The sequence below is a fragment of the Rhinolophus sinicus genome, linkage group LG12, assembly GCF_036562045.2.
Source record: "Rhinolophus sinicus isolate RSC01 linkage group LG12, ASM3656204v1, whole genome shotgun sequence".
NCBI classification, from domain to species: Eukaryota; Metazoa; Chordata; class Mammalia; order Chiroptera; family Rhinolophidae; genus Rhinolophus; species Rhinolophus sinicus.
Genome location: NC_133761.1, coordinates 45,546,572 through 45,618,660, shown reverse-complemented (window position 1 = coordinate 45,618,660; position 72,089 = coordinate 45,546,572). Strand labels below are relative to the sequence as shown.

Below are 72,089 nucleotides of genomic sequence, written 5' to 3'. Positions count from 1 at the left end.
TCATAAAAATTAAGAGTGACCCAACTCACCAGGCATACACAAACCAAAAAGAAAATAAATATCACAAAATTAGCATCAGTCAAATTAATATTCAAGACTGGAAGAAATAATCGGTCACAGAGGTAATATTTTGTTGATAAAGAATATCATCTTCAGGAATGAAATAGATAATGGGCATACATTTTAAGTCCAAAGTAACATAGTTATGACATATAAAACAAATCTTGTTCAAAGTATAAGTATTAATTGACAGGAAAAAATGATAGGAAACTTTATAAAATCTAATTCATTAACAGATCAAGTAGAAAACATAAATGAGGATAAAGAGATAGAATTGTCTTCAGTTGAAGAGCAGGTAGGCTGAGCTGGCCCATCTCAGCCTATGTCCCTGGTTCCAGCAAGCATTCATCTAACACAGCTCAGACATACCAGCGTGGGCTCCTCTGCCAGTTTCTCTAACTTGTTGACTCATTGGGTACATGAGAACTACAATCCCAGCATGCACTGCTATCAGGTGTCTTCCTCCCTGAGCCCCATCCAGAGCTTTTCATTACCAGCAGTTTCCCCTCTCTGCCAAATACTTTATTCAGGAACTGAAATCTCTCAATGTTAGGGAGAGAGCTAGGAGGATTAGGAGTTGGAAGGGTAGCATTCAGGGTTCCTCAAAAAACAAAACCCACTCATAGAGGGCCAAGGGATGAACAGGGAGTAGGGGACAAAGCCAACCATCTTCCTACCTTTTCTGGAAGTCACTTGGCTCAGTTTCAGGAAATGAGAGGGGGTATTCTCTTCTCCTTCTCCTCCTCTTCTTCTGTTTTAATTCAATTCTATCTCTCATTTTTAATGGAGTTGCCTCCTAACTTCCCGTTGATTGTGCTGTGTGCCGAAATGCAGACAGCTACTGGAACCTACAAGAAAATGTCCCCCTCTGGCAAAACACACGAAGGCTTGGAGAAAGCAATAGAAGGCTTTGTTAAGGAACCTTCCTTTTGCATCCATCTAACAGACTGACCCATGCCCCTCACCCAGCAGCCGCCAAGGCTGCTAAGGAGTCTGCTAAGGAGGAGAATTCTGAGAAAAAAAATCTCTATTTCTTCTCAAGATGAGGAGTTCAAAGTAGAGTAAGAAGGAGGAGAACAGAGAAGGAGAGAACATGTGAATACAATAATAAATGTGGAATGGTGTCTCTTCATAGGCAACTATTTCAAGGCTGTTGTACCAACTGTAGAAAAGGAAGGGGAGCACCTTCAATCCAGTAGAAAAGCTTTCTCTGTGCTCCTGTTTATAGCAAGTAGGTGTGTTCTATAACCCGGCTAAATACCAGCCTCCTTTAGGAATCAGCTTTCTGGGATCCTTTAATTAAAGTACCAAGACACAACATTAAGATGAAAAACTTAGCAGATATGTGGACTGGGCCCAGCACCGCTGGTGGTCTGCCTGGAACTGGTGAAGGCAGAGGAGGGTCTTGTCCCAGCTTGCATGGGGGTCTGGTTCTTCCATCTGCTTGGGAATTTGGGGGATAGTACCAGGTGAGCTGAAGAGCCTAGGTGGGAGCTCCGGGCTGAGCTCCTGGAGGCTGAGCCCCAGGTCCTTGAAATGCGTATTTGGATGCTGGTGGAAATACCCAGGATGCCCAGGCACCAGAGGGGAGCTCCCCTAGGGTCAATCCCACAGCCCACCTGCCACATGGATGCACCATATACTCCACACACATGTTCAATCTCTGGACAGAGGGGCTTTCGCAGGACCCTTGCTGCTCCCAGGATTAACTCTGTGCACTTTCACTTCTCTAAGTGTGCTGAAAACAGGTTGCCATCCTCAGCTCCTGTAACTTGGGTCATATCCACGATCGTGGAGCTAAAGGCCCTAAAATATCTTTTTAAAGATACATATACATATCTATCTATTTATCTATCTATCATCTATCTATATTCTTATAGCATGTGGCTATATCCCCAAGCTCGAATGTAAACCTACCTCATTTTCAAAGGCTGCATGTGGTAGAAAACCCACCACACCTGTATTCATGGACCACCCACATGTATGGGTGATGTTCTTAAGACCCCCGGCTCCAGTGGTCTGTGGATTCTAATGAGCCACCTTAACAGTAACAACCCACTGCACAGGCTGTAATCCCCCTGGCACATGGAATACAGGATTTCAGTCCCATGCACCACCTTCCAGGAATTTCTGTGTCCCGAAGGGGCGTCTCACAGGTGCTCACTAATAGTCCCTCTGGGTCCCCCACTGCCACCCCACTCCATTGATGGCCACAGTTTGTGCCATCCCCTTCCTCCCGGGGGATATCCAGGTCCTCCCCAAGCACCCAGACCCCTATAGAAGTGGAGTAACAGGCCTGTCCTTCACCATGTGTGACTCTGTGAATCCCGCAAAGCAGAACGCTTCTGGCCCTTCTCCCAGAGCCCACTATGGGTCAGTTCCTACAGCCCTGCCTGCAAACCTGGCCTGGGGACTGAGCATGAATTCCCAATGCTAGGCTAGAGGCCATTTCTGAGACAGGTACCACTCTGTCTGCCCCATTTCAGTTTCTCCCCCAGCTACCTGTGCCTTCACCATCCTTCAGACTAAACCCCACACAAATTGAGGCTGCCTGAAGCCACGCATGAGTTTGCCAGTCAAGTCTGAGTCCTAGGTCCTGTCCGGGTTAGGACCCAGATGCCATGCTTAGCTTCTGGCCAGTCAAAGCACTCCTTGAAGGGGAAAGACAAAAAAGAGCAGATCCTAAGCTGAGGAGCAGAAACATTCTTGTGTAACACCTTCTCTCCCTGCATTGTGGGCCAGCTCCTTCCTCAGGGGCAAGCATTCAGGGACTAGGACAAAGCTATCTTGTTAGTTCTCGATTATGTGCATGTCAATGAATCAGAATATTGGATTGATGTTCTATATAACAACGATCAGCCAAGAAAAGTCCAGTCTGTTCTTCCAGTGACCTATAGAGTCAGATCAGATCTTATTCAATTTACCAGATGCTATAGATACAAGGGACTTTGGATGATCTATGTAATGAGAACTCCCCCTCCCCCAAATATTATGAAATAGTTATTCAAGTATCTGATTGGCCCATGTAAGGGGACGAGACCCTCTCCAAACAAGGCCCAGGGTTTCCTGAAAAGAGCATGGCCTCTGGACTCTAATCCTGGCCCTCCCCCTTACTCTCTGAGTGGTCCTGGGCAATTCACTTCACTTCTCTGAGTTTCTGTTTTCTCACCTATATACTGAAAAATCTTGCTTCATTAATGTAAGAATTAGAGAATTTTTAATAGCCACTCAGTAAATGGTAGGTCTTGGAGTCATTATTTAGTCTGGGAATATCTTTTGGAGAGAAACTATATGAGCCATATGCTTGTCACCATGTCTGTCTTTAAAACATGACTCTCTCTCTGTCTTTCACACACCTATGTGTGCACGCACACAAACACACATGTGTGTGGACCCTGGACCTGGGCCCAGACTATCAGGGTTTGAGTCCTGGTACCATACCCTTCTCTCTTGTGACCTTGGTCACTTAACTTCTAAGTGTCCTTTTTCTTCAACTGTTAAATTAAGACTGTTGTGGTTGATATGAGGATTAAATGAGGTAATGTATTTAAACCCTTAGAACAATGCCTAGCACATAAAAGAATGTACATGGATTAAAACTTATTATTACTATCTATTATTCATTATTCCCTTGACGGGGGTTCGGGGGATTCTAATGGTGAGAAACCTGAATCTCAAATCTCACCTTCACCACCAACCTCTGTTCTGTAACCTTGTATTCACCTCTTTCCTGTATTACATGTCTGCTTTCCTTTCCAGAGCAGCTGGTACAGGTGGGTCTGCTGGGTAACTATAACCTAATTACTACTCAGGCTCACACAGGCTCACTTCTTCTAGCCACTAAATAAGTCATTTCCTAAAGAGATTATATGCAAGCAGCACAGAAACAGTCTCTTTGCTTCAGGTGGCCCCACAGAAGGAGAGAGGAGCACCTCTATACTGGAGACCTGTCTACCAGTAAAGTTAGCAGAGGAAGGGGGTCACTTCCTGGAGGATGAGCTCTCACCTCAGTTGGCCCTGACCACCTTAGCAGAATGTCCCCATGTGAGGAGAGCTGGGTCTACCTGACCAAGGAAGACCAGCTGTCACCCTCACAAGGGTGGCTTTGACTGACCTCCTGTCCACTCACTCTGTCAGCAATCCATTAGCAAGTCCATAAGTGACCCTGGTCCTGCCACATCTCCACTTAACAGGACTCTTGGGAGGACACATAGACCAAGAATGACAGCCACCAAAGCCAGCTGGAAGGGAGGGCCACTGCAATGGCAGACAGGCAGCATGGAAGCTGAGGAACAAGTGGCCTGCAGGATGAGCCTTCGGGCAGACAGGAGGGAGTGCTCTAGGTACAGGAAGGGCCCTGTGAGGATGGAGAGGAAGAAGGAAAGACTGGAGGTTAGACCTCCTCTCACCTTCGGCTTTTCTCGGGAGACCAACCAAAGAAAGCAGGAAGGGGAATAAGTGTCCTTTGACTTCTCTAAAGCAAGTGTTCTTCAGAAGAGAGAATCAATGAGCCTGGTTCAAGTGGATAGACTATCTGATGTCCAACCAGGGAGGTGTCTACTCACGGATGTAACGTGGAAAGATGGATCAAGGGAACGCATTCATATTTATGAAGAGTCCAACTAGGCAGAGTGAAAAAGGCTTGCAGATTGGACAAAATAGATAAAAATGGGTTTTCCTGGGTAAGGTTTCTGTTTTGATCATTGGGTAATCTCATAAGTAGGGATGTATGACGGAGAAGTAAAATCTATATCTAGAAGTTATTAACTTTACGTGCAAAAGTGTTGTTGGTGCCTATTTTTGTGACCCATTACATCTTGAAAATAATTTTGATTTCATAACAACCAATTGTGTTGGAAAAGGAGCGCCAAAAGGGTAGGCAATTTTCCTACTAAAAGAATCCAAGCTATTACAACTACAGTTAAGAAATGTAAAGAGTTACTGACTTTACCCTTTAGATGAAAGGAAATTTATAAGCAGGAGAGAAATGATGGACAGGGTCAAGGTCTGGCTGGACAGGTTCAGAGTCAGGCACTCTAATCACACCAGGATGAGAGGAGACTGCTTCTAGAAATTTCTGAAAGGTTAAATAGGAAAGCTGAGGGTCAAAATCATACTGTGATGAGAATAAATGGAGAAGTTGTGTTTGCAAGGAGCTAAACTGTGTAATCATGGAAGGAAGGATGAGGACAGAGAAAGAAACCTGAAGACACAAATAACAGAAACCCAAACCATAAAAGGTGATTAATAAAGTGCGCAAATATTCAGAAGGTATAGAAAGATAAGTTAGAAGCCAAACTCAGTCACCATTATCATGCAAAAGAACACCAGAACTCTTAACTAAGATAAATGACCTAGCACATGACCAGCACCACTTCTCTTAGGTAGCTTTGTCTGCAGAGACAAGGATGATAGTCATCCCCTATCGAGGGTTTTCATCCCATTTCAGTGAGCCCTACTAGTAGGAGACATAGCAATGATTATTGACCATTGTTATCTTTCAAGGAGTAGAAGCAAATTGATGTCCTACATGAGAGTTCGGTGGCACTCCCCAATGCAGATTACAAAATGGGGGAAGGAGTTCTCCTGAAGACATGATGCAATGCCTGCAAATGTGTGCAGGTAAATGTGGACTATATGCTCCTCTAGACCAGGAAATGGTTCTCAGCAAATCATGGCATGATTTCTTTTCCAAAGTGGAAAACATGAGTATTATTGTAACTGGCTAAGTGCAAGGAGACATAGCAGGCGAGACTAGCAGACACTGCAACTCTTATGAGAAGGGATAGAAATCAATGTAGCAACAAATACTCATTAAGCATTGAGTGTGCCAGGCACCAAGGGAAATAATGCCTCCACAGCTGATAAAGCCTTTCAAAAGTTATGTCTCCAGTTAATTCGCACATTACTGTGAGGTAGGCATTGTTAGCCCTCTTTGTTAATGAGAAAAAATGAGATTCAGAGAGGTTAATTGAATTGGAGATCTCCTGATTTCCAGTTTTATATCCTTCCTGTGTACTTCCTGGGTTAAAATTCTGGCTCCATCACTTCTTAGCTGAGTTACTTGAAGAAGTTATTCACCCTCTGTATCCTCAGTTATTAAAATGGAAATACCAGTACCTATCGTATAGGTACTTGTAAGGATTCATGAGAGAACATATATAAAAATGCCAGACCCAGTGCCTGGCACATAGTAGGTCCTAACCAATTGCTGGTTTTCTTCCTTCCCTTTCCTGGAGTATAGTGTGGATGGAGTAACCAATCCCACAGTAGGAACAGCACAGAGCAGTGGCCCAAAGCCGTGCACACTGACCCTCCGACCGTGCTCTGGGGTCACTCAGGGAGTCCTCTGGGGCTGGAGGGGTGCTGTGTGAGGCCCAGGAGGCACTTGGGCAGATCCCAGTAGGAGCGGGATTTGTGTGGGTGGAGAGATGGGCAAGAGCTGAGCAGGCAAAGCAGGAAAAGACAGGGGTGTGTGTGCAGGACCCAGCTGCTAATCAGTGGGCTGGTGTGCAGCAGTGGAAGAGGGGCCGGGAGGTAGCTGAGGCTCTCGTGTGGGGAACGAACTCCCACGCTCAAGGTTTACAACTGGATCCTACAAGGGAAGCGGAGCTAGTGAAGTTTTGCCAACGTGGAGCCTCATCTATTAAGATTAATCTTGTGCCAGTGCATAGAATGGACTGTCAGGGAAGAGGTGGGAAAACAAGGAAATTTTATATTTTACACACACACATACACACACACACACACAGCCTTTTTTATTACAAGCAATGTATAATCTACTTAATCCCATTTAGAATTGCTCGGGCACTAATTTTATTCTTATAATCAATTATAGAGGTTTAAAACTGGCGTGTTTTTGCTTTTGTGACATATTCTGGTCACATCTAAAATTCATTTGATGTTAAATCAGAATAAAACTCTCAATTATATTATTGTTCCTATGGTAAAATATAATCTACTTTAAGGCAATTCACTTTGTCATAAACTTTCCAGGAATGAAACTTGATAAAAAGCAGAGACTCACTGGATCTGACAACAATGAAATCTATACTCAACAAGTATCAAAGAACGACTGTAGGGGTAGGTAATTTGGAAGAAAAAAAAGCAAAACAGACTTAAATATGTTAGGAAATTATACTGAAGGGTGACACTCATGATCTATTTTGAGATATGGGATTATTTTATGTATTTGAGGAAAAACAAAATCTGGTAAGTACCCAAATTATGAAATAAACTGTATTTTCAAAGTACACAGGCTGGAAGTCCAAGATCAAGGTGTCAGCAGGTCTGAGCTCTCCCAGGGCCTCACTCCTTGGCTTGCAGATGGCTGCCTTCTCGCTTTGTCCTCATGTGGACTCGCCTCCTTGCTGTCTCAGCCTCTTATGAGGACATCAACCTATAGGAGTAGGGCCCGCTCTTTCGACCTCATTTAACTTTTACAACCTCCTTAAAGACCTTATGTCCAAACACAGTCCTAATACTGCGGGTTAGGACTTCAGCATATGAATTTGGGGGGTGGGGATACAATTCAGCCCCTAACAGATAGCCTTGAAAAGAGGTAGGGCTGTGGCTAGGTTATCCACCGAGACAGAGGTTCAACAGTGGAGCAAGAGGGATCTGCTGATGGTGCTGACATGCTGGGCCTGGGCCCCAGCCCAAGTGCGGGGCTGAGGGCACTCGAATCCTGACTCCCAACACTGGACACTGACCAGTGTGAATGAGCGTGCATCCGAACCCTGGTTGCTGACTTGGAGATATTTTTAAGTGTCCCCAGGTTTTGGAAAGGGAACTGAGCGTTCCCTCTGCCCTAGCTCCCTGTTGCCAAAAACGCATGTGATGGAAAAACCCGCCTGGGCTGAGGACAGAGTGAGGGTGACAAGCTGGGGGGGTGGGGCTGGGCTGATTTATGTTGTGGCTGTGGCCATAGCGATTAGGCCTCTACTTGGCGACTGGCGTGATTTGTAGGTCGGCCTCATGAAGGAGAGTTTTTGTGATGACTTCAGAAAATAGAAAGTTACTGTAAATAAGATGGCATTTGGCTGTTTTTAATTTTATACAGGTCATTATATCACGGTCAAATGAAAACCTTGACATTTGGGGCAGGAAGCAAGTAGCAAATGGGCGTGTGTGAGCTTCAGGCAGGGCTGCGGCCGAGGAGAGCCATTCAAGAGCCACACAGAGGGAGGCTCACAGAAGGTTCTTCAGACATCCATGGCAGTGACGTCCTCTTCTCCATGAAGTCCTCTACTCCATAAACCCTGATGCTGCTGGTCGATAAACAGACAGGAACAGAGGCCTTGGGGATGGGAGCACGAACTCTTGATGACACACTAGGGACAGATAGAGCAGTTGCGGCAGCTTCTAATTAGATTAGGCCAGCGGAACACACAGACCTCATGGAGGCCCTTGGCTGTGGATGTCAGATGAGCATGGCGCAATGACATCTCTAAGGCCAGGTTGTCCTGCTACCACAAAGCTCTAAGCACTTCTCTGGAGGGTTCAGGAAAAGACAAGGAGTTTTCCTGAGCTGCTCCATGCCTGGCCCGAAAAAGCAATCACCCAAAACTTGAATTGCAAAAAATGCAGAGTTCTCGGTACAACAGCCACATTCAAGTTGAAAGAGCTTTGCACATCACGGGCACCTCCGCACCAAAATCCCGCTAAATTCTATCCTCAGTTTGACACCTGTGATGTTAAAGGTACATAACAAGGAAACAGGAGCATGGAGTAGTGGCTGGAGAATGGGCTTCAGCGCCAGGTGATCTGGGTTGAAATCCAGGCACTGACACACACTGGTTGTGTGTCCGTGGACACTGCGGTGACTTCTCTGTTCAGAATAATAGCACCTACCTCCTGGCGGTGTCGTGAAAAACACACGCAAGGACTGGGGACAGTGACAGGCGCTTGGGACAGAGAGAGCTTGTTATCATGACTCCTGAACAAAGGCTCCTTTGGAAATATCATTGGGTAAAGGGAGACGGAGTGGGGGAGAGGAGAGAGCGAGAAAAGAAGGGAAATATTTCCAAGTCTGCTGCTAAGGAAGAAAAAAAACAGTGCAGTGAGCCTTTTCACGTAAATGTGTATTTAGAAAATCTGGACATTGGTAATAACCAGGATACATTTAACATGCATAAAAATGTACACACTAGCATGTGAAGTGCAGCGGGTGCAAAATTATAAACGTGATGTGATTACGACAATGTTAAAGCCAAACAAAAACCAACGCAGGAAAAATGACTTGACGGAGCTATTTCCAGTGTTAACAGTGGTGGTCTTGGGCTGTTTGGGGGGGAATTTGCTTCTTCTTTTCATATAACAACAAGAATTACAACAGATGTCTTTAAAAGAGATAACCAGCGGCACTAAAATTCCCCCTTTGTGTCACCCTCAGCTCCAGCTCCTCCCCTCCCTCCCACCCCCCCGTCATCCTTGTTTCTTCTCGGTTCCAGCTTCTACCACCTCACACCAAGCCAAGTTCAATAGCTTCCTGGGGATGTGTTTACCTACCTTCCTGTCCTGTCCTTCCTTCAGAGCCAGACCAGACTCCTCTGCCTGAGCTAATGACCCTTCCCCACTCTCCCTCCCTCACCTTTTCATCGGCCTCCTTAACACACCCTCCCGCCTCGCCCTTGGTCCTGAGTCCAGTCTCCTCTGCCTCCCTGTTGCTCTCGGTAGAGTCTTGTTGCCCACAATTTCATCACTTGCCTTTCCGTACCTCCCCCTCTACGCTCCACATGACAAGGATTTGCGCTTTGTCCTTAAGCTTCGACAGCAACCTGTGAATATTTCCACCACAGGGCTATCACATTTTACCGAAAGTACCTGTTTCTTGCCTGCCAGTTCCCCCAAACTAGAAACTCTCTAAGACCGTATCTTCATCATGGTTGAACCTCCAGGACCTACCATAATAAGTTCTAAATGAACACTGTCTACTTTAATCTGACCCTCTTTCCCAAAACCTCATGGCTCCCTCTCAGTACAGTCCAAACCCATCACCTGACTTTCTGGAATAGCCAAAAACTGACTAGAACCAGCCTTTGCCACTTTATTTCCCACTGCCCCCCTCACCCCACTAAAGTCCTCCAGTGTTGCCTGCTGACTGTCCACTTCTCCCAAGCTTACTTAACAACTGGTTTATCTGCTCCTTTGCTCACCATGCCCAAAGCACCCTCCTGGTTTCCTGATTAACTGTTTCTCTTTCAAGCCCCAGCTCCTCTCCCAGCCCGCCTAACACAGCACTCAGTATCTGCAACAATCCTTCGCTGCTTCTGGAACCGCTCATGTGTGCCTCTCACTTCCCTAATTCAACTCCTGTCAGCCCCGGCCATGGTTCACATGTGCCTGGGTCCCCCATGTGACTTGTACCTAGTGAGAGCGGTTGACTGCTTGTGGTCACTGGCTGGTATGGAGGTGACTGGGCTGGGCATCCATTTCTCACACAGCCCGTGCCTGGAGGGAGGGTCCCAAACCCTAAGGGAGAGGTTAGGTCACCTTAGCCCTGCCCTGGCTGTCCTGCCTCTGCTTACTTACTTCCTGTACCTGGGTGGATAGCCAGTGAGGCCCTGCCACCCCTCACAAAGGACCAGGACAGGCCCCAGTAGATAAAGGCCCCCGACACCCTGCGTGTTCAGAACTACCCACCACTCCAGGGTTTGCCGAATATGTAGGCAAACTCTTATCTGTGGGAAAGCACAGGAAAGAGAAAATCGTGTTTGTTTTCCTTTTAATTATAAACTTCCAATGGCCTCCTGTCTAAAGCAGTCACCTGGCATTCGAGACCTTACACATTTTTTATCCAAGTCTGTCTTTCATTAATCAGATACCATCCAAAGCCACCCTACCTGCACCTTTGATTCATTTGAAAATAAATGGAAAATTCCTCACTAAATGGGTAAATTAACTAACTAATCCCATTGTGAGGGTTGTCCACGTTATCTTATGTGTTCTTTGGATTTATAATACTAATACAGGACAGAGGTGTCCCAGGGTGACTTTCCCCTGAGCTGGTTTGGTCACAGGGACTCTGGCTTGCGCCAACACCGAAGAACGCAGAGCACCTGGCATGAGGACACACGGCCTCCGTCCTCAAGAGCACAGGGTGACAACCTGACTCACCTCCTGGTATTTCCGCTCCCTCCTTGGATGATGTCAACACTGGCGCTTCCCCACTTCGAAAGGTGTATGGAAGGTGTGGCTGAGGACAGGGCAATGGGCTTTACTCGAGTGAGCGTTAAGTAAGCTGGGCTTGCCCGGCTCAGAAGACGAGAGGGCAGTGGGTGAAGAAGAGGATAAGACCCCTGTGGTCTCTGGGCAGCGTGGCGGGCAGGGGTTCTGGAACCTGGACCTGCAGTCATCCCCATTACCTGCAGGTCAGGGCGGGCTCCTGGACTCCACCAGATGGGTCTTCAGGTGTCACACAACTGAGGCCTGGCCACTCATAACTAGAAAAAGGCCTGGGCCAGTGACTCATCCAACTCACCTGAGAAGCTGCAGCTCTTCAGCTTTGGCCCAGACGCCTGTCCCACACGCCCAACCTTCCTGTGTCTGTGAGGACAGCCTCAGAGCTGTAAACCTGAGTTTTGAAAACTGGACAATGGTGAGAATGAGCCTCCTCTGGATGGGGTCTCCCCCCGTACCACCACTACCACAACAAACACACACACACGCTGGCCTCTCTCACCCCCAACCACCAACATTTCTTCTGGAAATGTCCAAGCTGTTTGTCACCCCCTGGGAGGAGCTTGTCCTTGAGCTTCTGCATTTGGGGCTAAGTGACAGGAAATCAGAAAAGGACCAGCTACCGAATCTTACTCCCTGAGAGGAGGAGACAGGGCCTCTGCGTGTGTGTATGAACAGTTATATGTCATTAAAATTGATAAGAGCAGAATCAGTCCAGGTGACGTGGTCTCCATAGGGTTTCATTCACAGACCCCTAATCTGGGGACAGGGCTCTCAGCACCGACTCAGGTCACTCTCTTCTCCACATCTCCCCAGACGTGGTGTTGGGTTCCTGGAGAACGGAAGTGTTTGCAGCTTAGACTTAATCTACCTGGTCTCCTTCCTGATTGCTACAGCCTATCCATTTCTGATGAGAAGAAGCCCTGATGAATGTCAGGATGCCCTCCTCTGCCACCCAGACACTCCTGTAAGACGGCCACCACGATGGAGCTGTCACCCATTCCTCAAGTGCCCCCAGCATGTGGGGCAGAACAGGGATTAGACGTATTGCCTCCCCAGTGTGCTGACAACCAAAATGCCCTGGGCGCCCTGCGGACATTTCCAATTCAGTTTACAGTTAAAAGAAAATACATAAAGCCAGACAGCCATCTCCTGTGCTTCTTCTCTCCTCCCTTCCCCTGTCTCTGATATTGGAATAAACCCTTCCAGAAGTCAGTGAGGGGCTGCCTGAGGGCTGAGCTGGCCATCGAGGCTGTCACAGCTGCAGACCCAGTTGTAGTCAGACCTCTCATCACTTCCAGGCAAGGCCTGTAACTGGGTGCAGCTGCCCCTGGAACCCACGCAGGTCTAGCTAGATTAGACCCAGGCTGAAGGCAACTTGAGTCTTTTTCTCAACAGCCTTGGGAAACATGCGCTTTCCACTGGGAAGTGGGAGCTGCAGAAACCTGCCTCCCTGGCTCCTGCCCAGTGCCTGGTATCCTGCAGGTTTGCCTGGGCCCTGCCCGCCCTAGTCTAACCCCGAGTGAGCTGGCACTGGCTGGCTGGGCTGGCCTTGCCCAGGATCCCTGTTTGGCCTGGCCTCCGTCAAGGAGCCCCAAATGCAAGAGGGTTAAGCAACAGTTCCCAAGGGCGAATTCCTGCCCAGCTCTGGCTCTGGTTTCTGAGCCAAGCACGAGAGGCTCTGTTTCTGCTGATTCCTGGTCGTGGTCACGTGCTGCATACTGGTTCTCTATTCTTGTCTGGATATTCCTTCCCAGGAAAAGAAATTCTGAGAGCCGCGGGCCCAGATGTAGACCTTGTGTGCAAACCCTCCCACCAACTGCATTCTCAGAAGGTACTAAGGGCCCAGAGCCACCGTGCGGTTCTGTTAGCCCTTCTTCCAGGCCCAGCTTCCTTGACGTGGCCAGGTGTTACTTACACCCTCAGATAGGCAAGTGCTTGATATCAGGGTGGTTTACATGTCAGAGGTGCAGGGCACGGCTGGGTGTTTGAGGTTGGAACTTATGAGCAGGTAAGATCCTTCTTTGTCACTGAGACAGCTTTGCGCAGCCTCACCCACCATTTCTCACATCGCCCTGAATGTTGGAGGGTGGTGCCTGATGATTTTTGCACATAGGTTAGAAATGTACGAAAGACACTGAATTTCTCGCTCCCTCTCTAGAGCCACGCTAGAGATACTAGCACCAGTGGCAGCAAGCTGCTGTTATTCTAGCTCTATGACTGAGGTAAGAAACTAAGGAAAGCCTGCTCCTCTCCCAACTTTTCCATGGGATCTAGAACCTGCCAGGGACAAACCTGTTTAAGCCTGTTCGGGCATCCTCAGAACACCCCCTTCTTTTGCTCTTACAAGTGACAGTTGGACAATGCACTAAATAGTCACCCTCTGGACAGGGACATTGCGTCCATTCTAGCCGCATTCTTCAAGCTGGAGAAGTTGGGACTGAGAATGGGAGGTGACTTGTCCACACTCACACGGTGAGTCAGCAGCCGACAATTTCAGAGAATCTAGGAGCTTTGACGAATGTGTTACTCAGCCCTGCCCCTGCCCTGCTAGAGGGAGAAGAGACAGGAACCGGTCCATCAACAGCACACGGGTGCCAAGGTGTGAGTAACCTGTGATGGGGAAGACCGGCACCAGAAAGTGACTGGAGGACCAGAGGAACCTCACAGTGCCTCGGCAGAGGAGGGGACGCCCACGTGCCCGTGCACGTGAAACAGGCGCGAGTGCAAAACACTGTACGATGCAATGGACCCGTCCTGGGAGCTCAGTTGCTGTGGGCTGATGGGTGAATTGCTGAGCTAGGAGTGATGCAGGGAGACTGAGGCACAAAGGAGCAATTGCAGGCCAATCTGGGGCGATTGCAGGGAAGAAGGGCTGTGCTCCCCGCGGCTGGCAGATGGCACAGGGCTGTCCCTGCACTGTGTGCGTGGCAGGACCCACGTCTCCCGCTGTTATTAGCCAGGGGAGTGCTGAGCTGGCTTCTGGATGAGGAAATCTAACCGGGAGAAAGGGGTGGGACAAGGCCAGCTGGAGCCTGCAGTGAGTGAGGGGGGTGTGGGGACAGTGGGCAGCCTGGCCTGACTGGAGCAGAGCGGCTGGTGTTGGGAGAACCGACAGGGATGGAAGAAAAGAAACAAAGAATGTCTGCCCAACATCCTCATTTTTTGGTTTTATGGGAGAAGGGTGAAACTCTTGCAAGCGGCGATTATAGAGGGTGGCAGTCGGAGAGAAACCACAGTGGGTTTTTTCAGGACTGAAAATATGTTTTCCCCAAGCTAAACAAAGTTAGATTGAGAAACTCAACATGGTACCTTAGGGACCTGGTGGCTCCTTGCTACCCTGGGGCCCTCTTCCCGCAGGCGCCAGCCTCAGAATCTAATGGCCACCTGGGGAGGAGAAGAGGACACTTAAACTTTTCAAACCCAAACAGTTATGGTTCTCTTTTTGCAAAATAGTTTTTGTTGTTCCTGTAATGACAGTTGAATCGTTTGTGGTAGCATGTTTTGTGGGCCTTAGCAGCACAGGTGATGGGGAAGGAAGGGGAGATAAGGGGAGGGGAGGGGGGCAGGGGTGGGGTGGGGGCTTCTATGCCCAGTGACCAGACTCCTCCTCCAAGAGAGCTGAGAACAGACCTCAGTGCACTCACTGCTTTAGCTCCCTTAGGGCTGGTGGCTACTGTGTTACCTAAAAGGTGATCCCTCCCCCCACCTCCCACCCCCACAGAGCTTCAGCACTATTGAAGAAACAAGGGGTCCCCTAATTACAAGACTGAACTTTGCCTTCCAAGTGGGACAGGAGCTGGTGCTGGGGGCCTGGGTGGTCTCGCTGTAGTAGCTCTTTAGTGACTTGATTCAATGTAGCCATTCATTCAGAGCTGCCTTTTTTTAACAAAAAGGTAGGAGTCATTCAACCTGCTTCAGCAAATGGCAGTGATTTTTAAGTGAATAAAAAAGTCAGGAACAAGGGATCGGATGACGAGAAATATCTTCAGCCTGAGGAAAAAAAATCACTGCAACTGCATGGTGGAGCTATATTTTTATTTACAAGAAATTCTTGTTTTCAACCATCTGATTTTTGTTAACTCCTAGATCTAAATGCAGACCCCTCTCATTAGCACAATATCTTAAATTGTTTTGAAATTGAGATGCGTGGTCTCTGTTTCAGTGAAGCTAGTGGCCCTGAGGCCACTGCACAGCTTCGTGGGGGTGGGGAGTAACATTTTATCTGTAGGCTATCCCCTCTCCCAGGACTCTGCTGGGGGCTGAGGCACAAAGTCTCAGGTGCAAATCTGGGCCCTTGACCAGCCTGGAGTGCTGGGGTGGGGGTTGGGGCTCTGTGGGCCCAGCCTCATTGTGGGAGAGGAGTGGGTGTTGAACCATGGAATGGGAGGCTGTGGGATGGGGGGCTTCCTGTTCCTCCTGGGGGACTTCTGAGTCGCCACGGGGTGTGTGGGGAAGGCTGCCCCATCCCACGTGGGAGGCCCCTCTGTCTCAGACAAGAACCAGGGGCCGGCCTACGGTCCTTACATCTGTCAAATGTGGGAAAGGAGGCGCCTGTGCCTCTCCTGAGGCTCCCAGGCAGCTGGCTTGGATCCTGGACCTTTGGGTCACAGGTGCAAATGTCCACACTGGTGACTCCAGTAGCTGCCTCTCTCTGGGTGAGGGCTGACTCCCAGCGTTGATGTAACTTTTTCCAAGCAGCCTAGATGAGGCTATTGGAAAATATCTTCAGCTCCATCCTAGCTTCTACCATATCATTAGAGGCAGGAGTGACAATCTCACAGAGGACCCCCACCTCAGCCCAGCAAGTCACATGGATTAAGGACAATGCCAAACATTGCACCTTTCTCACAATCTGGGCCATGTCAATAAAGTCCTACCTTGTTCACTTTCACAGAGACAAATGATTTCATTCAAATTCCATTTTGCTTATTGGTAGCTTTTCCTAGACAGTGTCCAAAAGCACTTTGCAAAAGTGACTTGCAGGGTGGCTGTGCCCAGCGCACTGATCCAGGAAAGGATCATGTGGCTAACAACTGCCCGACTACACTACAAAGCTACGGTAATCAACACAGCATGGTGCTGGTCTGAAAACAGATACACAGATCAATAGAACAGAATAGAGAGCCTAGAAATAAATTCTCACTTATATGGTCAATTAATCTACCACAAAGGAGGCAAGTATACAATGGGGTAAAGACAATCTTTTTAAACAGGGGTGCTGGGAAAACTGGACACATACATGAAAAAAAAAAAAGAAATTGGACCACTTTCTTACACTATATAAAAAAATAAACTCAAAGGGCGGCAGATGGCTCAGTTGGTTAGAGCGTGAGCTGTGAACAACAGGGTAGCTGGTTCGATTCCCACATGGGCCAGTGAGCTGAGCCCCCCACAACTGGATTGAAGACAACGAGCTGCCGCTGAGCCTCCAGAGGAGCGGCTGGATGGTTCAGTTGGTTGGAGTGTGAGCTCTTAACAACAAGGTTGCCAGTTCATTCAATTCCCGCATGGGATGGTGGGCTGTGCCCCCTGCAACTAAAGATGGAAAACAGCGACTGGACTTAGAGCTGAGTTGCTCCCTCCACAATTAGATTGAAGGACAATGACTTGGAACTGATGGGCTCTGGAAAAAACACATTGTTCCCCAATATTCCCCAATAAAAAATAAATAAACAAACTCAAAATGGATTAAAGACTTAAATGTAAGACCCGAAAGCATAAAGCTCCCAGAAGGAAACATAGGCAGTAATCTCTCTGACATTGCTCTTAGCAATATCTTTTTGGATATGTTTCCTTGGGCAAGGGAAACAAAAGAAAGAAATAAACAAATGGGACTACATCAAACTAAAAAGTTTTACACAGCAGGAAACCATCAGCAAATTGAAAAGACAACCTAATGAATAAGAAACGATATTTGCAGCAAATGATATATATCCGATAAGGGGTTAATCTCCAAAAAATATAAAGAACTCATACAACTTAACACCAAAAATACCCAATCCAATTAAAAAATGGGCAGAGGACCTGAATAGACATTTCTCCCAAACGGACATACAGATGGCCAACAGAGATATAAAAAGATGCTCAACATTAGTAACCATTAGGGAAATGCAAATTAAAACCACAATGATATATCACCTCATACCTGTCAGAATGGCTATCATCAATAAATCAACAAACAGTAAGTGTTGGCGAGGATGTGGAGAAAAGGGAATCCTTATGCACAGGTGGGAATGTAAATCGGTGCAGCCACTCTGGAAAACAGTATGGAGAGTCCTGAAAAAATGGAGGAAAAACTGAGGGTTGCTAGATGGGCAGGGGGGTGGGGATAAGGGGAAGGTGAGAGGTTTTGGGAACGTACAGAGGGATAGTGGATGGGGGGAGGGGGGTTCACACAGTGTGAGGGATATAAATGATAAATGTCTAAGTTTTGCTTTGTCTTGTGCACCTGAAACTAATTAATAAAAAAAAAAAAAAAAAAAAAAAATTGAAAATAGGCCTGCCATATGGTCTAGCAATTCCACTTCTGGGTATTCATCCACATAAAACTTTAAAAAGTAATTCAAAAAGATATATGTAACCCTATGTTCATTGCAGCATTACTAGTAATAGCTAAGATATGGAAGCAATCTTAGTGTTCATCAATGGATGAATGGATAAGGAAGGTGTGGTACATCTATACAGTGGAATATTATTCTGCAACAAAAAAGAATGAAATCTTGCCATTTGTAACAACATGGATGGACCTAGAGGGTTATTATGCTAAGTGAAATGAGTCCGAGAAAGACAAATACTGTATGATCTCACTTCTTACATGTAGATTCTAAAAAAACAAAATAAATGAATAAAACAAAACAGAAAGAGAACCACAGGTACAGAGAACAAGTTGATGTTTGATAGACAGAGGGGGGTGGGGAGATAGGAATAAAAAATAAAAATTATTACATGTAACGTACATGGTCCTTGGTTATTACTTTTCCCTTTGTGAGTTAATTACCTCATTTGTAAAAAGGTTCCCATTGCCTGATTCAGAAAGTTTTTGAAGGATCCATTCTGGCTACAAACGGGAAAAATATAATCAAGAACTGGGGAAAAAACTAACACTTGTTGAATATCAAGTGTGTATCAAGGCCTACTACATGCCTTATCCCATTTAATTATCACAGTAACCCTGGGAGATGGGTATTGTTTTTTTCGCTTTACAAATAAGAAAACTGAAGTTCAAAGAGAAGAAAATAAGTAGCTTTGTGGCCAGTAAATGGTAGAGCAAAGCTTCAACCTCAAATCTAAGTCTTATTCTGTACAGTATTTGGAATAGTCTCTTTCACTTTTGATATGTCCCCCCCAAAAGAACTGCCAAATAGACATAATGGAAATGTTCTCAGAGAGGCCTGGGATCAGGGGGAGGGGGTGAGTTAGGGACCAGAAATATGGGGGTGAGGGGGCAGCTCAGCTTGGCCCCCAAGGCGGGGCAGGTATCTGCTTGTGGGGGGCAGTGGTATAATGGGTCTTCTCAATCTTCTCTCCTTTCCTGAAGTTAAACAGTAGCTTCTATTCTGATTGTCGGTCACTGCCATCGTCTGCCCAGAGTGGTCGGCATTAGCTACTCAATGGGTGTAGGTCAGGGTAAGGCAGTAAGAGTTGCTTGAAAGTGGTGAAAAGAGGAATTATTCAACAAATGGTGTTGGAACCATTGGCTAGACATTTGGAAAAATAAATTAAACTTAAGCTGATTCTTACCTTACTCTTTATTCCCAATAAATTCCATGTGGATAAAAACCTTAAAGATAAAATTTGAAACCATGAGATTTAAAAATCATGGATGTGTTTATTGATTATCTCTGTATGGAGAAGTCCTGCCTAGTGTAGAAACCATAGATTAAAATTTTCATACCATAAAAGCATACATACTTTTGAAGTACAAAATTACCTTTAAAAAGTGAAAAAACAGGGAAAATATTTGCAACATATATGAGAAATATAGGGATAATTTCCTTAAATTACAAAGAGCTAGTACAAATCAATAAAGAAAAAGCAGAACAACCCAATAAAAAATTGGGCCAAGAATATGAATAGGCAGTTTATAAGAAATGTCTGATTAGCACTTTCACTCGAAATTAAAGATGCATAGCCAAGTGGTAACAGGATACAATTTTTCACCTAATTGGCAAAGATTGTAAGGTTTTATAATAATTAACGCCTGTGAAGATATGTGGAGAAACAGGCATTTGCAAATATTATTATGGGGACTGTAAATTTGTGGTCATTTTACTAATATTAAGATTCTTCTAAGAGCAATTTAGCAATATCAATCACAATGTTAAATGCACATAACCTCTGATCCAGAAATCCACTGCTTGAATTTAGCCTACAACTATATTGGCAAAATTTTGCCATGACATATAGGACAAAAATGTGCATTACAGCATTGTTTGGAAAAGCAAAAATGCTAGAATTCACCTAAATGTCCATCAACTGAGACTGGTTAGAAAATAGAATTCTATGAAGCATTGTTTTAGAAAAGATTAAAATTTGATTGGTAGATCTTCATGCTATTTTTGTATCATGATAGAGATAGATAGATAGATAGATAGATAGATAGATAGATAGATAGATAGATAGATAGATGATAGATAATAGATAGATATATAGATGATAGACAGACAGATGAAAAGATCCCCCACTCTCATACTTTGGTGTAAGAAGAAGGGAGAAAGGTAAAACAGTGATTTCCGCACTATTATAATAGTACCCACTTCACACTGGAGAACCTTGTCAAACCAACGTCTAGAAAAAAACCGAGAGCTGTCTCAACTTTGTCATTCAAATAAATGTCCATTTTGAATATTATCTCTTTTTAAAGAACACGGAGCTCATTTTGTCATTTTGTATAATGGCTAGCATACTATAACCATTTAGTAGATTTGTCTCCCCAAATTTATATATTGAAGTCCTAGCCTCCAATACCTCAGAATGTGACTATATTTGGAGATAAGGTCTTAAAAGAGGTAATTAAAGTGAGGACATTAAAGTGGGGCCTAATCCCATCTGACTGGGGTCCTTATAAGAAAAGATTAGGACACAGACCCATACAGAAGGAAGACCGGTGGGAAGATGCAGGGAGAAGATGGCCATCTAGAGCCTCAGAAGGAACCAACCCTGCCAACACCTTGATCTTGGACTTCCAGCCTCTAGAACTGTGAGGAAGTAAATTTCTGTTGTTTAAGCCGCCCACTCTCTGGAATTTTGTTATGGGGCCCTAGCACGTTAATACACTAGATATTTTTTAAAATCAACTTTGGCTCAGGTTGTCTGGAAAATAAAAGACCGTACTACCAATGTTCACATTCACACAAGGAGGCAGCATGTGGGGCGTCTACACTTGCCCTGGTCTGGGATTGCGAAGTCGCTCCATCACTAACTAGCAATGTGGCCTTGGACAAATTTCTCTCTTTGTATCTCAGATTTCATCAGTTTAAACTGGGTTAACGTTACTTATCTCACAAAGTTGTTATTAGCATTAGATGAATCAGCGTTTTAAAGCACTGAGAACAGTGCTTAACATAGGGTAACGATACATAAATAAAGAAGGTGGAAAGTATAATGAAATCCAGTTTATGAAATCCTTTTAAAGTCTAATACATTTAAAAATTCTAATTATAGAGGATTCTTGTTATAGGGAGGACATATCTTTTAACAGCATCGGTTTTTAACTATGTGTTGAGTCTGGGTTTCTGTTGGGACGAGTGTCTATAATCAGTGAACGTGCTGGTGGTGACAGTGGTAACCTCCCACGCACCTTGACAGCCGGCGCTGTGAACCGTTTCTGGTGAGTATTTTAACATTTCCTGAAGATTTGACAATTGCTGGCTTCTCCCCTACTATTCACGGTAATGAGAAATATGAAGGAGGGGGTCCAGCATGTGCGCTGGAAATGTCACAGGTGCTATTTGCACATGACTTACCACAGAACTGAGGTAAACACTATTTCATTTCTATCGGTAAAACGTTAACACAAGACAAACTTGCTGACTGCAAAGTGTACCGCGTGATTGTTCCGTACATGACAGCCGGTATAATCAGTGCCAGGGTGGCAGAGGCTTCCCAGGGTCCAGGGACCAATGTGTGGATCTTTCTGGAAGGCCGGCCCAGCCACAATCTGTTCTGGTCCTGTGGCTTGTCAGAGAGAACTGGAGGCACAGGTACAAAGTCCTAAATCAGGCTCATCGCACCGTTGGATGTGACACTGTTTGGTGACTAACTGTTCCCAACCCACTGACTTTTAATACTCATTCCTGTTTCTGCCAGGAAATCCTGAAAGACTGGCAATTGCCTAGATTACATTTTTAACCAATAGAATCTTAAGCAGAAATGGCCAGTCATGGAAAATGCACCTTATAAACCAATTGGGAAAAGGGGAAAGCGTCTCCAAGAGGAAGAGAGCAGCTGAGATAGACTACTGAGGATATTATTTCTCCGTGATCAAACCCTGCCTTTGATACAATGAGGACATTTTATGAGCGTAAAAATCACTGAAGGAGACTTGAAATATTTTCCTCTCATGTCAGTTTAATCCACAGAGCTATTAACATTTCCAAAACTTCAGGGCACTGAAGAAATATATTATCTGAATGTAGCATTTGAATAACTGATAATATTAGGTTGGTGCAAAAGTAATTGCAGTTTAAAAGGTTAAAAATAATTGCAAAAGCCACAATTACTTTTGCACCAACCTAATACAACCTTATACAACTGACACGGTCAATATACTTTATATGTTTTTTATTTACAGAGAACTGACCATTGCATAATTTCCAGGAAATAGCTTAGAAACAAGGAATATAAAAAAATTAAAACTATACTTGAGAAATGCTTTTCTTACACATACCAGTATACTTTTCTCATAAGAGAAATAGCCCTTATGTTTATTGTGCACATGGCCCTAACCAGTGTGATTTTTTTTTCACTTTCATGCCCTTAGCACTTCAGAAACAGAAAACTGGAAGCTTACTATAGACGTACATGTCAATAAGAAGTAACTGCTGACAGGCTAGGGAAGGGGGAAATAGAAAACTGTAAAAAGCGGACACAGGAATTCTAAAGGCACCCTGATTTGGGTCCTCTTAGTATGCAGGCATATATCTATCTCAGTTGGGTAAGCAGATAGTTTTATGATACAATAGCATTAGAATATGTTCTCGTTATGACGACTTCAAGACCAAGACAAGGAAAAAAGATGTGAAATAAAGTTTCCTGGACTCTTTCAGAAAGTAGGAGAGGTCGAATTATATTTTAGAAAGTTTTCCACCCCAAATGTCTATCCTTCCTTTCTTCTTTCCTTCTTGCCTCCCTCAACTCCTTTTTTTTTTTTTTTTTCTGATGCTTTGAAGGACAAGCTCTCAGTTGCCGAGAACTCAGTTCCCAGAATGGCTACTTTGCCAAAAAGAGTGGGGATGTTACGGTGGTTGTGCTACCATGTGCCGCATGTGTGGTTATTACATAGATGTGATCAGTACTAGCTCACATTCTTTAAGAGACACTTCAGAGTTTTCCCGTTTCTGGACAGTTGAACTACTGTTAAAGATACTGTTACTCAAAAGAGAAGAAATGGGGGGAAAAATGGAAGGGATTGTGAAGAGAGGATATGTTGGCACAAACCTTACATTGTCAGTGCAGTGGAGGGGAGACGGTTTTCTTAAGGAACAAACAAAATCTCACTGTCCTACTTACTTCTACTCTCAGCTCAGCTCCCAAACAGACCTCTAAAACTGCTCATTGTCCCCAAATTTTTTTTCTTTTAAGTGATGAAAAGCTGACAGAAAAGCCTAAGTCACCTTCCCATGATATATAAGAAATGTTGACACATTCAGATTTTCCTAAAGAAAGAAAGAAAGTCCAGCTACAGGAACTGTGAAAGCAAACCTTACCAGTCACTTCCTTCCTTTCTTCCCACACACGATACACACTCACGCACATGCACACACACACATTTTATCTGTAGAATAATTATAACCCTACCCGGTACTGAGGGCTTCCTATCAGCCAGGCGCTGGGTTACGGGATACTTTGTCACTGGACCACACCCCCTTGAGGAAACTGAGGCTTGAGACATTTAAGTAAATTTCCTGAAAGACACGCAGCTTACAAACAACAGAGATGGGATTTGAAATGAGGTCGCTTATTAACCACTGTGCTATAATATCGTCCAGTGAGGCTTCCCCGTTTATCCCTGTAAATGACTCTCATTTTCCCAAGGGGCAGGGAAGGGTAGAGAAGAGTAGCCACTTCGAATGTAAAGACCTGGAACGTGTGGAAGACCCTGCCCTACGCAGAACAAAACTGCCGGGCATGTGGGTGCTGTTTAGTAACTGACACGTGGCCTCTCTGACTGGCGCGCATGAAGCCCACGTGTCCGGGGCTGGGAAGGCGCTGGCTGACACGAGAAGAAGGCACATCCCAGGCAGCTTCTGCAGCAGAAGCCCGCTGCGTAGACGGTTCTCCGTTCACCGAAAGGCGCTCTGCCACACTGAGTAAAATGTTGACAGACTTTACAGTGGGAGGCGCCCGCAAACAAGCCACATGTGGCCTCGAAATGTGCTCTGAGCACAGCCAGCCACCGCAGTCACACAGTGGCCTTAATTCTCGGGGGTGGAAGGCTGCCTCGGCTCCAAGGTCTCAACAGGCCCTGAGGACCCAACTGCGCAGAGCTCAGAGCCCCTGCTTTCTCCTATTTAGAGGTATGTACAAAATGCAGATAAAGCAATTGGAAAATAGAAATGTGTGCGTTGGAGAGAAAGAGGGAGATAAAGGGAGAGAAGAGGGGAATTGACTTGGGAAGTTATCAGCCTGTTAACCTAACATATGGAGAAATACAGCAACCACTGATCAAGATACAGAAGGCTAAACAGTACTAAGCTGAACAACTATGGAACAAACCAAGCCTCTAGGACTACCAGAACTTCCTTCTGAGACGGAATGGCAGGTTACAAGGCAGCCACGAGATCACGAGGGCTCGGAACCTGCAACAGCTTTGCCGCCACAATTTAGCCAGACCTGTCTGAGCAGCTGGGCTGGGTCTTAGACCCTTGAGCGAAGGACAGACTCCTTGGAAGTAAGCTCCGTCAAGTTTGCCCAACCTTTAGGAATGTCTCATTCCATAGTGACATGTGACAGTCACAAGTCCATCCAGACTTAACATCCTTGTTCACTGAGGCCCCTTGGCTCCTTGAATAGGAATTCAGTGGCCAGATCATAACAAGTGCTCAGTAAGCATTGGTGATTGAACTAGGGTGTGCTCTGTAAATATCCATTCATTTACTGAGTAATTAATACGTGAAAATATAATGTTTTATCATAATTCTCCACTTACTACCATTAAAGCCAAAGTACAGAGTCCATGTTTCTGATTTGGGTGGGGGGGAATGTCATTTTAAAGAAATGCACATGAATATAATAACCTTAAAATTAATACTTCTGCTATTAAAAGCAATACAGGTTCATTGTAGAAAAATATTTTAAAAATGGAAAATATAAAGTACCTGAAGAAAAATCACCTATAATCTCATAATGCCACTTAGAGATAATGAGTTAACATTTGGGTATATTTCTTTCCAATTTGTTTTCTATATATATGCAGACATACGTATTTAACCTTATAGGGAATATATGGTTCTGTAGCTGCATTTTTCACTGAATGCTATAGATTGGGCCATTTCCTTTATCAACAACTATTTTTGACAACATGATTTTTAAATATCTATACAGCATCCCCTATGGATGGACTAGGATTTATTTCACTATTTCCCCATTTTTATACATTGAGTTTATTTCCAACTATTCCTATGTTATAAATAATGCTTAATTAAACAAGCTTATTCATAAGTCATTCTACACACTTCTGATTTTTTTAAAGATAAATATCTAGAATTTAAGATAAATACCTAGCAATTCTAAACAGCAGAATTACTAGGGCACGAGATATATAAACACTTTTACAGCTCTTGCTCCATATTTCTTAAAATAGTTTTTAAAATTCTTTTTAAAACATGTAAGGATTAAGATCTAATCCTTAGTTATGGAGAGAAATGACAGCTTTTTGGTTCTTGGTTTTTGTTTTTTTAGCCCTATTGCCTCATTTCCATTAGCCCAAGCCAGTCTAAGTATTTGTTACCCTTAGCGTTTGGAACTGGTCCTGCTTATTGTGTTTTCCCCTGCGTCCAGCTTTCACCCAGAGGTTCCTCCATTACCCATGGTCCCTGTGGTCTTGCCCACACTTGGGGGCCTGTGACCCATGGTTTAAAGGCTCTGAGGGACCCTGCCTGGAACTAGGAATCTCTCTGTCGGGAGTTGATTCCAAGGCTAGAATACACACTAAAATCAAAGGCCTATTGTCTTAAAAAAGCAAATAAAAACATACAAGAAATGTTGATTCCACTGAATTAAAAATCCTAGATCATTTCCTGACTATGTTTCTACACACTCTATCCAGCAATCTAGCATACTTCGGGAATGTCAAGGGGCATTTTAGAAGCAGAAAAGTTATTGATTCAAAAAAATTCAATAGTCATTTTTTAATATGGTGTTTGGTTATATGCAATTATAACTTGAAGTTAGGGTTATTTCAACTTTTTCCTTTACATAGTAAAAAATTAAGTTTGCTGTTTATATTTCAAAGGCAGCTAGGATTTCTAATTGGGTCACAGCACCTTTTGCTTCTCTTTTTGTCTAAAAATTTACTTAGCAATGAGCATGGAATAGATTCACGTTAATCATAAATATACTCTCTCCTTTTTAGGTGAGTTGAATTTAAATTATTATAATGGATATATTTTCTTACGTGCTTCCCATTATGCTTTCTTGTGTCCTACTTGCTCTCTTTACTTTTTCAAACTTTGTCTTCTACTCGTATATTATACAAAGTCTATTCTAAAAAACATACGTGAAATAATTTATTACATACAAATAGTCACCAAACGTATTCTCATATTTTGGGAGCTTAGATATATGCATAACCCTTCTGATGGAATCATGAGTCAAAGAAAAAAACGGATTTAGTTGGGACCTTGGGATATTAACCCGAACTCTGTCATTTGGGAAAGAAAGTCATAGCCCTGAGAAGTGGAAAGGCTGACTCCTGAGTCTTTGGATTTGTCATTTAATCAAGGGTGTGGAATAGGAAAAACAATAAACATAATAACTGACTTCTTTACAGTTTATAAAACACTTTCATGTTCAACATTAAAAGATGCCTCAGTTCTGGGCTTTTAGCAAATGAAACCCGCACATGCTCCATTTTCCTCCAGGAGACCCGTGTAGCTGGTTTTATATCCAGTATGATTTCATTTATTGGTTGTTGCTGGTGACAGTACCCTTCACCTAGAACCTCAGTAGGCATTTAACATGAATCATGCACAAAACAGCAGGTTCTTATTTGTGGTGGGCTGATGTTAAATGGAGAGTTACACACCTCGCCCTAAAAGTTAAGAAACTATGGCCACATCCCAGTATCGGTGGGGTTTTCAGATTTAACAAAAACAAACAAAAAAAGCTGTTTCTAGTCACATCTGCTATTCAGGGCTTCAGGGACCAAGTTAAATCTCAAGGAAACCCAAGGTTGTGTCTGTCTTTCAATGCCCAAGAGTGGGTTTCTCCAACGAAGGCATCGGGTCCGATTTCTTTGCCAGTTACGTCTTCATAGGAGATGATGGTAAATACTCATGTGACATCATAAGATAAAGCTAATCACTCGTCTGAAATACATTCTCCCATGAACTCCTTCATAGTTTCAACATCTGCCAAGCACAGAAGGCATCATGCGGAGGAGAACAAGGCATGGCTCATGCCATTGAAGCGCCCAGATGGTGGGCTCATCTGTCTGGCCACATCCAGAGGTGCTCAAATCCTTGGCGAGTTGCACCACTTCTGCCGAAGACGGCATAGCTCCTTGTGACTACTTGGGACAGCTCTACAGTGATCTCTCCAGCCATGCAGTGGGTTTTACAGTACCTTGCATTTACTCTTTAGCTGGGTGTATTAGTTTCCTGTGGCTGCCGTAACAAATTACCACAACTTGGGTGGCTTCAAGCAACAGAAATTTATTCTCACAGTTCTGGACGCCAGAAGTTCAAAATCGAGGTGTCAGCAAGGCTGTGCTCTCTCTCTGAAGGCTCTAGGGGAGGGTCTCCCCCATGCCTTTCTCTTAGGTTCTGGTGTTTCTGGCAATCCTTTGTGTTTTTTTAGCTTGTAGACACATCACTCCAATCTCCACCTCCATTGCCATCGCCATCGCATGATGTTCTCCCCTTCTTCCTCTTTCTCTGAAGGATGACAGTCATTGGATTAGGCCCACCCTAACCCTGTATTGCCTCATTTTCACTGGATTACACCTACCGAAGCCCTATTTCCAAATAAGGTCACATTCCCAGGCCCCAGGCTCAGGACTTCCACAGATCTGCTGAGATACACATGACTTGTGTGATGTGTGACATAGCACAGGGCCTTGATACACCCCTCCCCCTTCCCAACACCAGTTACTCCCCTTCTGACGGCAGGCTGCCGCTTCCTATGGCTGTGCTCACCAAACTCAGAAAGCCTGGGTATGTTGCATGGCAGAGTTGGCCACAGACGGTTACAATAATGTGGAAGGTGTTTCCTGGGGTAAGCGGCCAGAACAGCCTCGAGTAGACCTTCAGAGAGGTGACGTCTCACGAGCCGCGCTCTCTTCCATCTTTTTGTGTCTACAGAACATTATCTTCTATCCTAATGTCTTTCTCTCCTTGTTCCAGTGAAGTGGCAGAGATAGTAAAGTGCTGAGCTCCTGCTGTAAATGAGCACCCAGTCAGTGCCCCTCCCTCTCCATTCAGACCCCTTACTGTTCATTCTCTGCAACAAGGGCTGCAGCCACTTCTGATAGATCCTGTTTCGTGAATCTTAAGCGAGTTTTATCGGAGCTTTTATGGAGGCAGCAGAGGGCACATCCAGTTTCCACTTCAATCATTTGCGTTGGAAGTGTCTTCCCCTAGGGAATACATAGTCGTGAAGAACTTGGTTTGGCCTGTAGCACTGTTCCCACTGGCATCAAATAATATCCCGACTAGCTGAGCCCAGAATAGTCAGCCCTCCCGGTTCACCAGTACCGTGGCCCCTGCACAGAGGCACCGACACAGACAGGCACTGCCTTCCTTGGGACTGTCTCTTCCAAGAGGTGCTTTTCATGCTATAAGATGCTCTGCTTGACCCAACCTCATGAATGGAAAACTGTGGTGGGCCCAACCCCTTCACAGAGGATGTGAGAAGAAAAACACTGCATTCCCCAGGCAAAAGGTGCCAGTGCCAACAGGAGCTAGTCCTCCCAGGAAAGGGGAGTTCTGAAGAATACGCTTTCCTGCGGCTGGTTACCCCGGGTGAGAGGGAGGAAGGCTTCTGCACAAGGCTGTAGGAAGAATTATGGTCTTTTCTTGCCATGGGAAATTGTTAGTAAACTTCTAATGGTAAGTAGCACTTTGTTGGGTGTTATAACAACATGTTCATCATAGTTTCTACTGCCTAATATGAACTGCAAGGACAAGACAAGTGTATTAGAACATTTAGGCAACTAAACAAGTATATTTTAAAATCTTTAGATTGTGTACGAATAAAAGGAAGATGCATACAAAAGAACTGTATGCATTTTCTGTAAATGAATGCAAGTCGTAAGAGATTTTTTAGGGAGGAATGGCCATTCTCTTTCCAATTCAAGAAAGCTTCATGATGCAATTAAAAAAATATATTTATATCCTAATCAATTTAGTAACAAATTAAATATATGGTCAAGACTCTCAGTTGCAAGTGACAGAAATACAACTCACATAAAGGGCAATGCATTTGTTCACATACACAGAAAAATTCAGGAGTAGACTTTCAGATAGAACTGGTTCCAGACCCTCAAACAATGTCTTCAGGAATATGTCTCCAGCCTTTAGCTCTGCCTTCCTCTCTCATGATTTCATCCTCTAGCAACTACTCCCTAATTTTTGACAAGATGTTTACCAGAAGCTCTAGGTTAACTTTCTATTGGTTTAATCATCCAAGAAGAGAGTTTCTCTTTTCCATTCTAGCATAAATCCTGGGGCTTACAATTTTGGCTCTGATAGGCTCAGCTTGTACATATACTCATTTCTGAACCAATCAGCATGGTTAAAATTCTCATTGACCAGACCTGGACCACATGCCCCCTCCTGGGGCTAAAGGTAAGAGAAAGCTCCACTAGCATTACAGGGACTGGGAGTCAGGAAGGGGTAGTTTCCTAAAAGAAAATTAGGGTCCTGGTATCTCAGGAAGAAATGGATATAAAAAAGGCAAAGTAACAGAAGCCTCTGACACTATACAAAAGTAATGTAAACTGTTGTGAGATTCTGACCAAGAACTACAAAATCAACCTCAGCTTTTTACGTAACTTTAAGAGAGGTCAACTTGCAGTTTCTTTCATAGAATTTCTGATTACTTTGCCTCTAGTAATCAAGTCAGCAATAAATTCTTTGTTTTGCTTTCAAATAAAAGTTGTCCAGGAACATTTTGTGTTAGTCCATATTTTAAAGTATTATCATGCCGAAATCCTTCTTTCCAGAATAAAGGTGACAAACAGATGTAGATAAAAGCAGAATAAAACAAAAAGGTTATAGTGAAATTTTTTTCTATTTTCACATCATAGCTTTAGCAAGAATATCTATTTGACTGAGTTATTTTTGAACAGAGAACAAATAATGATTTAGGTTTAAAAAGAGAAGAAAGCAATCACTATGATAAATGTAAAGAAAACAATATGAAAGGAACTCTTTCATGGAATAGATATTACCATTTTCCAAGAAGGCACTAATAATCTAACTTCAGTTCTTATTTTCTTTATCATATAAAAATTTTACTATTCACAGTGACTTATGTTTGATTTGCTGGATTCTTGATAATGTCTAAATTTAATTCTTCCACTTCCCCTCACTATAATCAGATTATTTTTTAAAAAATCAACAACCACTGTAAATTCAAAAACCAACTTTTGTAAAGGTCAAAGAAAAAGTCTCAAAAAAATTTAAATACATAGAACTGAATGAAAACGAAAATACTACATATTAAAATATGTAGGAGGCAGCTAAATCAGTGTGGAAAGGGAAATGAATAGCATTAAACATTTGCATCAAAAAGAGATGTCTCAAATGAAATATCTACATTCCTGCCTCAAGAAACTAGAAAAATAAGAGCAAAATAAACTCAAGGCAAGTTTAAGAGCAGTTAAAATTAAGAGCAGAAACCAATGAAATTGGTATCAAGAAAATAGTAGAAAGATAATCGATGCTACAAAAAGCTAGTTCTTTGGAAAATTTAATAAAATTGATAAACCTTTATTGAGACTGACAAAAATAAAATCAAAGATATGATATCAGGAACAAAAGAGAGGATGCAAAAGGATTTTAAATTTGACAACTTAGAAGCAATGGACCAATTCTTTGAAAAACCCAAACTACCAAAACTCAACTGAGATGAAACAAACAGCCTGAAGAGTCTTATACCATTAACAAAATTGAATTTGTAATTAGAAAGCTCCAGAAAACGAAATCTCCAGGCCCACATGTTTTCACTGGAGAATTAAACCAAACATTTAAAGAAATAAAATCAGATTTACACAATCTCTTCCAGAAAATAGAAGAGGAGGGCACACTTCCCAAATCATTTTATGAAGCTAGTATTACCCTGATACCAAAACAAGACAAAGACAGTATTAAAAAAGAAAAACTACAGACCTATTATCTCTCATGAACTTATACATAAAAATCCTCAACAAAATATCAGCAAATTGAAACCAACAATGTATAAACAGAATTATACAACATAACCAAATAGGATTTATTCCAGATATACAAAGCTGGTTCAACATTAGAAATCAACCAATGTAATTCATCATATCAACATGCTAAAGAAGAAAAATCATATAATGAAATCATATCAATTGCAGAAAAGCATTTGACAAATCTAACCACATTCATAATTAAAACAAAAACAAAAACACAAACCTTTCAGTAAGTTAAGAATAGAGAGAACTACTTCAACTTGATAAAGAGCATCCACAAAGAAAAAACAGAAACAAAAAACAAAAGAACCCTAGAGCTAACATTATACTTAATTCTAGAAGAGTGAATGCTTTCCCTCAAAGATTTGGAACTAGGTAAGGATATCTACTATCATCACTCTTATTCAACATAGTATTGGAAGTTCTAGCCACTGCAATAAGACAAGAAAAAGAAATAAAAGACATACAGATTGGAAAAGAAGATATAAAACTGTGCCTATTTGGACATCATCTGAATGTCTATATAGAAAATCCCAAGGATTATCCAAATAAAACTCTTAGAACTAATAAGTGAATCCATAAGCTTACGGAATGCAAAATCAGTACACAAAAATCAATCACACTTATATATACTAACAATAAACATTTGGAAACCAAAATTCAAAATATAATACCATTTACAATCATTCCAAAGAAAACAAAATACTTAGATATAAATTTAACAAAACATGTACAGGACCTGGATGCTGAAAATTACAAATAGCTGATGAAATCAAAGAAGACCTAAATAAATTAAAAGATATACTGTGCTCATGGCTTGGAAGACTCAACATAGTAAGGATGTCAATTCTCCCTAAATTGATCTATAGGGTTAATGTAATTTCTATCAAAAGCCCGGTAAGGTTTTCTGTAGACATAAACAAGCTTATTCTTAAACTTGTATGGAAAGACACAGGACCCAGAATAGCTAAAACAATGTTGGAAAATAAAAATAAAAGACAATGTATAACTTTACCTGATATTAATGCCTACTATATAGCTATAGTAATCAAGACAATGAGGGATTAGTGGAGAGAGAGACACACATAGATCAGTGAAACAGAATAGAGGATCCACACAAATATACCCAATTGATTTTTGACAAAGGTGTAAAAGCAATTCAATAAAGGAAGGATCGACTTTTCAACAAATGGTGTTGGAGCAATTGGATATCCATAGGCACAAAAATAAACTTCAACCATAACCTCATACCTTATGCAGAAATTAACTCAAAATGGACTGTGAACTTAAATGTAAGACATAAATCTTCAAAGATTTTAGAAAAAAAATTGGAAAATATATTTGGGAGCTAAAACTAGGCAAAGAGTTCTTAGATTTGACACCAAAAGCATGATCCATAAAAAGAAAACTTCAGACATTGGACCTTAATCAAAAGAGTGGTTTTAACAAGAAGAGTTTTCTCTAAGATGAAAGTGTTGTGGGAGGGGTAAGGGGTCCAAGATTGATCCAGCAGCTCCCTGTTCAGCAGGGACCAAGTCTCTTCTATCTCTCTGCTCCATCTTAGTAAATGGCTTCCATCCACAAGGTCGTTGAGATGGCCAGTGGAATTCCTGATATTATGTCTGAGTTTTAGACAATAGTAGAAGGGAAACAAAGGAAGACAAAATGTTCCCTGTCCCACCCAAATCAACTTGCTTTAAGTAGCCTCCTGCAAAATCACACAAAAACACTTCTGCTTACATCTCACTAGTCAGAATTTAGTTACCTGGCTACACTTAGCAAGTGAAGCTAGGAAATATGGTCTGTTACCGTATGTCTGTGTTAATAAGGTACTTGCAGATTATTATTGGAACTGAAAAGTGATTCAAACATGATATAAATTTATTTCTCACTCACATAAAGTCCAAAATAATGTTCTTGATTGGCAGGTGGTTGTCCTCCAAGAAGTGATTATGGGACCCAGGTTTCTTCTATCTTGTGCCTCTACCATCTTCAACACTTGTCTTCCAAAACTTGTTTGCATCAAACTGTAACAGGGGAAAGAGTGTGGAGTATCAGCAAGGGAGGTTGTTATGGGCCAGAACAGGAAGTGACATGTACCACTTCCACTCACTAATGGCTATATATTACCGCAAGGGAGGCTGAGAAATAGTGCCCCCCCAAAAGGTATGGGTTGATGACCAGCCACTAGGGCAATGAACCCAGCTAAAAACTAGGGTTCTGTTATCAAGAAAGAAAAGAGGATGGATATTGGGAGACAAGTAGCAGTTACTGTCACAGGAGGCAAGTTGCATTGAAGGGCTAGTAAGCAAATACCATCTTCCAGCAACAAGATGGCATGCTCCAGAACCCAAAGATGACAGTTCTGCCATAGATTTCATTTTGAAATGATGCCTCATCACAAATATCTCAAGGAGTTTTCAGCACTCGCCCCCCCAAAAAAAAATGTTCTTAAAGTAAAATTAGTACATTGTAGTTAAGCAATTTAATTTTATTATTTTATTTTCTTAATGCTACAAAATGCTTTTTAATCGTCTCCGAAACTCAACCAGGTTAGGGTATATAGAGAACAACAGAGAAACATAATATTAATGATTTAACATTATTGCAACCTCAACTGAAGAATTCCTACTCATGAACTTTTATATATAATGTGTTCATTTTGAGAACTACTTTTATGTTCTCAATTTGTTTCCATTGTACATTTATGAATTTGTAATTTTAATCTTGAGGTTTTTTTAATTTACAAAATCTACTACTTTGCGAAAGAGAAAGATACTGGCTGAGTGGGTTCACATATAAGCCTACTGCTTTACATATATATTATATATTTATATATGTGTAATATAATATATATATATATATATATATATATATATATATATATATATATATCTTTTTATATTGAAAACCACAAACTGCTTTTGCAGCAACCTAATGCTTAATGACTATGGAAACTTCGCCAAGTCTATCTCTCTGACCTTCAGTTTCCCGATCCATAAGAAAGGGTGATAATATCAACCTCACAGGGATAAGTGTATATAAAGTACCCAGCATGGTTAGTGCCTGGATCATAGCATAGTAAGCACTGAAAAATAGCAGTTTTCATTCATAATCAGCCTTGGGCTGGATGTCAGGTGCAGTTGGGTGATAGAAAAGGTAGATCACCTATCTGTAAAGATCAATTCTTTCACAAAACTCACACAAATAGCATACATGGTATGTCCAAGAAATCCCATACCACATATATAACCAAATGCTAAATTCTGGGACACTCTCTACAAGTACCCTGGGGGTTCAGAAGACACTGGGGATCAAGGGAGGACCTGGGGCCACATGACCTGAGCTTTGAAAGCAGTGTAGGGTTGTAATGGGTAGTGAGAGAACATTTAAGGTGCCTCGGACAGAGTAGTCCCTCAAACCACTGAATAAATGAGCGAATGAAGGGAAGGACATGAACAAACGACAAAAAGTGCAGGTCCAGTGCGTGGGTGAGTGAAGGGAGTCCTTAATTTTCTCCTTTGGTGGGTGGTAATGTGTAGGGAGACATGCTGTCCAGAATGGAGGAGCCCACCTGAGCGGGGCCTTAGAAACTAGGTCAGGTATTTGGGTTGAAGTGGTGGAATTGTGGACCAGAGGAAGAAAATGATGAGAACAGTGCTTCGATCCCTTCAGGCTTGGTTAGGGGTCCTGTTGCAGGAGCTCAATGCAGGAAGTTGGCCAGCAGCCGGTGTCAGGGACTTTGATGAGAGGCAAGTAAAGCTAGGCTAAAGCAAGACTCACATAGGGACACAGAGGGCATGGGGATCTACGGCTCAAGCAGATCTTCAGATAAGGGAGTGAAAGAGGAGACGAGAGAAAGGTTGGCTCTTTCATGGCTACAACATTAGTAGTGATTCTAACAGACAGGAAAAGAGAGAGCTGAAGAGCAGTGGAAGATGAGCTCAGTGATGAGTTTGTTGGTTTGTGAGCTGGTGATGACATATACAAGTAGAAATGCCCAGTGGGCAATTTAAAGGTCAAAGTTAGAATTCGACACAGGGAGACAGATTTGGAAGTCATTATTATAGAGACTGTGAATAAAAACAATGAAATGGAGGAGATCTGTGAGGGACCAATATAAACAGGAAAAAACACCTAGAAAACCAAAGACTAAGTCTGGGGCAATGTATAAATTAAAAATATAAAAACATTCCAGGAATACCTAATATGACAACATGAACCTAAACAAAATCAGTTGTCATTATTAGGGCTGCATTATAACTTTTGTGGTTCCTGGAACTGCCATGGACATTTTTACCCTTGTGGGCTCCTTCCTCCATTAAAAAAAAATTAAATTAAAAATTATATTCTACAACTGCACTGGTATAAAGACAAATATAATCTAGATTGAATTATTATATATTTGTTGTTATATTATTTTGAAGTATTATATAATCATTGTTATATTTTCTCCCTTCTGATTTTAAAAGAAATTAAAATTAAAACATTTTCATGGGTCCCTAAAATATCATGGGCCTTATTGTGCCTAATGGTGTGAATAATCCAAAATAATGGGTAATTTTTAAAAAATCATGTATAGTTGATTTCAGAAAGTGTGTATGTAAAAAAACCCAAAAAACCTTTTTTTAATGTTATGTGCTAATGTTTTAATTAACCTTGATTCTCAGAGGTACGTAACCCATTGATGTGGCCCGGAACTGAGACGTGTGGCGGAGGGATTCAGGGTGAGATGGAACCAGAGGTTATCGTACTCTACAGTGTTAAAAAAGGAACTTTAAAATGCATATTCTTGGGTTCTCTCTCTCAGAAAACATGAGTCCCCTGTTAAAATGCCATCTTGTACATTCCAAGAGGAGTTGTTTTCAGAATAACTGTGTGGTTTTGATGTTTGGGGAGATTAATTCCTAAGTCTGTTTCATGAATGAAGTGAAATTTAGATCTTAAAAATATACCCCCTCCAAAAAATTGGAAATCTGAAACAGGTTACATTTAACCATAAAGAATCTCAACCTCAAATGAAGGATGGATGCCCTTAAAGGGTTTATTTCATTGTAGCAGAGATTCCAGGAAGAGCAGTAAGAGCTCAAATATGCAGACAACACAGAGGGACAGGGATGCAGAAGCACTTCAACCGTCGGGGCAGGGCCACAGGCATTTATTATCTACAGTATCTACTACACACTGAGTGCTGAAACCGCCAGCCTGGAGTAGGGGGGGGGTGGGAAGGTGGGGGGGGGGGCAAACAGATAAAACACACATAGAGACGTGTTAAGTTCTTGACTTGTTTACGTTCAGAAGGTACAGGAAATGACTTCAGGAGCCAAAGTGAGAAAAAGAACCCAAGGAGCGCTATCAAAAGTGGCAGATGACTCAGGAAGGACAAGAGTTACGTCTCCCCAACGTGGTCAAAAGGGTCACTGGCAGCTTTGGTGGTAGGGACTTCCTGCAGTGGTAGGTGTGGAGGGATGCTGCGCAGCAGGGGGTGTCCCTAAGGTAAGATCCCGAAGTCTGGCCAAGGGAGGCAGAAGATCTGGTTGGTTTTAGGACAAGCGGCTGCTTCAGCCTGGTCTGGAAATGCCCAACATAACAAAGGCCAGTGTTAATGGAGGGCTTGCTGTGTGCCCGGCAGTGTTCAAGCACTTTACATGTCATTTAACCCTCCTATCAACCTCTGCAGTAAGTACTGTTTTTACACCCATTTCTTCATAGATATGAAAATTGAGGCACAGAAGTTTAAGTAACTTGCCTAGGATCACACAGCTGATTAAAGTTGCAGAACCTGAATAAGAACCAGGGCGCTCTGTTTCCAGGCCCTGCACTCTTAACCGCTGGGGAGACTTACCCCACTGAGTGGTCTCTGGACATATTAGTAAACCTGGCACGTGGCTTTGGGTATTCAGCACTTGGTTTTGTTGTCGTTATTCTATCAATTTACACAGGTAAGTGAATGAAGCACCGAGAAGCGATTTGCTTGTGTTTGCACAGTAAAATGGCAGCAGAGGTGGAATTGGCCCCGATCACAGAGCATGGCTTACGTTCCCAGGCCTTACACATCCGAGGGTCTGAGCAGTGATTCGGAGCTCCTGGAACCATGTGGAATAGAGCTGGGCAGCCCAAGGGAAGCTGGGACCCCGTTCAAAAGACAAACACTTAGCGAGATCCCAGCCCAGATCTATGTCTGCACTCCTGGTGCCCCTCAAAGAGTAAATCGAGGTGACTTGGTTTTCTCTATCTGATCATTTAGAAAATGCCGGGTTTCAAGGCTTCTTCCCGTTAGGCCCAGGTGGTCTTGGATACATTCCGCTCTTTGACCAGGTGGATGAAAAGCTCTTTCTAAATGAGTAACATACTACCTGACATTATTTTAAATATATAAATACATACTTATGAATATATGGAATACATTGTTATATATAATATAGTAATAATGTATGCATACACACACACACACACACACACACACACACACACACACACACACACTGGTCATCTTGGTTTCTGCTTTGTCTTCCTAAGAGGAAAAACACAACCCAAGTATAAAGGGCTTGTAAATGTGCTTCTTTTTTACCAGAAGTTAATGACATTGCTTTATCAGCATGGAGTGTATGTAACTGACCTATTGGCCATTCTCTGTCCAGTAATGAAAATAAACGCCTTGGAAATGTGTGTACTCACTTTGACAGAGAAAACCGGAAGGTAATTGTCATAATGATTGGGTAATAAAGTTAGGCCCTGATGTTTGTGACTACAGTGATTGCTACTTCTGCTATTGCCACAGCTTAAGGAAAATGGTGGTGAAACGTCCATCAGAGAAGTTGAAAGGGTGACCGTATGATCTGTTGAAAAAAAACAGTAGTGTTAGCTATAGCTAAATTATGGATGTCACAGCTGAAGATAAAAAGATATACATGCCTACCCCTCCAATACAATGTGTGCATCTTTAAAAAGTACATATTGGTTATAGTTTTAAAATCTAATGCTGTTTAAGTAGTCTAGAGGAACATAGTTTTTCTTTTTATAATCCGTGATAAATTAGACTTTATAAAGTGTTTTTTTATATTCTGAATAATCGCCTCCTAATTTCTCTTTTCTAAAGAATACAGCATTCCAATAGTAACAGATACAAATAGTTATTAGCAATAAGAGATGATAATTATGGAGAATTAACATGGGAAAATCAAATATTCCTTCTCATGATTTTGGAACTGACATTGAGCAGGGGAGGGACTGATAAAACCTCCAGGCTATGCATTTATCTGCAGAAGTCACCTCCTCTGGGTGTCATAGTCTGAAACTCAGAGCACGTGGGTTGGCTCCTTGAGCTCAGTCTGTGTCATTGTGTAGCCTCAAAATGCTCAGAGTTCATGTGTGGTTAAGCAGAGAATTTACCATAGCTATTTTCCCTCCTGACCCATCTATTATAAAACACTGTCTACAGAGATTTGCGAACTTAGGTTTTTTTCAGGACAACACAATAAGCTGCCATATCCTGGCTTAGTTGGGGGTGGGGCAGGCATGGCCTCCTGGCCTTGGAGGTGGGATGTGGTGCGACTCTTGTTCTTCTGCAGGCACCGTCCCAAGGGGCGCCTGAGGATGCCGAGGTGGCTGCGGTCCAGGTGAATTGGAGGCAGTCCTGGAAGGAAGAACATCCATCATGCTTAGGAAGACCTTAGGTTGGAATGGCTGCCTTGAGCCTGCAGAGATTTTTTATAAAGTTCCTGGTCATGAAACACTCTTTCTGTCTCTGCTGCCATATGTTTTTCCAGCTGGACCTCCACCAGTCTCCTGCTCTCCAGAAAGTTCTCATTCATTCAGCCCAAGGGTATCTCACTGGCTTTTCTGAGGACTGCTGGAAGTTCCAGCAGGAGTCTTGGCCACATGGAAAATCAAGCTGTTTCAAATTGGGTCTCAAATTGGGAGTCCCTGCCTTCAGAGGCTGTGCTTTCATTCCTTAGTAATTTAAATTTGGAGAAATGTAAATAAACATACTTAAACGTGTGAAACTGTGTAAGAAGATTCTTATGAGCACACATTTTCTGTGATTCACACTTCCTCACCACATCCAACAGCAGGGAAATTTAACAACAGTTTTTGTCCAGACTGGAATCCACCCACTTCTTTACTCTGATTAGCCAGTGACCTCTGAACCTTGTTTTCATTGTTCATCTTTTATTAACCTGGGGCACCAGCGTGTTTTAGCTTTCCCAGGTGCTGTTTTTCGGATTGGTTGATACTACGGCTGGTAGCACAACTCCCCATACATTTTGGAGTTCTTGCCGATGGACCAAGGTTCACGCTTCCAAATTGTAACCCTGTTCTTTGTCATTCAGACTTGGTGGCTGCCCTGTTGATCATTTTCCCTCTTACCTTAGTGACCTATTTGTATTTGATTTACAGTCAAAACGGAGCCCACTTCCCGATTTTAATAGTGCCCCTGTTACTGATTGGGAAGTCAGTGACAATTATCTTCCCTCTGCCTCCTCCCAACTCACTACCATTAGCTTTTCCCGGTTTGCTGTTGTGTATGCCCAAATCTTCTCTCATCATCGTCACACTACAAAATCTGCAGGGGCAAAAGTGATGCCTATGATAATGCAGAGAAGTCTTAGAACGACTCACACTAGCAGTCTAAAATCCCAAATTTTGACAGGATTAGTTTGGGGGAGATCAATTATATTCAGAGATAGCTATGAAATCGTGCAGTCTGAATTGGTATTTTTCAAAGTAGGTAACAAAAAGCAGTATTATGAGGAAATCACACTGATTTTCACTTTCTTTCTAGTTTGTTGGTCTCACTAAATGCTTAAACAAGAATATAATTACAATATTTCTAAGCCGACTGTGTAACTGCTCTGAGCTCGACAATATACCTCCCAACACTCACGATAATACAAGTGGCATATATCTGCAAGGTTACCCATTAAACAACTGTGACAGATCGTATTTCTGGTTAATTGTTAGTTCCTTATGACCTTAGACTTTGCCTGTGTATTTAATAACACCATCTGCTGTTCAGGGTAGCAATACTACCTTTTACACGAGGATTACTGTTCTTACTTCGTAAACAACAGTGTTCAATTGGAGGTGTTGAAATGCTACCATGGAATTATTTAAATTATACTACCTATGGAAAGCTGAAAGAAAGTGACTTTCTTCCCTATGCTGGCTTTCCTGGCTTCTCCTAAAACATCATAATTTATGTACCATAATAGAAGCATAAAAAAGATTTACAAGTTGTATTCTTGGTCTGCAAAATGAAATATTTTAAAAGAACTCTGACTCTGTTATGCCTGTCCTGTTTGTCTTCTTCCAGGCTAGTTTCTTGTTGCATAGAAGTCTCTGGGAAATTTCCCAATAAAACAGACAAGTAAAAAAGTAATTCCTACAAAGTGAAATGAGATGAGACCTTTCTTGTTGTTGTGGGTTTTTTTTTTTTGGGTTTTTTTTGTTTGTTTTTTTAAGGAGGGCGCAGCTCACAGTGGCCCACGCCGGGACTGAACCGGCAACCTTGATGTTATTATGGTAGCACCACGCTCTAACCAACTGAGCCAGCCAGCCAGCCACTGAGACCTTTCATTTTTAACTATTACCCAAGATCATGCCTCTCTGTTTCAGGGCATGTTGAGAATCCTGCTGGTGTTCAAGAAATACCGAAACATCTGCTAACGTGGGCCCTAATAAGGTAGATGTTGGCAGAATTTTAAGTCGGCTACCTTTGTTTGGGACTCACAGATAATGGGGCCTGTAAAAACGAACTCTGAGGGTGGGGGAGGGGGGAGCAGAGCATTTACTGTTAATCTAACCAGTCCCACACTAGCCAGTATAGTAATTTGGTGCAGTGCTCCAACCATGAATCAGAACTTCCGAAAAACAGAGGCTCTGTGGTGTGGGACAACTGGCTTGTTTCTAACTTTTATCCTTAGCGTGGTGACACTATTAAGAAGCAAGAGCGCTGAGAATGAAGCATTCCAGGTAACGTGTGTCTGGTTTTGCACTAACTTCCGTTCTGAACTGGGACAAGGTTCACAAACTTGACCCAGCACTCACACAACCCATAACTTTATGCTGAAATGTGGACACTTCGCAGAGTGCGGGTCTTGTTTTTTCTTTTTAGTCACTTGGAACAGGAGAGGTTGGCCTGAACACCCACCACATGAAAATAATCAAGAGGTCGTCTGCCAACAGAAAACAATTTCAAAAGTATGGAATGTAGACTTCTGAGCCTAAACCACTTGACAGCGTCCCAAAAAGGCATGTCCTGACATGTTTTCCGTCTAAGAGGGCTTCAGCATTCCAGGCTTTTAAAAGAATGTCTCCTGTTACAGCTAAAAGGGGCTGCCTATCCTTTTCCACCCTCTGAAGTCAAGGAATCTGGAAGTCTGGTTCTGGAACACTCGTTTTAAAATATATTGAATAACGTTTGGATGAAAAGTAAAGAATATGGCTCTTTTTTGTGTGTTTAAGACTAGTCGGAATGAAACATTACACATTAGTGCTTCCCACCACCATTTTTGAAAAACATAGAATTTAAGAAACTTCCTTAAGTTTTTTCATAATCAGACCCAAATTAACAAGTCACTTAAAAGGTTATGAATGTAACATTTCACTGTAGTTAACCAAGTCACAAATTTCAAAACATCAGAATTCCTAGAACTTACTCTCATAACATCCTTTATAAATTCAGTATATAGCCAGCGAAGAAGCCACACAGCTATTAAGCAGTGGAATCCTGGGTGAGAATACCAAAAAACCTCAAAACAACTTTCCACATCCTGCTGACCTATTCAGCCAAATGCTTGTCAGTGTATGGAAGGAACTGTTGTTGTTTTTCTTCAACGGGGGCCCTCTTGAGTAACCCGAAAAGCCTGTGCATAATGTATTGAATCTTTGCCACGCATTTATATCTAAAATAAGGTGGTCTCTTGTGGAAAGAAATATTTTCCATAAGCCTTGAAACACTTTAGTTTGGCATATTAATGCTGATACAGCTGTTTCTGCCCTGGCTAACTTTAAGTATAGACCGTGGTTTAGACGCTCCTGGCCTGGGATCTGAGCCCAAACCCAGCAGACACAATGCTTTTGGATGATGGGATGCTCTGGTAGCCATTTAACCTCACAACTTTATTTGGATGGCACGATGCCCCAAAATGAAGTTACTGGTTATTTTTTTGCATGGTTTTTCCCTGCATTGTCTTATGATACCTTATGTGTCAGAAGAATGTTGGGTTGGATTTATCAGATTCTCCTGGACACCCTTTGTCCCCACGAAAGGTCAGAGCAGAAATGGTTTCAAGCTTAGCATCCCCTCGTCCACTCAAGAACACAGGCCCAGAGTGTCCACGTGACCTGCCTCAGGTCCTATGCCAGGTGCATGAAGTGAACCTCAGCTATCTCCTGTGCAGATATTTACATGTATGTAAAAAAGAACCTGTGAAGAAAATAGAAATAGGAGGTAGCCCACCAGTGGGCTAAAGAAAGAACTGCAGTCTGGGAAACCCAAATTATAGCTGTCGTTTAACTGCACATTTTCTGTCTCAAGGCAAAGTGCTTACTGGCGTGGTGCCTCAGTTTACCAAATTCATAAAGAGACGTGGATGTTGTCAGTTACTGCTAAGAATAATGAATTGGTCTGATAATGCAAATTAGATAGAAAGAATAAAAGCAGCCTGAAAAATGTTTAAAATCTAGCTATCTCTTAAATGCTAAGAGATAATGGCCCCCAGGAAGTTCAATGTGTGTAGTCCCCAGGCATGTTTCAGAACAAACTTCCTCACTCAGGAATTTGCTTGAAGGGCTGAGCCAGCTTGCCAACAAGTCTGTCAAAGTTCATTTGTCTTTGGATTTTAGCTGTCTGTGACAAGCTTTTCAGTAAACACACTGTACTCAGGCAGTCATTTTAGGAAATCAATTTCTCTATTTCTGTCCACGAGTGGTCTTTTGCTAGGACTAGACTCAGGCTGTCTGCTCCCATGTACTTAGTGTGAATCTTAATTCTATCAATGGTTTTGCACTCCCCTTGGCAAAGAAGTATTACCATGTGGGCACTGGAACGGATGAGCCAATGAACCCAGCCATTCACTCCAATTAATAAATTACAGTCCACAATTAGTCTTTTTAACTTTCCTTCCTTTTCCCCTTCTGCAGGAAGCTGTGTCTCCTTTATACGTAAGACTGAAAAAAAAAGTTTGGAAAAAGAATTTGGTTAAATATTTAGATTTTTGGATGGATACCATTGGAATAACACCTCTACACATAAAATGATAGTTTTAAATAACAACACTTTTTTTTTTTTTTTGCCAAACACATTAGACTAGAGTAAGCAAGCCACCAGAACAGATTACTCAAACCTCATTAGTAAAGGCCAAATTTTCCAGCTGATTGTTCTTTTACAAAATATGTTTTTTGTCTTGTCAAGAGAAAGTCAGTCCAGTTCATACTTGCTAATTTCTATTTCATAAGAAATACAAACAATAATAATGAAGGCTTATTTGAATAAGTTATGATCGTTTTGCTTCCTACCGCCCCTTGAAATTCTATGAAATATCTGACCCAGTGGTTTTTCCTTTTCAGTGCCCTATAGCCTATTATATTTATTTATCTGAGTGCAAAGTAGTCGGGATTGGAGTCCTACAATAGGAATTAAATGAATTCATTAGATTTTCCTCTTTGTGTTTAAGGAAATAGGTCACAAAGTGTTAGAGGTGCAGTATTCCAGTTTGGTGAGTGCCCAATCCGTTTCCTCACCACACTAAATCCCAGAATTGAAGTTTTTATCCTAACATCTACATCCATTTTTATCTAAGGTTCATAAAGACCAGCACAAAATGGTTTGCCATTTAAGGAATCCCATGCTAGGCATGGTGGGGTGGCCAATGCCTCTCACCTTTACCATGTCTCTCTATCTGTTGTCACTGTTTACTTTACTTTAGGTTATGCATCCTACGAAAGATACCAGGGTTTCCTTTTTTCCTCTAAATATATAGATAAGCAAATCTTAATACTCTTTTTGTTAACACAGATGTTAACACTCTTTTGCTAGGCCTCTAAACTGTGCTTACATGATTTTTTAAATGCAAAGTGCAAATAGAATGTTCTAGACTTTGTGGTTAGACAACAAGACTCATACCTGGATTTCAGTTCTGACACTCACCTTTAGTGTTACTGCAGGCAAATCATTTAATCGTTTACTACCTTAGGTTTTCAGTTTCTGAAAAAGGATGACAAGATAATAGAATTTATACTTGAAATATTTTTTTGAATGTCCATATGAAAGATATAATAAACACAAAGACATTATGCTTAACTTTTTAGAATTGTCACATCTTCTATTTTTTCAGTTCCCTTACTACTAAATGTGTATGTAGGAAAGTTACATTTTTAAGTAGGCAAGTTAATGAGAGAAAATTTGCCATTTTAATATTTTCAAACATTATCTGTGAAGTTAGTTCACTATTTTGTCAGCGTCTTCCTACTGATATCTTTTAAAGGATTTTAGTGAGTGTCTTAAATATAAGTTAAACCTGCATCCAGATATTATTCCAGAAAAGTGCACTTCATCATGTTCTTTCCAAAAAGTCAATAGGAGGATTCTGGCATTAAATGGCTATTGAATCCCTTCCAGTTCTCCTACAAATTTCCTTGCAGCCTGAGAGAGTATGTGACCTCAGTCTCTCCTTTGCCTGTATTTTCACTTAGCAATTTAAATTCTGAGGCAGTAAGAATTTAGCCTACATCAAGACCCCAAACTTTACTGTAATGGGGACCTGCACATGTGTTTACATAGAGGCTGGTGACTAACAGCTTCTGTGTATAATATGTGGATGATTAAGAGCTCCTGTGACTTTATTTGGCCTGATTCTTAGACCCTCCACAGAGTTTATCTCCTTCACGTGCAAAAGTTTCCTTAATATACGAATGCTTTCCGTGCACAGGAGAGGCAGGCTATAGGGAAAGGTCGAACAAAAGGAAAGCATTTCTAAAAAAGTACACTTGCAATTCAAAAAACAGAACTGTCTCATAAAATGGTATTGCTTAGAAGAAAAGCTCTCATATCTATCACAAAAGGTTCATTTATGTCCTGACTCTATATAGTATGTGTCGATGTATTCACATAAACAAATATGTTCAAACATATATTTATAATCTTTTAAAGTGGGAAAGCTCTGAGTATCACGTCTTTCCAGTCTTACGGTACTTTGTTTTGCCCAAGTACAAAGAGCCTAGGATGGTATCCACAGAAATGCAAAAACCACGTCACTGCATTTTTTTCTCCTTCAAATATGCCAGGGGTCAGAGTTTAAGCAGCTTTAGTATGGTTGCAACATCATGCTATTAATAGAAACTGCACTCTAAAAGAATGAAGGCTGATTCCACCACATGTGGATATAGGGTGAACGCTGAACTCAGCACACCACCTCCCAGCTAGCACCCACACACTGCTGAGGGTGGGGGTGGCACCCTCCTGCAGCAGGGTGTCCTCTGGTGGGAATTATTTCTTTACACTGCCCTGTGGACTGTCAGTACAGGTCTGTGGTGTTAACAAGAGCATCTCCACTGCAATGAGCTCTGGCGACCAGTTCGGGTTTCAGATGTTTACCGCTCACACAGTGGCCGCCTCAGTATGGGGAGGTCAGATCTGTTCTTCCCATTGAGCTGCTGCTTAGAACTGCTCCCTCTGGTTTACCTTCCCGTCACTTCCCTCACTCCTGCTTGTGTCAGTACCATATTGAACAGCTTTTCTTTCGCTCCTAAACTGTGACTTTCATTTTTTAAATCTTAGAAATTAGAGCTGGGAAGGACTGTTGCTTTGTCTAGACTCAGCAATTTTCCCCATAGAATATTTCCTTTAGTCCTGAAGTCAAATTGTGGCATTTCAGCATTCTGGTTAAAAGCCAGCCTCAACCCACAGCTCCACTACATTGCACACGGCCCGCGCCTGCCTGTCCAAGTACGAATGTGTGGGAGCTCACTGCAGCCAAGCAGGTAACCTTGACTCCGAATGTCAAAGATTACCATAGGCAAAGATTACCATAATTCTCTTCTGAAAGGGCCTGGGCCTTAAGCAGGAGGGCAGTCTACGTGACTAAAACATACCGACTTCCTCTTTCATAAGTCATCACATGATGAACTACAATTACAATTCCTGCCTTGTCTCTGCGAATTGCAGACGCATTGCCTCACCCTAGAAACCCTGCCCCAGTGCGCGGAGGAGGAGGCGCGGTGACTGCTGCAGCCGCGCTTTGGAAGGGATCCAGCTCCTGGCTGCGCCGGGAGGGAGGGCGGGAGTGGGAGACAAAAACAAAGCTGTGTTTACTTAGCATACATCGATAAAGCTGCTTCAGAGCTCCTTGAAAGGCCAGGCAGCAGGAAAGACTTTTGATACAATATAAGGAATTGCTGTCCTGGATCCAGGGCCAGCCTTAACCCCCTTGATCCCGGATCCTTTTATGGCAAGAGAGACCAGAACTAAAATAGCCTTTCCATTTTCCTGCGGGCATTTCATTAGGGAAGTTACATCAACCCAGTTTCGACATTAAACTGGTAGTGTTAAGATAAAAAGGAAATGCTCTCCATTTGGAGAAAAGCTCCGTTCTACAAAAATCCTTAGGCCCTCTCAAGGCAGAGTTTGCATCTCAGTATTTCTACTCTGGGCTATCCCTTGAGGGTATTAGTGCCCTATTGCAGGTAAATGAGTATAATTAGGCCATGGCTCCAACACTGACTTTTCTTGTAATGTTTCCTCACTGCCTCATGGGGCCACTGCTTGGGGGTGTTGTAAAGGCTCACTTCTCTGCAGCACAAAGACTGGGCCTCAACCTCTTTGGGCAGTGGCCGGGTGGGCCAAGTCCCGTGCTAGAATAAGTGGCACAGTCTCCATGGACAGATTCTCTAAGAGGTGCGCGACAGCAGGGACAAGGAGTGACCAAACCCACACTGGCCCCAGCTACTGCGGGAAAGGCAACTGGCAGGTCCGTTTCCCCAGGTAGGAGAGGGTGACAAAAGTGCAATCGCGGGGCAGGATCCGGAACAGATGGGGAAACCTTTATGGCTTGTACACCTTCTCTGGAAATCCCCAAGAAACAACGTTCAGCGTTAGCTTGAAAAAAAATTTAGGTCTGGCATTACGTTTTCTGTGTCATTGCAAACAGGTTTTTTCATGTGCTTTAAGCGGCTCCCTCCACTGTTTTTCTAAGGGTGTTTTTTTTTCTCTTCCTTGTGGTTAATCCTTTGAAGCAACCTGGCATTTTCAATAGCAACAACTAGAGAGAAACGTCAGCAGGATTTTTTTCTCTCTCCACCTACCAATCCAGTGGTAGGAAAGATAATATAATTAGTACCCTGTTCTTCCCACACGTAACCAGCTCATGCCAGTCTCAGGGAGCCATGTGGGCCTGTTTTTCAACAAGAGCAGCATCAGAGGCCGCCCTTACAGAGTTGAAGTGTCAAAGTTCCGACTGAGAGTGATAAGCCCACGTCTATTAGTCGGTAAGACTAACGACCAGTCAAAAGTGATTTACCATAACACACACCAGCTCCTCCTCCCGATGCAAGTGTGAAACTCAAGTGCTCAGTTCAGCTCGGGCAGACCAGCGGCTGCCCACCGTGGCGGGCCGCGGCGGGTCGGCTGTTCGCGCTGGGCGCGTACGCCCCCACCCGGGCTGAGCCTGGCCCAGGTCGTGCGGTGAGCGCCCTCCGCTCCGCCCCCGGGGGCGCGGGGACGCCCGCAAGCAGCCTGGGCTTGCCAGCCACTCACCCCACAGCCCGCGCCTCACCACCTCGAGTACACGCTGGGCGCGAGGGCGGGGCCTCGAGGCGCAGAGCCGCCCGGGGGCGGGGCCTGCGCGTTGACGCGGCGCGCTGGCCGCAGATCCGGATCCCTGGAATGTGCGTTCGCTCAATGAGTTCGCCAGCGCCAGCGGCGCCGAGTCACGTCCGCGCGGAGTGTGCGCACTCGGCGACGGCGCACGCGGACCCCAGCCCTGCGCCCACGTCACGCGCCCGCCGCGGACCTACATAAGTGGCCGGGCGGTGGCGCCGAGGACCCGGGTCAGTGAAGAGAGGGGAGGGGGCCAGCAGGTCTCTGCACCGCGCGCCCCCCTCCCCCGCCTTCCGGACATCAGGAAAACTTAAGGGTTCTAGCACCGCGTGTCCCTACCAAGACACACACGAGTGTAAAGCACTACTGAACAGTCCAAGTGGAACTCCTAAAGCCCTGTGGGCCACGCTGGATGGAGAGTCCCCATCCTCCAGACAGCACTGACAGCCAAGTCATAAAGTGGCCTCGCTGATAAAAGCACGAGTTTTAGCACGATTTTACCCAAACAGACCTGGCGGGAGGGAGCCCTGAGAGAACACTCGAGGTCGCTGGGTGGCTGAAGAGCACAGCACACTCGCAGCGCCTTCAGCGGAGACGCGGACCGCGCCAGGGCAGCTCTCCCAGCAACGCCCGGCCTCCGCGTGGGGGAGGGGCGGGCGCGCGCGGGGGAGGGAAAGCGGGCGCGCGCTAGGGGAGGGGGCCCGCGCAGGCGCCGTGCGAGGCTGTCGAAGAATCGAGTCTGTAGAAGTGGAGCAGCGCGGCGGCAGCGGCAGCAGCAGCTGCGACGGCGGCGGCGGAGCTGAGGCGGGCTGGGCACTGACGCGCGCGCTGGAGAGCGGCGACACCCGGAGCTGTGAGGGAACAGCAGAGCGACCCGGGGCCTGCGCCGCGCACGGGCTCCACGCCGCCCGGCCGCCGCCCCGGCGCGGCATGCCCCGCCGCTCGGGCTGAGCCTGCCCCGGCGGCCGCCCCCCGGCCCCGCCCCCGGCCTCCCCGCCCCCGCCCCGCACTCCGCGCCCGCCGCCGCCGAGACCTGCTGCGCTCGCCCGCGCCCGCGCGGCCCGTCTTCGCCCCGGTCTGGAGGCCCGCCGCGGCCCCGGCCGAGCCCCGCCACCCGCCCGCGCCCGCGCCCGCCGGGGGCCGTGCTGCCGCGGCTGCAGCCCCTCGCCCCGCGCCCGCCGCCCCTCGTGCCGCGGGGCGCTGCGCGGGCGCCGAGCCCGCGCGGGCTCTGCCTTTGCCGCCGCCCCTGCCACCCCTGCGGCCGCCGCCGCCGCTGGTGGGGGAGCCGCGGGGTTGGGGGGGCCGGAGGGCGCGCGCGGGGCCGGCGGCGAGCGGTGTCCCCTCCTCCGCGGGCTCGGCGGATATGGCCGCGGCGGTGGCGGTGGCGGCTGCGTCCCGGCGGCAGTCGTGCTACCTGTGTGATCTGCCCCGCATGCCCTGGGCCATGATCTGGGACTTCACGGAGCCCGTGTGCCGCGGCTGCGTCAACTACGAGGGCGCCGACCGCGTCGAGTTCGTCATCGAGACGGCGCGGCAGCTCAAACGGGCGCACGGCTGCTTCCCGGAGGGCCGCTCCCCGCCCGGCGCTGCAGCCCCGGCCACCGCCAAGCCGCCGCCGCTCTCGGCCAAGGACCTTCTCCTGCAGCAGCAGCAGCTCGGCCATGCCGGACCTGAGGCGGCTCCTCGCGCCCCGCAGGCGCTGGAGCGCTACCCGCTGGCCGCCGCCGAGCGGCCTCCGCGTCTCGGCCCCGACTTCGGCGGGGCCCGGCCGGCCTCAGGCCTGGGCCAGCCGCCGACGCCGCAGCCGCCGCCCGTGAACGGCATCCTGGTGCCCAACGGCTTCTCCAAGCTGGAGGAGCCGCCGGAGCTGAACCGCCAGAGCCCGAACCCGCGGCGCGGCCATGCCGTGCCGCCCACGCTCGTGCCGCTCATGAACGGCTCGGCCGCGCCGCTGCCCGCCGCGCTCGGCCTCAGTGGCCGCGCTGCCGCGGGCCTGGGCTCCGCGCCTCCCTCCGAGCTGGGCGCGCACAAGCGGCCTGCGTCTGTGTCGAGCAGCGCGGCTGCGGAGCACGAGCAGCGCGAGGCGGGGGCCAAGGAAAAGCCGCCGCCGGCGCACCGCGGCCCGGCCGACAGCCTGTCTACCGCGGCCGGGGCTGCTGAGCTGGGTGCGGAGGGCGCGGGCAAAGGCCGCGCGCCTGGAGAGCAGGACTGGGTCAACCGGCCCAAGACCGTGCGGGACACGCTGTTGGCGCTGCACCAGCACGGCCACTCGGGGCCCTTCGAGAGCAAGTTTAAGAAGGAGCCAGCCCTGACTGCAGGCAGGTTGTTGGGGTTCGAGGCCAACGGGGCCAACGGGTCTAAAGCAGGTAGGGGCGGCTGTGGAGTGAGGGCACCTAGGGGAGAAGGGGGGACAGAGAGCGGGCAGGGGGTGCCCTTTCCATTCACCATTCTACCCCAGTCCAGAAACAACAAACACCCAACTTCCTGCTCTGCCGTAGGCGGAACCAGTGCATAGCGGCAACGTGTTCATGTGCTGAAGCAGCACAACAGAGATGAGTCAGACTGGGCTGACGGGCACTGACACAGGGTTTTCCTTTCCCAGCACATTCTTGGATGAGACAGGACGGCACCAGTCACCTTTTAACCTGTTGGGGGGGCCTTAACATGCGCACAGTTAAACCTGGTTACACGCCTACATGAGTAAAACCAGGCAATTGTGTATGTGCCATTTTCTGTAGCTTAAAAATCTGTCCAGCCCAGATCCCCATGTCCTGAGTGTTTTAAGTTGCACGTGCACTTGAAACTCGTGAGGTTTTTATATACAGGCTCTCAGAGGATAGGAACGTTTTAGTGAGTTTTGTTTTGTGTTAGCAAATGGTCCTTTTCAGTGCACATCCATTTATTTCTTCTTTTTCTCCTTTTGTTTGTTTTTCCAGTTGCAAGAACAGCAAGGAAAAGGAAGCCTTCTCCAGAACCAGAAGGTGAAGTTGGGCCCCCTAAGATCAATGGAGAGGCACAGCCTTGGCTGTCCACGTCCACAGAAGGGCTCAAGATCCCCATTACTCCTACGTCCTCTTTTGTGTCTCCACCACCACCCACTGCCTCACCTCATTCCAACCGGACCACACCGCCTGAAGCGGCGCAGAATGGCCAGTCCCCCATGGCAGCCCTGATCTTAGTAGCAGACAGTGCAGGGGGCAGTCATGCTTCGAAAGATGCCAGCCAGGTTCACTCCACACCCCGGAGGAACAGCAGCAGTCCCCCCTCTCCGTCCTCTGTGAACCAGAGAAGGCTAGGCCCCAGGGAGGTGGGGAGCCAGGGCGCAGGCAGCACAGGAGGACTGGAGCCAGTGCACCCTGCCAGCCTCCCGGACTCCTCTCTGGCGGCCAGTGCCCCGCTGTGCTGCACCCTCTGTCATGAGCGGCTGGAGGACACCCACTTTGTGCAGTGCCCATCGGTCCCGTCGCACAAGTTCTGCTTCCCTTGCTCCAGACAAAGCATCAAACAGCAGGGAGCTAGTGGAGAGGTCTATTGTCCCAGTGGGGAAAAATGCCCTCTTGTGGGCTCCAATGTCCCCTGGGCCTTTATGCAAGGGGAAATTGCAACTATCCTTGCTGGAGATGTGAAAGTGAAAAAAGAGAGAGACTCGTGACTTTCCGGTTTCAGAAAATCACCCAATGATCACCCTTAACTAAAACTGCTTGAATTGTATATATAGCTCCATATATATATATATATCCAAGACAAGGGAAATGTAGACTTCATAAACATGGCTGTATAATTTTGATTTTTTTGAATACATTGTGTTTCTATATTTTTTTTGACGACAAAAGGTATGTACTTATAAAGGCATTTTCTTCTTTTGTTAACGTTATTAGCATATTTCTGTGCTTTATTATCCTGGTGACAGTTACCTTTCAACGTAGGCCGTGACTTGCGCTGCTTTTTTAGAGCACTTGGCAAATCCGAAATGCTTCTAGCTGTATTTGTATGCACTTATTTTAAAAAGAAAAAAAAAAGCCAAATACATTTTCTGACATTGTAAGATTGCCTTACTGTCTGTTATTCCTAATTGCTGGCCCCTTTCTCAGGCTGGAGGCCAGTTGGTGGAGAAGGAAAGGAAATGAGTGAAAGGGGCACTGTTGTGAAGTGGGCATGCCTCTGGGAAATATCACCAAGTTTACCGCAAAACATTGTCCTTAGAGTAATAGGAAAATAGATCTTGAATCTTTCTCTATTTTGTTCTTAAGGTTCAGTTGTTGGGATGTTGAGGACTGCTTGACAGTTGCTGCTGAGAGATTTTTCAGGACTGTGTGGTTTGGGGAGGGGGGGCGGTTAAGGCAAAGTTGACCACTGTTCACTGCCCATGTGAACAGTTGTAAGATTATAATGCTGCATGCTAGTTGGTTACATAATACACAATTCAGTGACGGAAGGCGGTGATAATGGATGGTGGTGTGTACAAGATGGCCCTGCCATCTTTGAACAGAGCCTGGCTCTGCAGCGCCACTTCATCTTTGTAAACACCCCAGAGCTCTGTATGTTGTGGCTGTTGTCATTTCCTTTGAAAAGAGTTGCAAGGGACATTCCAGTCCAGGTGAACTTGGAGATTGTGGCATTGGTTTCGTTTCTGTTTTGTGTTTTGTTTTTTATCATTTACCTGTTAGTGCTGTTGCTGTTGATACTATCATCTACACCCTGTTTCTCGTGAGTGCTAAATACAGTATGGTACAATGACAGTAACATGGTGCTGCCAGGACTGCCCGTGGGCATATCAGTGACAGCCCAAATGGGGGTGGAGGAAACCTGTAATTTCCTTCTTACATGTGTTTGAAATACCAAGTGAATAATACAGTTCTTCTGGAAAAAAAATGTCAAACTAGTGAAAATTAAAGAAAAGATTTTACATAATAGACAGGCCCCACCTCAAACTATTTTTAGAAGCCTTTTGTAAACTAATTTCTTTTGATCACTATTTTGCATCAGTAAAACGATTTTTTTTAAAACCAATAAATCATCAGTTATTAGAAATAGTTTTCTCACAACGATGCTGGTTTTTCTTTTGTGCTGTTATTTAACATCATGGAAACACTATTTTAAGTCCTTTTATGTTCAGGTGTTTGTAACTTGGCCCTATAATTAGGCCGAATCATCACTTCAAGGTCTATTACAACTTACGTGTATTGTTCACAACCCAGCTTCTATTTTAATTTGAAAGTATAGATACAACTTACGTGTATTGTTCACAACCCAGCTTCTATTTTAATTTGAAAGTATAGATTGTTCTAGTTTGGGTTATTTTCTAGTTATGTTTTTGTCTTTTTAAAATTGCTCAAATATTTTAAATAGTCGGGTTATTAACACTTGAAAATCAGATACTGCACCAAATACAGTATTTTTCGTAGTGTTTTTAATGCGTGCACCTATTAATGCTGTGCAAATTCATGTTACCAGTCATTGTAATATTACAAACAGACTTGCATGATTAACCAGTTTGTTGTTACACTTTTTTTTAATTGGAGTAGCTATGACTCAGATCAGACTGGTTTCTCTTATGTAAATGTACACATGCAGAAACAGAGTCTATTTTACATGCCCATAAAGACATTTGTAAAGAATTCAACTATTATGGTCTGTTGTATAAATACGTATCTAGGCACTTTATTATAAACTGGAATTTGACCTCATAGATGTTACAAGTTGATCAGTCATTTGACCTAATTTGTGGTAGCTATCTGTATGTTTGCAATCTTAATACAGATAAGCTTTCCAAAAAGATTAATAAAGAACCATCCTGCTGTTTTGAATAAGTCTCTCCAGCTGTGGAAAAAACAAGCTATGGTTCTCTGTGCTGGGGGTTAAGGGGGAGAACAGCTTAAAAGGGCTGTGCTCTGTGTGGAGGTTACTCCTCTAAAAGTAAGATGTGTGCAGTCTGCCTGGCCCCTGGGTGGCCTTGGAAGGCTTGCAGCTAGGAAGCGTTGATCTGGGTTATTTTTCTGGCATTCTAGTAAGTTTAAAAAGTTAACATTGGGAAGTTAACATTGGGACATGGGTTTGATCTTTTGTTGTACCTGATGACAGTGCGGAGATCCCCCACAGCTGGATAAAGATGTCAGAAAGCTACTTACTGTACATGGGCAGTATCAGATTTCAAATCCTAATATTTCAGCTGTGCTTTTAATACTCAAAATATTAGGGGATGGGGTGTTGAAGCTTTCCCTTTTTTGCTTTAACAATTTATAGAATTTAACAGATGTACTGTCTTTCATGTGGCCTCACATTAAAAGTTACGAGAACGTACACATGGTTTACAGCTTTTACTATATACCTTTCCTTGGCCACCAAGTATTTTAAAAGTGTGCCACCTTTTAACCTTTACTTTTTTTTAAGTTGAAGGTGATACTTTTTCTATATATGATGAAACTCATGTCAACTGAAGTGAGTGTAATCTCAGATATCAACATTATTATATTTTAAAATCACGCTATGGAAATATCACCTGCATTCTGTCATTTGTCAGATTTACAGTACCTTTTTTTTCTTTAACTTTTAGCATTAAATAAAAATAAAATTGGGAGCACTGAACATTTTCTGAGGCCTTTTCTTAATTGTTTTAAAGTAAGGTTAGAATGGCTATTGCTTTAATCACTAGTGGCAATGTGACTCAGGATGTGTGGGTTTGGGGTTGGGGTTTGATGAACTGCAGAAGAAGAACAGGAGATACAAGACAGACAAAAAGGCAACTGATGGTAGGAAAAAAAGTTCTAGGGACTGGGGAAAGGGCAACTGGATAGGGGAAACAGATAAAGAGAAGAGCTGAGCAAAGTACAGCCAGAAACTGCTCGCTTATTTTTCAACTTGCAGTAGAGCCAACCATGCTGCAATAGTAGATTGGGAGGAGAAGATAGTGACGACATCGAAAAGACTGTCAAGACGTGGAGCTGCTCTCTGGAAAGCTTGGAATAAAACAGCCCGGTTGGGCCAAATGAAATGCACTGAAGACAAAAGAGAAAAAAAAGCCTACCCTTTGGAAAGCCTTGGAATAAAGTCCAAGTCAAAGCCATGTGTGAGCTTTATTGATGTCCTGAAACCTGAATTTATAAATAGAAATAAAAGGTGGAAAGCAAGCAGGAGCTACATTTACAAACAACTCTACTATAACAGTAAGAAATTCCTAGGTGTTTGCAGCTTTTACTCTTCATTGATCAATGGCTTGGCAGACTTCTCTGTGAAAGGAAGTTGTGAAACTTACAGAATTTGAGGGTAGGGTATACACAGACGTACTATACGTTTTGAATTAAACAGCAACCGTTGATGTATAGTTGGATATATTTTCATTAGGGGTGGTCCAGTAACTTGGGACCCATCACTAGATGTATTTTAATTATTTTTAGTAGCACGTTTAAGACAGTTTTCAAGAAACTGTTCTTAATAAGTTAATTATCAGTTATAATATACAACATGATGTTTCGTTTCATAATTAGGTTAAAAGAAATGTTAAACTACTTTTTAAAAAATACTATATTTTACTTTTAGTGAAATTTAACATAGTGCAGCTTGCAGAAGTCATTTTTGAAATTTCAAAAGCTCCTTCCAAAGTAAACTTCAATGATTGCGTTCACTTTCCAGTTTAAAAAACCAAACAAACCAGACTCTTGATGTGGCAGATGTCTTTGTTTATACCCCAAAGGGGGAGAAAGTTAAAGGGAAAATACGGAACTCCTTTTAATTCCTAGACTTTTTAAGTCCCTCGTTACTCAAAGTTGTTTTGCATATGATTTATAGATGGTTTTATTTGGTTAGTGAAGAGTAAAATGTTTCTCTTCCTGATTCCAAAGTATATACGTGGAATCATTCAGAAAAAACGTTCAGCCGTGTGTAGGCCACTAGAAGCCCTGAGTCACCCTCATTCGCTTGCCTTTTCTTCATGGGAACAGTGTGAGAAGACACGCCTTTCCTCTGTCACAGACCAAGGTCAGAGGCACCAATGAATGGAACACATATTTACCTGCTTCATCCTCTGAGGTTCTAGAAATGTGTGGGTGGGGGGATGCTGTTTAACTCCTTCAGGCCACTGGTTAGGCCTCTAACAGCAATAGTATTGATTACAATGGAAATGATTACAATCAAAAGGTATGGGTATGACTTCCAGATTTCCAGCTCTACATCCCATTAGTGCTGCTTCTGTCCAAAGCTTGCGTTTTCCTCAAAAGTTATTAACCCCTCACAGTAAATTCAAAGGCACAAAAATACACAAAAAGTCAATTTGTAAATTAGGTTGGAAGATGGAAAATGACTGGATTTAATGGATTATCTTTGGATTTCTCTATCAGTCCCCAGATAAAACCATGATTAAGGATATCCACACTATCCCTATTTACCATTAACAAATTAATTTGTACCTAATTTAACAGTGACCTTTGTTAATCCATCAGTCTATTAACCTGCTCTTTCCTCATAACAATTCAACTTAACATGCTTGATTGAAAACAGCTTTCCTTTTGAATTTGAGGTCTAACATGTTTTATTTTGGTAATTATACAATATGAAATCTGCACTGATGTATTATCACAGAACATTGTGTTTCTGTATGACACTGAGCAGCATAAAGCAATTTATACAAGCCACAGAAAAGTTATTTGAGGACAAGAAGTATACCATAGGCAAATCGTTACTTGGAATCAGACATTGGGTCTTAAAGCTTTTATTTTGAATCTGAAAAACAAATTGAGATGGAGTGAAATTTCCTTAAAAGAACACCCCTATTACAACCGTATAAGCAGTTTCTTCTATAATACAATCTTAAATATTGCTTTGAAAAAATGTTGAATAGCCCTTTAAAACGCAAAATCATAGTATAACAAGTTTTCAGGGCACGTAAAATTTATCACAAAATCAGTCATGAAAATCCTCTGGGAGATGACTTTCTCCTAGGGCAGACAAGGTCTGAAGATGAGACTCCAGCATTCCTCGTTTAAATTGCAGGCATCCACACACTGGTTGATCTCATCCTTTGAATGGACTTTAGAAGTTAGGTTGCATAATCTAAAGAACCTCCTCCAGCCATTCAGCAGGTGCCCTTGATGCTGAGATAAGACATCCTGCATAGAGTAATAATGTCACATTAGAATATTTCTAAATATAGTTTATATGGGGGGGAATTAACTGTTATATAATCTAGATTCCATCACTTACCACTTTTACTTAGCGATTACTATATTACTATTTCCTTCTTTATATCGTTACCATCAGTTAACATTCAGATAGATGCCCATTAGGGGACAGGCATCATGCACAGAAAATGAGTCATACTGTATTTTGTCGTGTAGGTTTTCAGGTAGCAACTTTAACCCATAAATATTAGGCCCTTGCATATTTGTTACTTAGAAAACATCTTTCCTATGGCAGTTCAAATAGAATATTTGCTTTGTAAATGTGGCCACTTGTATCTCCAGGAAAAATAAATCCAGAAACATTTCACCGGAAGTAAGGGTCTAAATTCACTTCAGTGTATAGACTATTAAAAGTGAGCCTCGAGTTACTGAGTCATCCCTTCTTTTATCGTATGATTTTAAAATATTAACCATACTAGTGAGAATTCTGCAGAGAAGTGGGCCATAGGAGTAGGGACTGTCTGTGTCTGAATAAATCAGCATTTCTTTACACACAGCCTTGCTTTGGGCCTCCCGTGTTCTCTGAAGGCTCAGAGACTGTGTCAGCTGCCAAACAGAAAAAGGCTCTTGCCTGCCTTAACACTGCCATTTTGTTATTTCTGCCTCCAAACAGCAATTCAATTAGCTTTTTTGTGTGTGTGATAAATATTTATCGTACCCCACATACAACTGAAATCAGAATTTCACAGGAGGGTCACAGTCATTAAGTTCTGGAATAATGTTGTCTCAATCAGCCCCATATGGTTGTTGCCGTTATTATCTAACACCTATTAAGTGAGGCACATCATCTAGGCTTTGGGCCGCAGGGATGAGTTCACCCCCATCCAGAGCTGGTTTTCTTCCAAAGGTTAGGGAAGTACCTAGAGTTAGGGCTATCTTCTCATATGGAGCACTGAGTATCTTCCTAGAACTTAGACCGGAACCTTGGCAGGACTCCCAAGTCCAAGGTGGTGTCAGGCACTAAGTTCATTCCGCCTAGTGCGCACCCGTCAGGCAAGACCCTCTATTTTCATACAAATCACAGGCCGGTAGAAAACACCAGGGCGAGGTCAGAATGGTCAAATTGCAGCTTTTTCTTTTTTTATTTTTTATTGTTGCTTCGAATAGCGTTTTTTGAAGGAAGAAAACAGCCGCCACTGCTGCCAAGCCCTGTTTACCCGAGGGGAAGGAAAGGGGAGGAGGCGCCCTTATTCGCTGCTGACGGTTTCCAGCGCAGCCCCGGACGCACACCGCGCCCGGAGTGACTTATTCTAGAACTTTTCCTGGGCCGCACAGCCCAGCGCGCACTCCCGGCCGGAACAGCGCCTTCTCCCCGCGCCCACCATGCTCACGTGGGGCAGTGCGGCGGGGCCCCCGGGCGGCGTAGCCCGGAAATGGCGGCCGCCCCGCCCGCTTTCCCCCAGCCCCAGCCGGTCCCCGCAAGCCGGCTCGGCCCGGCCGGCGCAGCTGCCGCGGCTATAATTAGGGGATCGCTGCCTGGAGGCGCAGCAGGCGCGCACCCCGCCGCGTCCCGGAGGCACGTGGAGCGCTCTGAGGCCCGGCCCCGCGTGCTGAACCAAATAAAGGCAGGGGCCTGGCTCCCGCCGGCGAGGACGCGCGCCCCGTGCGCCCGGGGCCCTGCGGCCCAGAAAAGATCAAACGCGCGTCAGCGACAGCCGGGCCGCGCCTGCCAGGACACTGACGCCGGGCCGCTGTACTGGGCGCATCCGCGAAGTTGGAGAGGGCGCAGGACCAGAGCTGTCCCAAATGTCACTCCCTTTTTGGAAATCATGGTGTTGCTTTTTTTTTTTTTTTCCTCAAGACTGTGCCTATAATAAGGCAAATGTTCCGTGCTAGTGGAGTAAACAGTCCTGTTTAACGGGCATCTGTCTTAGCAGAAAGCACACTAAATGCATGGTGCATGTTCATAAAAATGTATTTATTAAGCAAACCTCAGGACATGCCCATATGGGGACTACTAGGTCAAATAAAGTACTGTAACAACTGTCTGCCTAAAAGGGAGTTGCCTTTTTTTAATCGAGAAACCTTTATTTAAATTAGAAAAGTTCTTTCTCATCATAGTACCATTGGGCACTTGAGGTGCCACCCAATTAATTAACATAATTGTTGTTAATTATTCAGTTTAATACTCTACAATATCTCCAAAAAAATAGAAATAACAGGCATGGCCCCCCGTCCTTTGGGAAAAAAGACATTAAAATGACATTCATCATTAACATTGGAATGGGGGCACAGGGACTTCACTATGGACTAAATGTTGTATTATAATTTAGTCTTTGTTTAAAAAGTTATTGCAGTAGCAGAAAAAAAAGGGGGGGGGGAAGCTAAAAAAAAAAATAAAGCCTTGCTCCAGGCTAGACACAATCCAACCAATAGACTTCCTTCACCAACATATTTTTCTTTCCAGATAACAGGCACAAAAAACATTTTAGAAGCTCGAGATGGAAATATACAAAACAGTCCACTCGTATATTATTTTATCGAGGAACCTGGAGGCCTTTCCAGGTTGAGATTTGATTCCTAGGAAGTATTCCTGTTTTGTTCCTGTGACTGTCCTGACACAGCAGCGCCACTGTTACCCCTGCTCAGCTGCTTCACAGACATCTTTGAGAGGGAACTATGCTGAGAGATGCAAATTCATGTGTTTATGAAAACACCTCAGAAAGGTCCACTTCTGTCCCAGATACATAAAAACACTGGAATAGAAGTTAGGAAATCTCCAAATGTTCTTGGGCTTTGTGTGGTCACTTCAGGTTATTCAATTAACTTTTGTGCTTCAATTTCATAATTATTAAAAAAAGATTGCCATGTACTTACCTCATTGGGGGCTAAGGAATCAGACTGGGCAATCTCTATGAGAGCTCTTTGGTTTTTCATCTACCAGTCAAACCTGAGAAAGCATTGGGAATATGTGATACCCATCAGGAACTTGGACACATTGAAATTGTACCACCAAAAATATACATTTTTGGTTATATTAAAGGGGGTAATAGAAACAGCTTTGAAACACTGGAGAGAAGGGGCTCCCCCTGCTGTCATCATAGAAGACACTTCTCCTCTCGGACCTGAATCCCTGTACCTAGGACACACATTGGTTTCAAGGCATAGGGCCGGATGCTTTGTGAAGTTACATCACCTTGGGAGGTGTATAGTTCTATTGGAAATAAAATAAAAATACAGACCACAAATAAAGGAAATGAGTATTTTTCTTAAAAGGTTCTATGCTCAGATTCATTTACTAAAGGGCTAATTTATCTATAAACCACCAAAAGGGTTCACTTAAGTTCATTCATGGCTTTAAAAGCAAGGATGGTATTTGTGTAGCTGATGGCAGGTGGGAAGGAGGGAGGGGGTAAGAATATGTTTGTGCATATTGCCTTTTTAAAAATAATAAAAATGATGTATGATGAAAATTAAAGAACACCTTCATTGAATTTTGAAGCAAGTGAAAATATTAGATTTGTAAAAAATCATTTCATTTTCTTGTGAATCACACATCTCTGCACATGGGCCTTCATAGATCACGAACACCACAAATTTGTAGCACTGGAAGGAACTCATTCAAGGTCTTGGTGACAGACATTGCCTGAGTTGAGTGTCAGCCCATGACCAGACTGAGCTGGGGGGTCATTTCTTTTGTGAGTTTGCTGAGAGGCTGAGGACTTTGGTTGGAATTAGTCAGTTTGAAACTCTCCATGGATGAGGAGAATCACAAGCAGTTAAAAGGAAAAGAGATGATCTGTGCAAGCGTCCAGAGATTGGAGAGGAAATATTACACAAAGAGAACCAACATCTCTGGTTATATTCATTCATTCACTAACTGGTTCACTTAAATCTTTCTTTTCACAAATCTATCTCATGGTAAAGCATGTGGGCTCTGGAATCAGACCCCTTATGCTTAAACTCCATCTCCACTTTTTTAAACCTTAGTATTTAACCCTCTACTCTTGCTTTAACTATTTGTGAAATGAGTTAAGGACATTACTGACCGCAGTGTTGTTGAGGGAATTAATTGACAGAAATGTACCATGATGGCTGGCACATAATAAGTACTTGTTAAATCTAGGTACGTCACCCTGCAGTACTAGGCTGAGGGCTGCAGTAAGATAGTTGGGAAAAAGTAGCATCTTCAGTTGGCTTGCAGAAACCCCTTTCTTCATTCGCATTTCACTGGCTGCCCTTCACTGCTTCCTCATCTCACTCACTTGTCTCACTTTGGGAGTGCCCCCAGGCTCTGTCCTATTTCTATTGGTTCTGTGACATGTATTTTCTATTGCGATAGATAGATAAGAGATTCATTTCAATAAATTGGCTCATGCAATTGTGGGGGCTGGGAAATTCAAAATGTTAGAGCAGGCCGGCAGGCTAAGATTTTTATGGAAGAGTTGATGTTGTCATCTTGAGTTTGAAATCTGCAGGCTTAAAAGTCAAGCAGGGTTCCTATGTTGCAGTCTTGAGAAGAATTTCTTCTTCAGGAAACCTGTCTTTGGTCTTAAGGCCTTCAACTGATTGGGTGAGGCCCACCCACATTATGGAGGGTCATCTGCTTTACTCAAAGTCTGCAGTTAAATGTTAATCACATCTAAAATATACCGAAAAAAATCACATCTAAAAAATACACAAAATCATCTAGATTGGTGTTTGACCAAAAACTGGGTCTCATGGCCTAGCCAAGTTGACACATAAAATTAACCATCAGGGCCACTTTCTAAGGTTTCACCTCCTCCTTCCCTGGCCTCCCCAGACCATGATGCTTCTATCAGTTATGATGTTTTCATATGCAAAGTTACAAAACATCCCATTCCAACAGGCTTAAACTACCAAAGGGAACTTATTGACTCTTGGAACTGAGAAACCCACAGGCAGGCTGGCTCCAAGTCTGACTCATTTCAGGTCTGAGCCTCTCTCTCCCTGGTTCTCTTGGTTCTGCCTTCTTAGAGGTGATGTTATCATCAGGCCAGCTTCCCTCGTGATTTAAGGAGGTCGACACACTTCCTCATTCACATCCAAAAGGAGAGAGTAGAGCATCGCTTCCAGAAAAAGAGTACGAAGCTCCTCTCTGATTGGTTTGGTCCTGACATCACCATGGGGTCAAGGGAATAGCCTGCACTGATTGGCTTAGGCCTCCCCATGCCCTAACTAATCCCAGGGAAGGGGAGGGAATTGTCCTGACCGGCATCTAGTTAGGTGTCTTCCCTGGAGCTGAGGGTGGGGTCAACCCCAGCAAAACGCGTGGCTGCTACACAGTGGCTGAGAGGTGGACTGGATGCTGGGAGACATCTGCGTGCTCCATGTCTCCTCCAAAGCAGGGCTGCAGCACTGCCCAAACCAGGGGCCCCTGCAGCCCGCACCTGAAGCCAGTGGGAATGGTGCCCAAGGGGCTGAGCAGTCTCAGCCTGTGGGGTTCACAGACAGCAGCCGGGAAGGATGCCCCATGGATGTCAGGCCAGTTAGTCCGGCATTGAGGGTGGGGTGGTGGCTGGTCGACTGACAGATGTGTCCTTGAGTCAGACTTCCTTGTTCCTGATCTATTTGCCTCTTTGCCATTGAGATAGTGACCTCCAGGGCTGGACTCGTAGCAGCCAGCTTTACAATTGTCAGGACAGGGGCAGACTGTGGGATGCCACGGGGAGCCACTTGACAATGAGAAGAGGGATTCATGCTATTCTGACTGGGATGGCTTGGCAGGGACAAAGAATGCAGGAGGAAGATGGCTGGCAGACATGCTGGGGCAGCCCAGGTGATGGGTTGTCTCTGAGATTCTGATCTGTAATTTGTTTTTATAAAAAAACAACTCTCTCTCTCTCTCTCTCTCTCTCTCTCTCTCTCTCACACACACACACACACACACACACACACAGCTGAAGTGGCAAGACTTACATCGTAAGCTGTAAAATGCTTCTTCGCCCTCCCCTCCCTGTGTGTGCCACCTCCCTCTCCACCATGCTGCCAGTGCAATCACTGGCATAGGTATGTCACACAGAGTGCCAGGGGAGGGCCTGCTGCACCCGCTCTGAAAAGTACACCGATCCTCCACGCACAGTGTTCACTTCATACACATGGTGCTGGTCAACCCAGCCTGGCTATTCCCACCAGTCGCTGGACGACAAGGAGATTCCACTGTGTGAGCAGATGAGGGTCCGTATTGTGCTGAAGGAGCCCGTGCACCACACTGGACCTGTGATAGTAGGAGAAAAAATCTGCAGCTTTTCAATCGCCTGAGTATCATTCTGGGCTAGGGACAGAGGTGTTTGGGGGCAAACATTGTTGGAATTAAACAAGGGTTCTGCTCCACGAACAGGCCATAATTCTAAGTTGTGCAGACAAGAATAGTATTCTCCTGAATACTCACACAATACTTTGCGATGTACAAAGACTTGCTTCTTTCAAGCTATTTAATCCTCATAACAGCCTAGTAAACAAGTGTTAGAAACCCTTTTACAGAACAGAAAACAGAGGCAAAGAAAAGTCAAGTGATTTGCTTAAACTTATAGTTACTAAGTGAAGCCTCTATGTCAATCCAGATCTTCTAACTCTAAATCCCTCTGCTTTTTACCGCCTTTTTTGAGTTTTTACAAGTAACACTTTGGGGTCCTATCAGTACAGGGAATATTAAAGATGTGCCAGGGAATGGATGAGACAAGGCCCCCCCCCATTCCTTTGTTTACCCACCGCTTTATTCTCATTCTTCATGTTTAGTTTGCTAATGTTGGAGTCACATGCTCCTGTTGTCTTTATTCTCCGGGCTTCATCAGGATGATGAAATGATTAGTTTGGGATCATTAGAAGAGGACAGAACTTATATGCACAGTGACAGTATTTCTAGTCCATTGATTAGGCAATTTTGCTTTTATGAATCAATTGTGGTGATTGCTATGATGGATAAAATGTGAAAACTGCTATCACAAAGAAAACATACATTATTAGCTTTAAAATACATACTGTCTATGCATGGAGCTAAATATCCTGTGGAATATTTCTTATTTCCTCTTCCTGATTTCTACCTAGGTTTCTTCAAGGGGCACTCTTATAGGTTCCTTAGCTCTGCTGTGGCGTGTAGCAATGTGATCCAACAACAGACAGCAGCCTAGCATGTGACATGAGTATTTAACTTCTGCCTGACAGCCTGTTGTGATGCAAGGTAGTGTTCAAAGTCAATGCAGAGTACTTTAGGGGACATATCAATGACCACACCTACCCTGACTCGGCAACTCCAATCCAGGAGATGAGCAGATTTTTAGAAATGTATATAATCACCTTTGGAGATTCTAATAACAAACACACCAGCAACCTCATCTCTCATTAATGCGTTAAAATTTTCTCTTAGGACATACAGAGGTCATGACATAAATTGCACCTTTCCCACTGATTTATCTCAGTGGATTGCCTCTTGCTATAGCAAATATGATAATGTCCAACAATTGTTATTAATAATCAGAGAACTGTATTTCATAAGAGCGTGTTTTAAAAGCCAAATAATCACTTTTAAGAGGATACTAGAAGATTGAATAGGGCAGAATAGAGGTGGAAGAAAGAAGAGAAAACAGAGAAAAACAGCAATGAATAAAGTGCTTGGGAGACTAAAACATTGAAAGGCCGGTATTTAGGTGTTAAGAACAAAAGAGGAAGTATTTGGCTTTAATACTATTATGAATTTTATGGATTCTAGATACCAGAAGTTTCATGAACTAATTCATTTGACAAATGTTTATTTTATGCATCCTATATGTTAGGACACTGAAGATTTTAGATTATTGTAATGTTTTAAGATCTAGCAGTCTTGTAGCCTGCAGAAAAAGGACCGGACCAAGAGAGAGATTTGATGAACATGAAGGAAAAGAGGAAAACGTGAAGGAGAAAGAAAAAGCAGAAATAAGAGAAGCAGCAGCAGCAGCCAATGCAAAGAAAACCCCCACTGCAAGCCCCACTTTTTCCCAATAAACTATATATAATATTTCTTAATTAAGGCTTGTCTAATTTTCTACAGCAAAGATCAGTCAATCGCAAGCACACACATATTGCACAATTTCTGTAAGTTCTTCCCTCAAGCAGATACTGTGAGGAACACAAGATAAATAAGATTCAGACCCTGTTCTGAGAGAACTTGGAGTCTATTTGGAAATTTCAAGCGGAAGCACACAAAAGTGTGGCTCAGAGCTAAGTCAGTGTTCAAGCAGGGGTGGGGTGGCCTGGTTCACATTTTGGGTGCATGGTTCACAGCAGGGAGCGGGCTGAGCAGTGGTGTTTCATGGAGAAGATGGCCTGAGGGAAGCTAAGATGAGGTACACCACAGGAGAGACAGGACGGCATCAGGCAGAGCAGAGATTAATGTCACGTATTTGAGGACCAAGAAGAACCGTGACTCCTGTAACTGAAGGACAATTACTGGGGGGTAGTGGCAAGTAAAGTTTGACTAAGTAGGGTAAGGTGGGACTTCTGAGCCCAGAAACTCATGTACCGGGAGGCGTAGGGATCCAGGGTGGTCCGTGATGACAGTGGCCTGGGAGGAAGTGGCCCTGGCAGAGGTATTGATAAGGAATGGAACAAGACTGCTGGCAGGCCATTAGGTCACTCCTCTTCTGGGGCACTGGGCCAGTATGGTGGCAGAGAAGGACATAGCAGATGAGACATTTCCAACAAGGAGCTGATAAGGCTCAGAGACTGATGTGATTCAGGGCAGGGATGAGAGGGGGCATGGAAGATGTCTCCAACGCAGTAAATGTGGGTCATTTACACGAAAGGGGCAGATAAGTGAATAAAAATGACTTGCTGTTAAGCTGGGACACAACTCAGGGCTAACATAAGACCTCTCACCTCCTCCCCAGCCCCCAGGGTGAAGCAAGGATGGTAGTAGGTGATGCAAAAGCACATCAGACGGGAAATGAGCCAGGCTGCCAAGGTGCCAGGTGCGGCTGAGCAGAGTCAGGGCCAAGGAGATGCCCTCGGTCATTCCCTCTGAGGAACCATGTGTGCGTCTGTGTTGTACGAATATTGCCTCTTCATTCATTCCTCCTCTGACTCCCCTATTTAATGTGCGTGATTTGCTCCCTTGCAGGTGCCAGGCTCTGTGCTGGGTGCCACGGCAACAAGGAGTAAGATGTGGTCCAGGCCCAGAGGAAGCTCAGCCTCCCAGGGAAGGCACAGATCAATAGATTTTCAGAACTGCAAAAAAGGAGCAATAAATCTGAGGAAAGCATCCCAAACAGCCACTTGGGCTTTACTCTGAGCTCCTGGGTGAGTGGGGGTAGAAGCGGGTAAAGATTTCAGAGCTCTTTATCTTCCTTCAGGAATTCTTGGCAGGACCAGAGCGGCGTGACTAAAGGCTAGAAGTTTGTATCTCAAAGCTCAGTATATTCAGGCCTAGGGCCGGCATCATAGCAGCTGGAGGAAGTTGGCAGCGTAGTCCCTGGGAGACTGAGAGGTACAGGCATGTCTTTCAAACTGGAGGACAAGATCAAGCAAAGGAACATGGGCTTGTTTCTATCTTTACCAGTTAGGATACTTTTAAACACTATTTCATGTGTACAAATGTTCACAAAATGCAGATTTTCTTTTAATCAGTTTACGGCATAGATAGAGAGAAAGCTCATATCTCACCTCAGTAGCTCCAGGCCCAGGAAGCATTCTTTCATGCACCATGCACATACCATGCATCCACCATGCACACACCATGCATCTACTATGCACACACTATGCACACATCATGTGTCCACCATGCACACATCATGCATGCACCATGCATGTACCATGCACACATCATGCATGCACCACATGTCTACCATGCACTCACCATGCACACACCATGTGTTCACCATGCATGCACCATGAATCTGCCATGCACACACCATGCATGGAGTAAAGGCAAGCTCTTATCATAATTCTGCTTCCCACTGACTGCACACTGGTGCATGTGAGGAGAAGGCAAGGATGGCCCAGTGTGTGGACACCTTTTCCTCGTGGTGGAGATTTGGGCTTGAATCAGCTGTTCAGATGTCCCAATTTCTGTCCCCAGTGCTGCCAGGCACTCATAGCGTGGATGGAAGCCAGAAGCCCTCTCCTCCAGAACCAGTTCTTAGGGGTAACACTGTCCCCTGCATCCCAGAGGCTTCTCTATCTTCACGCCCCGGAGATGTCTTTGAGCCCTAGATGTATTGCACTAGGCTGAAGGTGGACGGTTTGGGGAAAGGGAGTTTAGCAAAGTCAATAATAATGTAAGTTTTGACATCAAAAAGTCTGGGTTCAAATTCAGCCTCCACAATGTAACTAGCTAGGTAACCTTGGACATGTTATTTCTAAGGCTCTGTTCCCGTATGTAGACTGGACATGACACTAGCACCAGTCTCCTGGGAGTTTGTGCATATTGAGCGAGATGATCTACGTCAACTGCTCAGTGACACGTGGGCTGCCTGGTACGTGCTCCCTGCGTGATCCTTGGCATCTGAATGGGGCTGTACCCAAGTTCTGTGAGCACTCGGACCAAACAGTGCTGCCTGTACCGTTTGCTTCTTTCCCCTGGCAAGCCAACCTAAACAGCAGCTACAGAAATACTAAACCTCATTGACGGGTAAAACCTTCTCTAAGGTACCTCCATGGCAAGCATGGGCCCCACTTCGGCCCCCACTATTTCGTTTTCCTGCTCATTTTCTGGTTAACGCAACAACTTGAAGAGTGTTACCCCTGCACGCCCCCTCCGCCCACACACCACCCACTGGAAGAAGGACATGCAGGCAGCTGGGGAGGTGGGGTCATGGCAGCCTGGAGGTAAATCCTGCCCAAGAAGTCTGTAGGAAAGCCTACAAAGAAAGAGGCTCTTTGCCAAAGGAGATTTTATTTTGCAGTTTCCAAAAGGTAAGGGAACCTTTCCAACCATTTTTTTGCTTACAGGCTCAGAATTTAAACATGGGACACTGACTGGCCAGAACCTTGGCCCACCCCTGAGTGCCCAGGGCATATTGCCAGCACCAGGAGTTCGAGTTTCTGCCCAGTAGGCTTGTAACCTGAACTTTCTATTTCTAAAATCCCAGTTCTTAGTAGCCAGCACACATTCTGAGCCACAAAATTCTAAGAATTATTGCACTCGTCAGCTGCTCAGTCACACGCCCTTCAGCCTGGGCCCTTCTACGGGTAGAATAGTGCTTGTGTTAGAGCCTCTAATTTCACTGTCACATAAAAATTGGTGTTCCTTCTAATGCCACCCAAGACTTGCCACGATCACCCAGAAATATACTGTCAGGCCTGTCATAATTAATCAATTTTCAGGATCCCTCAGGGTCTCCACTCACAATGGTAGCAAATCAATAGATACCTCAGGTTATCCCACTTAACTTCATCAAAGAACTGACCCCCTGATGAAAATCTATTTTAATTAGGATAATATCTCATATTTAAACAGTGCCTCAAAGCAAAGAAGGCCCCAGATTTTATCTCTTAATTTTCAAAGCAGCACATGTCACTGAGAGCCAACTTTTAGTGACCAGATATGTTCGTCCCATTTGATGGATGAGACGAGCTTGCCACACATTGACAAGGAAACGACCATTCCAGAGCTGGGGGCTAGGGCTGTGAGCCCAGAGCTTAGGGTTCGCACTTCAATACTCACTTTATTTGTTTAATTTATGTCTATGAACTATCAGCAGCACAAAAATATATATGGAATGATTTTTGGTGAGTCCCTATTTAATGAATCAGGTATCCTGTGTACATAGCCAGGCTGTAAATAGATGTCTGTAGTGGAATGTTGGAGTGGACAAATATAGACCCAGGCTTGTACTCAGCAATGCTACTCTCCCCCACAGAGCCACATGCTGGTATGTTAACTGGTTTGTTTGGAAGCTTTTTTTTTTTGCTTTTTTTTTTTAGGTTCAGTTGCCTGATAGTACAAAGAGTCCTGTGTTACGTCTCAACACTACTATTCATACCCTGTGACCCATTAAGCACTGATTCCTTGGTTGGGGTTCTCCTAACATCTCCAGAAAAAAAAGAAAAAAAAAAAGGGAAAAAATAGCCTGACTGGAAAAAAAAGGAGTTCTCATTTACAATACTTGAGTCAAGAATTTGGAAACATGACCCCAGCCAAAGCCTTCAGAGGCCTGGTATCAAATGTTGTTATTTTTGGGTGGCTTGAAAATAAGGCTGGTTGAGAAGTGGACAAGGTGCCTGAGTGGCTGTGGCAGGAAGCAGGGGGTGGGGGGGCTCTGTCAGGAGTGGGTCTGGGCTGGGCCTGGGGCAGCCAGCTGCTGGGCTGGCCCCAGGCCTCACAAGCAAGATTGGCAACTTGGCTGGAGGAGAACTTCACCTTCCCTCTCTCTACCTCCCTCCTCTGCAGAGGGAAGGGAGATGTCAACATTTCCCTCTGGGTTCCCCAAAGGCAACTTGGCACTTTTTTCCTTCCAAATATCCTGGGAAATAAACTTCAGTTAAGTTGAAAACTCCTCCTCCTTGAGTGGACATATTTTTATTAAAATAGGCAGTATTTCCCATGAAAATGAACTGCCTCCTCCTGATGGGAAAGATGCCCAGTGGAGATATTTTTATGCTCAGCCTGCAGTGGGTGAAAGGGAACCCTGGCGTAAGCGGTCACCCGTACTGCACTGCTCTAGCCTCGCGCTGGCGTGTCAGCGTCAGAACCGACGCACTGTCCCTGTTTGGGAAAGCAAGTCACTCGTCCTGCCCAGCCAGGTTCCCTTCCAATGTAGTCTGTTCAGCGCACGCGCGCACCCCCCCCCCACACACACACGTACACATACATGCAAGCACACACATTCATGTAAACACACATACATGCACACGAACATGGGCACACACATTCAAGCACACACACACCTGGCTCAGAGGCCAGATGGTTATCTGCTGAGTTGTGTCGTGGACTTTTAGTGCATATTTGAAGATTGTTATGAGGGAGATGTTTGTGAGACACCTCTGTGCTAATAACTAAGAAAGATATCAAATACACTTTCCTGAGCATATGCTAGGGCGGGAAGCAGGAGGCTTAAGCTCTATTCTTGCATTATTCACATGCCCTCAGAGTTACCTTAGATGAAAAGCTCTTTACAATATTTAGACTCGATTCCTCTTTATAAGAAAATCGATGTTTCACTGCCTATGAACCCTGTAAAATATAAGATCGTCTCTTCTTGGCACAAGTGTCAGGTGTTGGTGCCTCCCAGACTGCTTTGAACTGATTTGGTCCCCCAAGCCTCTGTGCGCCCACCAGCACTTCCCAGAGAAATTCTACCTGTCTTTTAATCTAGCTCAAATAGAAACCTCTTCACACAACTTCCCGTGGCCCGCACAGTGAACATGGGCCCTGTCCCATCTCTGAGCATTCATGTTTGAGCGAGGGCTGGATGGGTGAGTAGGAGTTAGCTGGTCAACAAGATGGTTGGTGGATGTGTGTGGGCAAAGGGAGCAACTGCTACAGGACAGAGACGTGGTTGCACATTCTAAAGGGTGGGGGACTATTAGATTGGGTGAGAGGAAATAAAGGAAAGTGGTGAGTGATGGGTTGGAAAAGCAACAAACCTAAATTTCAAATATTCTTCTTAGCCAAATTAAGGGGTGTTATTTTAATTTAAAGACAATGGGAAGCTGGGATTTTTAAGTAGAAGGGCGAGTGTCGGTTGCTGTGTCCAAAGTCATACTACTAACATGGTGGCCCAGAAGTGTTTGTAAATGAATAAATGAATATTTATCATCAGATAACTGTAGCAGAAGGCTCTGATAACGTCTGCTTCAGTGTTAGTTCAGGTTATATTTTTCCACTTGGAAGTTATTATGGACAGAGTGTTGGCGCCACCCCCCACCCCAATTCATACATTGAAGCCTTAACCCCCAATGAGATGGTATTTGGAGGTGGGACCTCTGCAGGTGATGAGGTTTAGATGAAGTCATGAGGATGGGGCCCCAATGAGGGGATTAGTGACCTGATAAGAGACGAAGAAAGACCAGAGGGGTCGCTTTCTCTCTCTGCCATGTGGGACACAAGTGAGAAGGCAGCCGTCTGGAAGTGGGCTTTCACCAGGAACTGAATCTTCCAGCCTCCAGAACTGTGAGAAGTAAATGTCTGTTGTTTTAACCACTCTGTGGTATTTTGTTATAGCAGGCTGAGGAGACTAATACATAAGGCATCCATATGTGTTAATATAAATAAAAGTTATTTTTCTGTCAAAAACTCAATTCCTAATCAAAGGCATAGCATAAATGGACACAGACCTGAAGACCCTCTTGAAAAGTCTCCTTCTTGTAGCTGGGGTCTTTGTCTGCCTTCCAGAACTTTCAGTAGAGACGTGAATCTACAATCTCTGGTGCAGAATGATCAAATATTTTTCAATACATCCTAGAAAAGATGTTATGGGACTTAAGATGAATTAATGTGAATTTAATCCACAACAATTTTCAGCAAGTAATATGCTTTTCTGCCTTCATAATGCAAAGTATGGGTTTTGCTGGGTTTTGACTTACCGTCACTTGCACTCCCGAGTTAGTGTAGATTGACTAATAGGAATATTTCTCTGGGAGCAATGTAGTTTGTCTTTACAGTAGTGCTAGGTGCACTGTACTCTACATCAACACAATTTTCAGGAGAGTTAACTCCCTGCCTCAGATATTTTCTCTCTCATGCCAGGCTGTTCAGTTTTCTTAGGACTTTTGTCTTGTACTTGGCTCTTTTGACTGATTCTTGATGGTCTGTGTAGAGTTTGGATAGTACAGCTATCAGAGATTGGTACCTTATAAATTATTTCTTCATAGAATATAGGAAAAAAAACTCACGTTTTTACTCCCATCTAGAGTAAATATACTTGAACTTTTTTGCGCATGCCAAACAATATAAAGTATGTTATAATATATAAATGTTGTCAGTACAGTCATCGCCCCTTATCCGAGGAGTATGTTTCCAGATGGATGCCCCCAGTGGATGATACGGAACCTGAAACCAGATCATACGGAACCCTATATACAGAAGGTGCCAAAAAATGTATACACATTTTAAGAAAGGAAAAAGACTATTAAAATTGTAATACTCGATATATACCGA

General features: G+C 44.1%; 1 protein-coding gene and 1 long non-coding RNA gene across 20 annotated transcripts; one reads left to right on the top strand and one right to left on the bottom strand.

Moving 5' to 3' along the window:
* Window positions 1-15,265: 15,265 nt before the first annotated feature.
* LOC141567855 (uncharacterized) lies at window positions 15,266-48,515 on the bottom strand. 18 transcript variants are annotated; one of them, XR_012490770.1, is made up of 9 exons: window positions 48,394-48,515; window positions 44,217-44,273; window positions 43,101-43,237; window positions 37,742-42,494; window positions 32,960-33,090; window positions 18,985-19,024; window positions 18,242-18,301; window positions 17,390-17,520; window positions 15,266-16,779 (listed from the first exon to the last, which is right to left on the bottom strand). It is a non-coding gene; the product is annotated as an uncharacterized LOC141567855 (long non-coding RNA). The 18 variants fall into 18 exon arrangements; XR_012490757.1 differs by adding an exon at window positions 21,290-21,434 and having other exon boundaries at window positions 44,217-48,445; XR_012490762.1 differs by adding an exon at window positions 21,290-21,434 and having other exon boundaries at window positions 18,242-18,297; window positions 44,217-48,445.
* A 491-nt stretch (window positions 48,516-49,006) lies between these two features.
* On the top strand, window positions 49,007-54,467 carry IRF2BP2 (interferon regulatory factor 2 binding protein 2). Of its 2 annotated transcripts, none has more exons than XM_074316671.1 (2): window positions 49,007-50,200; window positions 50,819-54,467. In XM_074316671.1, exons 1-2 carry the CDS (start codon window positions 49,246-49,248, stop codon window positions 51,532-51,534), a joined length of 1,671 nt encoding a protein of 556 aa, XP_074172772.1. In that variant the 5' UTR covers window positions 49,007-49,245; the 3' UTR covers window positions 51,535-54,467. The 2 variants fall into 2 exon arrangements, with proteins under 2 accessions (XP_074172772.1, XP_074172771.1); XM_074316670.1 differs by having other exon boundaries at window positions 49,007-50,248.
* The last annotated feature ends 17,622 nt before the right edge of the window (window positions 54,468-72,089 follow it).

Excerpts from the sequence above, each read along its gene's own strand:
- IRF2BP2 (XM_074316670.1), top strand. The coding sequence starts at position 49,246 with ATGGCCGCGGCGGTGGCGGTGGCGGCTGCGTCCCGGCGGCAGTCGTGC. Across the intron at positions 50,249-50,818 it reads GGCCAACGGGTCTAAAGCAG|TTGCAAGAACAGCAAGGAAA; the intron begins GTAGGGGCGGCT and ends TTGTTTTTCCAG.